Source organism: Homo sapiens, chromosome X (genome assembly GCF_000001405.40).
Source record: "Homo sapiens chromosome X, GRCh38.p14 Primary Assembly".
Taxonomy (NCBI): Eukaryota; Metazoa; Chordata; class Mammalia; order Primates; family Hominidae; genus Homo; species Homo sapiens.
This window is the reverse complement of record NC_000023.11, coordinates 4,306,227-4,378,315: the sequence shown is the minus strand read 5'-3', so window position 1 is coordinate 4,378,315 and position 72,089 is coordinate 4,306,227.

Genomic DNA, 72,089 nt, shown 5'->3' with positions numbered 1-72,089 from the left:
TTTTGCAATTTCCACAAATGTGAGGCAATTGGTTATCATATGGAAAAGAAAACAAAATAGCTACTCACAATAAATTAAATATACATTAACTAACTAAAACTTCAAAAAAATTAATTTATGAATTGAATAATTTTTATAATAGAAGATGAAAAAAGTGCAAATATTAAATGAAAGAATGATAAAATGGATTTTGAAATAAAATCTTGTGGTCAAGCCAGCACGGTGGCTCACACCTGTAATTCGAGTACTTTGGGAGGCCTAGGCGGGTGGATCATCTGAGGTCAGGAGTTCGAGGCCAGCCTGGCCAACATGGTGAAACCCCATCTCTACTAAAAATACAAAAATTAGCCAGGTGTGTTGACATATGTCTGTAATCCCAGCTACTTGGGAGGCAGAGGCACAAGAATCAGTTGAATTGGACAGGCAGAGGTTGCAGAGAGCCGAGATGGCACCACTGCACTCCAGCCTGGGCAACAGAATGAGACTCCATCTCAAAAAAATAAAAAAATCTTGTGGTCAAAGACTACCTAAACACATCTGGAAAACAAGAAATGTGCAAATAAATTTGCAAGGGATATAAATGGCGAAAGAATAAAACCAATTATATGTAAATAGTTCTTAAAAGTCAATTTAAAACATTAGACAAAATGATAATAGAACATAAAGGAGAATAAGCACATTACTTACAATGACATTGAAACATCCAGTAAACATATGGAAAGATGTTATGCATCTCTCTAATGATAGAAAATAACATTTACTTATACACATGTAATTAACAAAATGTAAAGTCTATAAAAAGAGAATTACCATATGATCCAGCAATCTCACTACTCACTATACAGCCAAAGAAAATTAAATCAGCACTCCCATATGCATCACAGCACTGCATACAACAGATAAGACAGGGAATCAACCTAAGCATCTTTGGAAAAGAAAAAGTGATACCTACACACAATGGAATACTATTCAGCCTTAAAAAATGAAATTCTGTCATTCACTACAACATGGATGAACCTGGAGGATGTTATGCTAAGTGAAATAAGACAGGCACAGAGAGATAAATACTGCATGATCTCACTTATATGTGAAATCTACAACAGTTGAACTCATAGAAGCAGAGAGTAGAATAGTGGTTGGTCAAAAGATACAAAAGTTTAGTTAAATGGGAGGAATAATTTCAAGAGACCTATTGTAGTCATGGTGACTATAGTTAACAACAATGTATTGTCTACTGGAAAATTGCTAAGATAATCGATTTTAAATGTCTCAGGCTGGGATGATAGCTCATGCCTGTTGGGAGGCTGAGGTGGCAGGATTACTTGAGCTCAGAAGTTTGAGACGAGTCTGGGCAGCATAACAAGACCCCATCTCTACAAAAAATAAACAAAATTAACCAGGTGTGGTGGTGTGTGCCTGTAGTCCCAGCTACTCACGAGGCTGAGGTGGGAGGATCTCTTGAGCCCTGGAGGTCAAAGCTGCAGCAAGCTATGAACATGTCACTGCACTCCAACCTAGGGGACAGAGCAAGATCCTGTCTCAAAAAAACAAAACAAAACAAAACACACAAAGTTCTCATAAATATATACTATCGTTATTTGTCAATTAAAAATACATAAAGGAATAAAAAATGTAAAGTCTAACTCTATGACGTGTAAGATTACAAGAGAATAGTGATTCTCATCCTTTTTTTTTTTTTTTTTAATAAACATTGCTACAACCAGTAGGGAGAGATATATACAATTATTTAGTAAAATTGAAAAACAATGAGTTACACACTCTGGCTCAGAAGTTGGACTGCTAGCTTCCCCCCTTAGAAGTGTTCCTACCTGATGCACAAGAAGACATGTAGACCACCTGTATTAGTTGCTAGGGCTGCTACAGCAAACTACCACAAACTGAGTGAGGTTTTTAGGTTTATTTGTTTGGTTATTTTAGAGACAGGATCTTGCCTTGTTACACAGGCTAAAGTGCAGTGGTGCGATCATGGCTCACTGCAGCCTTGACCTCCCAAGCTTCAGCTATTCTCCTGCTTCAGCCTCCCAAGTAGCTGGGACTACAGGTACATACCATCATGCCTGGCCAATTTTTTAACGTTTTGTAGAGATTGGGTTTTCTGTGTTGCCCAGGCTGGTCTTGAACTCCTGGGCTCAAGCGATCCTGCCACCTCAGCCTCCCAAAGTACTGAAACTGCAGCCATGAGCCACTGTGCCTGGTCCAAACTGGGTGATTTAGAACAACACAAATTTATTTTTTCATGGTTCTGAAGACCAGAAGCACAAAATCAAGGTGTTACCAGAACCACGCTTTCCACTGAGCCTCTAGGGAAAGATTTTTCTTTGCCTTTTTCTTTGCCTTTCTAGATTCTGGTAGCCCTAGATGTTCCTTGGCTTGTGGCCCTGTTGCACAGTCTTTATATAGCGTTCTCCCTGTGTCTCTTCATATAACCCCCTCTTTATGTGCATATGTGTCTCTGTCTCAAAAACCCTCTTTTACAAGTCATGTGGATTAGGGTGCATCCTAGTGACCTAGTCTTAGTTTGACCCCATCTACAAAGACTCTATTTCCAAATAAACTCACATTCAGCAGTACCAGAGGTTGGGACATCAACATGTCTTTTGGGGAGTGACACAATTCAGCCCTTAACACCACCCTATTATCAGCATCTTTTTTAATGCTCCACCTATTTAAATAATATCCAGTCATTTAAGAACAAATAGACTTAGATATAATAATCTTTTTAATTTTTAATTTATTAATATTTTAAAAATTATTTTTGGGGGGATCTTTAACTTTTTTTTGAAGCAGAGTCTCACTGTGTTGCCCAGCCTGGAGTACAATGGTGCAATTATGGCTCACTGCAGCCCCAACCTCCTGGACTCAAGTGGTCCTCCCACCTCAGCCTCTCAAGTAGCTGGGACAACAGGCTTGTGCCACCATGCCTGGATAATTTTTTTGACTTTTTGTAGAGACAGGGTCTTGTTATGCTGCCCTAGCTGGTCTCAAACTCCCGAGCTCAAGCAATTCTCCCGCCTTGGCCTCCCAAAGTACTGGGACTACAGATATGAGCAATGCTACTCGGCCAGACATAATAATCTTATCCATTAATCACCTCTTACAATACTTATCAATGTGGTTAGAACTTAAAAAAAATTAAATAAACAAATGCTTATAGAGCTAATTGTAACATTGTTCAAATTGATGTACATTTTTAAATTAAAATTATAAATAGACAATGGTGGGAATAATGAATACCAATCTCATCAAAGTAGTTGTCTTTGAATATGAAGGAAATGGAAAACCAGGACTGAAAACTAAGGGGGCTTCAATGATGTTCACAAAGTCTTATGAATTAACAATGACCACAGCAACCATAAAACACACACAAATGTGAAGAAAAGAGGATAAATCTACTCACGCTTGTTTATTCTGAATGGTGGGCTCGTGAGTGTTTGTTTTATTAGTTTGCACTTTGGATTAATTTTCAGATTTACCCAATGAAAGCAATAAAACATGGTCGAAATGGATTTAAAATAATGACTTACAAACTAGATCATGATATGAATGCCAAGAGAACTGGCATTATCTAATTCGTGTTTTGGAGAGCCAAGGAGTAGTCTCTAAATTCCAGTGGAATCTTGTGAACGCATATAACGTTAATTTTAACCTGTATTTGAAATGCACCCCACTTTTTTCACATCTTTGCAATCTCCTCTCACCCACTTCCCTTCCGATTGGAGTAATAGTCACCATTTTGAAGAAGTTTAATTTATAGTGTGTATACCTCTGAAACTTCATATGAAGCTGTATTTCATATCAATGAACGAGTGGGGGAAATTGGCTATCCTCCTATTGATGTGGTATAAATCTTTAATATGCCTTATTTTTCTACTATGTAAGACTGCATATTTTAAGTACACATTTATATTAAAAGCACAATGAGAAACCCTAACTGTAGGAGCATAAGTCTCTGATGGTGGAAAAACATTGTTGAAGATAACAGTATTTTAAAATGTAGGCACTTTACAGAATTATAATTTGATGTAGCACTAATTCACTAAACTGAATTCAAATGATTTCTCCCATCCTCCCCAACTCATGAGAGTGAAGATGCAGAGTTCATCTTTAAGGTCCTATTTTGCTGGTTTCACCTCCACATTTTCACTGTGCATTTGCTTGGGAATTTAGCAAACATCTTCCACTGCATTTAACGTAAAGTGGCCTTCCAGAGGGAGGCGAGACGGCAGAGCCTTGGCAGCACGGTAAAACTTACTCTGTCTAGCGATGGACCAGTGCCAAGAGAAGAACTGCAGAGATAAATGGTTTGTTTAAAGTCCAGTATTACACAGACAGTCCTGGCTGTAAACCAATGTACTGTAAAATTGGAAGGCAAGGGATCTCTGCTTCCCAACGGGGCATGGTAATCTCCTTTCCCTCTTGCATGTCGAGGGCAACTTGGATCATTAAATAAAGAAGTTAGGAAAGAATTACTGGCAGTTCGCCTGTTGTTGCCTGCACAAACAACATTACTTCCCAATGTATTTTCATCTTTACCGCCTTCATTACTTTGCACTGCTGGATGCTAAATCCAAAAAATGCACCTGTCACCTCTCCTTTTATTTGAGACATTATGGCGCTGTAAGGTTAGACTTTAAATTAGCTTCATGGGCTTAAAGAGTATATGTCAGGATAGGGAAGGTGTTCTCCATCCACGCAGCCACTGAATTATTCAATCTCAGCATCTTTCTACAAATCACCGTAGGATGATATGCACATAGACTCAGGGTGATGATTCAGTAGTATATCAACAAAAGTGCATACAGGGTTGATAGTCATATTCAAGCCAACTGTTAATTAAGCATAATGGAAGCCATAAAACAGTATGAAGTTCTGAGGCTCAAAATGATATTCAGTACTCCTTCCACTTCTCCTTTCAAAATTTCCAACACCTATTTTTCCCACCCCAGGATATTGTATAAATATAAAAGCAAAAGTATATATTCAAATTCATTTACATCATTATTTTGCATATATATTGATATACCATATGTATCATTATATATATGTATGATGCATGATGCACAATGCATTTTTATGTAGAATGCACTTGTATGTACAATCCATTGTGTACAATGCATTTGTACGTACAATGCACTTTATGTACAATGTATTATGTACAATGCATTTGTCATACATCAATAAATCTTGGAGACTTTTTTATACATAAAGCAAAACCACCTTCTCTTTGTGTACTTGCACAGTGCAATAATCACTTGATGGAAGAAATAAGACAACTGTATTGAGTGGATCACAAAGAGTTTGGCATTCTTCTAAGTTCAACTCCCTTTTGCCAATGATTCCTAAAGAATTCTAGGCATTATAAACCCAGTTGATGCCACACATACGATTTCTCTGATGATCTCTGTTTTCATTAATATCAAGTTCATCTACATGCCCACTTAGAGACTTTGTTATGATTTCCCTAAATTCACATTTTTCATGCCATGTTATATACCAAGATATGTGAGCTGTACCCTCCTTTTCAAGGATCAAATTGTATCCTCCCTTATTCCCAAAATATGTTGAAGTACTAACCCCTAGTACTTCATTATGTGACCTTATTTGAAAATAGGGTCATTGCAGACGCAATTAGTTTAGGATGAGGTCATATTGGAGTGGGGTAGATTCTAAATCCAATATGACTAACGTTCCAGTGAGTAGACTGCCATGTGAAGACAGAGATGCACAGACAGAGCACCGTATGATGAAGAGTTAGAGATTGGAGTGATGCATCCTCAAGGCAGGAATGCCAAAAATTGCTGGCTACCACCAAAGCTAGGAGAGAAGCTAAGAAGGAGTCCTTCCTCAGAACCTCCAGATGGAACAAACCCTGGCAACATCTTTTCATAAAATTGGAAGGGAAGGGATCTCTGCTTCCCAACGGGGCATGGTAATTTCCTTTTATTCATGCATGTCCAGGGCAACTTGGACCATTAAATAAAGAACTACTGGCTTGTACCCATTGTTGCCTGCACAAGCAACATTACTTCCTGATATGTTTTTATCTTCACCGTCTTTATTACCTTGCACTGCTGGATGCTAAATCCAGAAAGGCACCTGTCTCTAGAATTTTGGAATTATGGCTTCCAGAATTGTGACACAATACATTTCTGTTGTTTTAAACTGCCCAATTTGTTGTTCTTTGTAATGGAAGTCTTAGGATATTAGATTTCCCTAAATCTCTTTATAATTTGCTCTTTCTCTCCAGCTCCCAAGCACAGCTAAAATTCAGAGCTTTCATTAATGCAGAATCTCCTCCCAGATACCAATTCATGCCAACAAAATTAGGCACCTAAAATATGCATGTGCAGTTATTTCCTTCCTTGAGTTGCTCATATGACCACAGGTTTACCGGGGAGATTAAGTTGAAGCCTGTCATCTATTCAATCATTGATTACCTGACTGATGATTGATTGATCGATTGATTGATTGAATAATTGATTGCAGGAAGCATTCGCTGAATGCTTAGTAGATGTAAGGAATTGCATATGACTTCCTGCCCTCAAGTTAGCCAAGAAATACCTCTCCCCATCTCAGGATATTTCCTTGAATGTCATTTTAGAACTTAAAGTTCTACTTTTCTCACTACTTCATTTGTGCTATTTCCTTTGCTTGAAACCCCTGATAATCTTAATCTCTAGGATTTAGTCTAAATCACATCTTCCCTGTGAAGTCATCTTTCATTCCTCAGAGACTGGGAAAATGTGCTTATCCTATTCCTCAGAGCAATTCTAGGAGGGAAGGTCTACCTTATTTTAGATATTATTTTTTTAAATGAGTAATTATGAAAATCAGACCCAATTACAAAGCTTAAAGAATAGTGATACTCTAAATACCCTGACTTGATCATTACACAATTCTATGCATGTAACAAAATATCACATTTACCCCATAAATGTGTACAAATATTATGTATCAATACATTTTTTAAAATAATATTTTAAACTGTTAATTATTCTTCTAAATCCCAAATCCCATAATACAATACAGTTCCCACACCTGGACAGAAAACATCCTTAGCCTGGAACCTATGCCTTAGAAGGCACTGTGCATCACAAACAGAAGTCAACAATTAAATGCATATGAGATTAAGGATGGACAACAGGAACCTGTCACTTGGGATCCAGGGCTCAACTCAAACATGGTGTAACTGCCTCCCTGAGCATCTGTTCTCATGACTAACACCTTTTATGCCTCCAAAAACCTTCCCAAGTTTGACCAATGAATGTTCCTGAAACCAGAGGTGACTTGTTTCAATGCCCCTAAGGTCTGTGAGTTATAGCTTAGACATTTCTGAGATGGACATTGCTTTACTGCTTTGGTATGTGGAAGGGTCTGAGTCGCAGAAGTGTTTAGGTGAATGGCCAAAAAATTAATTAATTAATTAATTAAATAAATAAAATAAATGTTACTTTGTCAAACACTTGTTCTCAGAGTGAAAATGCAGAATAGACACCTAAAGTGTAAGCTCTGGCTAAGAATGACTTTTCTCTTTACAAGTAGTTGCATCGTAAATGGTTCTATAAGCATCTACGTAATATCGTAGGCTTGACCACCTAGACTGTGAAGCCATCATCCTCTTTCCAGAAAATACCTAGGATCCTCAGATGCAGAGGATGGTTGAATAAAAAGGATCATTTCCAGCCGGATGTGGTGACTCATGCCTATAATCTCAGCACTTTGGGAGGCCAAGGCGGGCAGATCACTTGAAGTCAGGAGTTCGAGACCAGCCTGGCCAACATTATGAAACTTTGTCTCTACCAAAAGTACAAAAATTCACCAAGTATAGTGGTGCACGCCTGTAATCCCAGCTACTCTAGAGGCTGAGGCAGGAGAATCACTTGAACTTGGGAGGTGGAGGTTGCAGTGAGCCAAGATCACACCACTGCACTCTAGCCTGGGCGACTGAGCAAGACTCTGTTTCAAGAAAAAAAAAAAAAAAAGATAATTTCCTAGCACTGCCCAGTAAATGTTTACTCCCTTTCTTCATTTTCTATATTGTGGTTCTAGATGTACTTACAAATTAGCATGGTGTCTCCAAAAGCTGCACAAGGTCACTGACAACAAGTTGCAATATAAAAAAATTATATTGCATGTATAAACATATGTGGATATTCGTGTATAATACGTACGAGTATATGTATATGTGTTGTATGTATTTCACATATATAGAACACAGGTATACATGTATATATGGAGTTCAATATATTACATGGATATTACATGGAAATTGTGGTCATCATTCCTTTAGCTACCAAATGAATGTTAAAATATTAAATTTTAGACTAAAGTTCATGTTTAAAACATAAATTGAAAGCTCCAATATTACTTAAATCATTCAATTTATAAAATTTAATATTTATTCACTACAATTTTATATTTTGCTTTTTATTGCCTTTTTATATATTTAAGCAAAACCCAACTTTTGGAAACATGAAACATTTACTTGTAATGTGATTTTTATGTGTTTTAATTTACATAAGTGTTTTTAATTTTTTTACAATTACATTTAGTTTTTAATCATTCAAAACAGCACCAAATCAAACCTGCTGTTTTTAATTTTTTTTAAATAAAGTGTTATTGGAACACAGACATGCTTTTTTTTTTTTTTTTTTTTTTTTTTTTGCATACTGCCTGTAGCTTCTCTCACAAGGTAAAAGCAATTGCTCGGTGCTTTCAATAATGAAATATTGGCAAGATTTATTGGAGACATCCAATTGGATGTTTACAATGGACAGAAACTGACATCAAATCAATTAACTTGTAATCATTTATATAATTTGTTAGTGACTTACCAAAAAAATTCATCCAAAGGGATGCTAAAACTGTAGAAACTGCAACAAAACAAATATCAAATTTTAAAAGCAAATAGTCACCATCCTCTAATTTCTTCCTCTCTAACCTCCTCTGGGTCACAATAACTCTTGCAAAGAAAACTGGTGAGAAGAGGAATCTAGGTTCTGCAGTCAGCCAGTTACCATATTCTTCCTTGAATTCCAATTGGCATGTTTTGAACAGTGGCATAAAATTGTAGGCATGAAGGTTGACCTCAGATGGCATCAGCCAGGGTAGGTATTTGTATGGTATTCCCCACAAAAGGCGACAAAAATCCACCAATTGAAGGAGAGTCACCCACACCAAAAAGAACTATAAAAGAATTCCCGGAGAAGCCAAGTTGGCTTGTGGAAAGCTTTTCTTGTGATTGAGTTGTGATTGTTCAAAGATTATTCTCTCCTTAACCTTTTTCCCAGTTGCCCTGAAAATACTTGCCAGTGGTGCTGGCGGTTGCTGCGTTTGCCCTGAGATAACTTTGCCATGAAATATCTCGCTTTTGTTATTATTTTTGCATCACCTTGTTATATCGACTTTGGAAACAAAAGACATCATTCTATTTATAGCATTCTGTTTGTAGTAGTGATTTTCCATTTACAAAATACAGTAATTCTCAATCACTGAAAATGTCGAATCCTAGAAAATGTAGCATTACTATATGTGATATTAACATCGTTCTCCAACAGTTGTTAGACAAAGACTCATTTGATGAATCCGATTTTTCTGAAATGACAATTCTGATGATTCAGACTGTTCTGATGTGACTTCTCTTGAGAAATAACTCCGAGAACAGGTTTTATATTTTATTTTCACATTGAAAATCATTCAGATTTGCTTCAGTCTCAAAGAGAATGTTTATGTAAAATTAAATGAGTGCTGGAAGTGGGGTGCACTTTTTTAAAAAAACAAGAAAAGGGAAAAAAGTGAAATACATGTTTTTTGTTTTCTCATATGACCCCTGTGTATGATTCCTGCGGCTGCCTGGTAGGTTTATTTTGCTTTGTGTGTTATAACAAGCATGCTTTATGGATTGCCTATTGTGTGGGAGAAACTGTGTTGAGTACAAACCCTCATTATGAGACAAGATAGTTCCCTTGATCCGTTCCTGGGACTTATGAAGGGGTGGCTCGCTTACTCAGCCTACAGCTCTCAAACCCCTTGCAGGAGTGGGAGTACACAGGTGAGTGGGTGCAGGTTCTGGGGCAAACAAATCCCGTACCGGCCCCGTGGCAGCATCTAGGGGTTCTCCGTGACCCCTGGAGCCCCAGAGAGCATGTGTTGCAGTGCGCTCCCTTAGCTTTGCTGTCCGTTGATGGCTTAAGTGTTAAATAGCTCAGTGGAGAGTCAGCGTGACAGCCTCTTGCACCCACACCTGGGTTCTTGTCCAAATTCCAGGAGGACTGAGGTTGCGTGAACAAATTGGGGGGTGGTGAACATGGAGGATTTTATTGAGCGATGAAAGTGGCTCTCAACGGGAAAAGGAGCTGGAAGGGTAATTAAGCAGGAAGATAATCTTCCCCTGGAGTTCGCCCATCACCAGCTGAACTCCTCTCCAAAGTTCCACCGTCAAGCTGTCCCTCTGAAGTCAAGCTGCTTCTCTCCGATGTCCGGCTGCTTCTTCTCTGCTCTCCTTCTCTGTCACTCGCCTCTGTTCCCCTGCCAGTGGAGCTTGGGGTTTTTATGAGTACAGGGTTAAGGGTGGGGCAGGACAGGGTGGTTTTGGAAACGACAACATTCGGGTGGGAAAACAGGGATGTGAAGTTCCCATTTAGGGCCATGGGTCCAGACTTAAGGGTGGAACCCTTGCTAGGGACCCCACCCTTTTCTACCTAGTATTTCCCTGCCTCTTGTCCATATTGATTAGAGGTGGGCCCCCCATTATGGGAGCCCCTAGCTACATGGGACTCTCACACACTTGAAACGTGTGCAGTCTCAGCCATGATGTGCTGTAAGTTCAAAATACACAACAAACTTTTAACTCTTCATACAATGAAAGTGCATTAAATACCTCATTCTTATTTTATATTGATAACATGTTAAAATAACAATATTTTGCATGCATTGGGTTAAATAAAAGGTATTTTATTCAGATTAATATCACCTGTCCTTGAGTTCCCTATGGCTGCAGTAACAAAACACCACAGACAGAGTAAGTTAAACAACAGGAATGTATTCTCTCTTAGTTTTCAAGGCTGAAAGTCCAAGATAAATGTTAGAAGAGTTGATTCCTTATGAGGGCGAATTTTTGCTAAGGGTTTAGATATGCAGCAAATATTATTCAACTCTTAAATGTGGATGCAGTGCCCATGGGTCTCCTGACTAATGAGGAATAGAAGAGGAGAATTTTTTCTAAAGGTTGAGCCTCTTTGCTAGTTTTCTAAAGGAACACGTATCTTGAAACTCTGATTTCTTCTCCAATTTTAGCATAGTACTTTTCATAGCTTTGTCTGTAAAAGTGTCTTTCATATGACCTTTTAAACAACATTACAATCAAAATCTACAAATTTTTCATGCATTTTTTGGATAATATTCCTAAAACTTGCCATATGAAAAATGTTCCTTATTCCAAATATACATATTTGGAAGATATGTGTTTTTTTGGAAACATAAATGGATATCTGGAAGCTCTTCAAATTCATATTTCTAACAAACAGCCCTTCTGAAAAGAGGAAGATTGAAATTTGAAAAAAAAAAAATTGACAACATATTACGTAAATCTGTTTTCAGAGTTTTAAGGGAAAAAAACATTAGTTTTTCAATTTTCATGGTGACAGATTTTGCTATTTGCAAAGTAGCCTTCAGTTCACAATAAAATATATTATTTATGTTGAAGAGCTTTGATAAATTTCAAATAATAAATATTAAATTTTATGGAATCAGCATTTAATTCTTAAAATCAATAACCTTACAATTTAGAGGATGTTTAATTCACTCTATTCAAATTTTAAGCATTTATATGACTTCTTTTTAATTTTTTTGCTAATTTCAGGTTATGTATGACTTCCTAATATACACAAAAACAAAATGAGACACACAGAACAGTATCCAATATAAGAATGAGAAACACATTTACAGATCTCTGTTAATGAAAACTGAAGCATGGAAGCTCTTTTTCTGAAAGTATCCTAGTTTTCTGAGTGGAACATTATTTTCTAAATAAACTTTTTCACTGCTCATTCTGCTTCTTGCTTACATAAACCTTTCCAGGTAGATCAGGAGACATTTGGGAATTCTTGCATGCCAGTAGGGTTCCTGGCCATTTGCCATGGGTGATTCTTCATGTATCTGTGCATGTATGGCTTCAAACACTGCATCGAAATCCCTCCAGCAGGTTTCACAGCAACCATTCTATTCTTGAAAGATCATTTTTGACAAATTGCAGCTTGGGATGCAAAGGGAGTGTGATATGTTCTTCAGCATGCAGATATCTTGGTCCTAAAAACTTATGCATTTCAACATGTCTTAATATTTCTTTTTTTTAAATTATACTTTAAGTTTTAGGGTACATGTGCACATTGTGCAGGTTAGTTACATATGTATACATGTGCCATGTTGGTGTGCTGCACCCATTAACTCGTCATTTAACATTAGGTATATCTCCTAATGCTATCCCTCCCCACTCCCCCAACCCCAAAACAGGCCCTGGTGTGTGATGTTCCCCTTCCTGTGTCCATGTGTTCTCATTGTTCAATTCCCATCTATGAGTGAGAACATGCGGTGTTTGGTTTTTTGTCCTTGCGATAGTTTGCTGAGAATGATGGTTTCCAGCTTCATCCATGTCCCTACAAAGGACATGAACTCATCATTTTTTATGACTGCATAGTATTCCATGGCGTATATGTACCAAATTTTCTTAATCCGGTCTATCACTGTTGGACATTTGGGTTGGTTCCAAGTCTTTGCTATTGTGAATAGTGCCGCAATAAACATACGTGTGCATGTGTCTTTATAGCAGCATGATTTATAATCCTTTGGGTATATACCCAGTAATGGGATGGCTGGGTCAAATGGTATTTCTAGTTCTAGATCCCTGAGGAATCGCCACACTGACTTCCACAGTGGTTGAACTAGTTTACAGTCCCACCAACAGTGTAAAAGTGTTCCTATTCCTCTACATCCTCTCCAGCACCTGTTGTTTCTTGACTTTTTAATGATCGCCATTCTAACTGGTGTGAGATGGTATCTCATTGTGGTTTTGATTTGCATTTCTCTGATGGCCAGTGATGATGAGCATTTTTTCATGTGTCTTTTGGCTGCATAAATGTCTTCTTTTGAGAAGTGTCTGTTCATATCCTTCGCCCACTTGTTGATGGGGTTGTTTGTTTTTTTCTTGTAAATTTGAGTTCATTGTAGATTCTGGATATTAGCCCTTTGTCAGATGAGTAGGTTGCAAAAATTTGCTCCCATTCTGTAGGTTGCCTGTTCACTCCAATGGTAGTTTCTTTTGCTGTGCAGGAGCTCTTTAGTTTCATTAGATCCCATTTGTCAATTTTGGCTTTTGTTGCCATTGCTTTTGGTGTTTTAGATATGAAGTACTTGCCCATGCCTATGTCCTGAATGGTATTGCCTAGGTTTTCTTCTAGGGTTTTCATGGCTTTAGGTCTAACATTTAAATCTTTAATCCATCTTGAATTAATTTTAGTATAAGGTGCAAGGAAGGGATCCAGTTTCAGCTTTCTATATATGGCTAGCCAGTTTTCCCAGCACCATTTATTAAATAGGGAATCCTTTCCCCATTGCTTGTTTTTGTCAGGTTTGTCAAAGATCAGATAGTTGTAGATATGTGGCATTATTTCTGAGGGCTCTGTTCTGTTCCATTGGTCTATACCTCAACATGTCTTAATATTTCTATTGGTGGTTAAATCCAACTATAGCTTTTGGTTCCCCAAATAAGAATAGTGGGAACTGCTCTCATGATCAGTCAGCTCAGGTATAAAGCTGTGAGTCAGGCCACCTCATTTTGTATCACACTCTGTTCATAGTGCGAAGCCATTGACCACCCATGATGACCCCTGGTCACAGATGACCCATAGGAGTGAGTCCTTGTCCCCACTCCTAAATTAGGGGCTGGGAGAGGCCAGCTTCAAAACTGGCCACTGCTGCCACTGAGATGTTGGAAAACATCTCAACAGCAAAAAGGTAGTGAAGGTGATATCCGATCACTACTGAATACAAATTTTTATTGAACCTTTTCTTTTTTATTATTTCTTTTAAATTATTTTATTGCTCTAATAATTTTATTAAAACTTCTACAAATTTTTATTATAAGTTTTTCTGTTAATTAAAAATATTTCTCTGAATCCAGACAGTGGTAAGGGCTGCATAGTATTGGAAATGTACTTAATGCCATTGTATTGCATACTCTAAAATGTTTAAAATGCTAAATTTTAGGTTATATGTATTTTACTATCATGAGGTTTTAAGATTTACTGCACGGTATGATTATGATAATTAATAATAATGTATTTTATGCTTGAAATTTGCTAACAGAGCACATTTTAAACATTCTCACTGCAAAAATGAGAAGTGTATAAGGTGATAGATACAGTAATTAGCTTGATTTAATCCTTCCACCACGTATACATATGTTTAAACACCACACAGTACCCTATAAGAAAAAAGCAGCAAGATATTTTTAATACATAAAAGCAATTATGGAATTATTTTGTAATATGTAAAAAATAGTTATGTAAAATATATAGATGTACTATTTTAATTAATAGAATTATAATCTCATTCATCATTAATTTTTATCTATCTTTCTATCTATCTGTATGTATTTCTATTTCTGCCTTTTGGATTTCAGACTTGATCACCCACTACCACTCCAAGAGAACCAACACATGTAGTGAAGAAGAAAGAAGCATCCTGTTGTCTATTCATTTATCTCAATGACCAGACAGCTATTTCCCAACTGAATAAAAAGATCACCTTAAAAGCCAATTCTGTATGTTTTTATAGAAAATGATTTATTTGAGAGTCCTCAAACATACCCGGCATGTTTGAAACATCATGTCTGTCTGGAGTTATTGCAGAAATGACGATTATGACTTCTGCAAAATGGTTGTTAGAACACGTGTTCTTCAGTCTACCCCAAAACCACCAAAGAAACTTGAAATAGGAAAAAACATGCATCACTGCTTGGATCTAGACAGCTGGCCAAAGGTGGCAGATAGTTGGCAAATTTTTCTAGTATAGGAAGACATCAGATGGAAACAAGTCAGGGATGTCTACAATGGCTCTTCCTCAGAAAGTGGCTTGATGTTGTCAAAGGAACAGAGAGAAGATTCTGCAACTTATTTTTAAAAATTGTTCTTACAGTCATTTTCCCCCATCCATCATTTCCATTTCACCACCAGTTCTCCGGCTATCACCTGCTTCTCTTTCTGCTCATCCCCCTTCTAGCAACAAGAGTCCAAGATTTGAATGATGTATTCCCAACCTGGGCCACTGCACTGCCTTCTCCTTCTTTTCATAATTCCCCCACGTGCCTCATTTTTTCACTTTGTACATCCCTGGTGTAGGCTCCGTAGTAATTTATTTCAATCTCTCTCGCGCGTTTCTCCCTCTCCGTGGCACTAACCTGGAAAAACCTTGCAGGGCTTACAGTGAACTCCCTGCTGGCTCTCACACTGCCCCTGACAGCTGAATGTGGCTGGAAAGCTAAAAAACTTCTCCACACAGCCAGCTGCATGAGGCAGGTAACAACGAATGTTGGCTTCAAATTATCAAATAATACATTGTAAGGATCTGGCTGCAGGTTTTTGTTTTCCAATGGCAAGAATATATGCAATAGACCAATAATATTTATTACATTTATTAATTCTCTACAAGACTTTTGGGCTATTAACATGCTGCCACTCTGAGATCCAGTGCCCTGGGATACTTACAAACTTTCTTTTCCATTCCTAATTCTAAAATAGAAGCAGCAAAAGTTTCTCTTTTGATTTCTAACTATTAGCAACTTCGAAGGTTTTGTAAGGCAGGTGGGATGAATGGAGTGGTTTAGGAGGCTCTGAATTTCCAGAGGTATACTGGGTCCATTTTCATCATTCAAAACCTTTTCAAGAAAACAAATCATTCTTCCAAAAAGACACATGCAAGTGCATGGCCATCACAGCATTATTCACAATGGCGAAGACATGGAATAAGCGTAGGTGCCCATCAGTGGTGGACTGGATAAAGAAAATGTGGTATATATACACCATGGAATACTGCACAGTCAAGAAAAAGAATAAAATCACATCTTTTGCAGCAATATGGATAGAGTTGGAGGCCATTATCCCAAGTGAATTAATGCAGGAACAGAAAACCAAATGTTCTCGTTTATGAAAAAAAAAACATAACCTGAATGTTCTTGTTTATAGGTAGGAACTAAAAATTGGGTACTCGTGGACATAAAGATAGGAACAATAGATACTGGGGAATACTAGAGGGTGGTGGGAGGGATGGGGGCAAGGACTCAAAAACTACCTATTTGGTGCTATGTTTACTACCTGGATCCCTACCTCAAACCTCAGTGTTATGCTATATACTCAGGTAACAAACCTGCACATGCATTTCTTGAAACTAAAGTAAAAGTTGAAAAAAAATAAATACATACGTAAATAAAAATCTTTTCAGCAACTCCATGGAAGAGATAAGTCACCAAGAAAGGAGATTGAAAACAAAGCAGAAGAAAATTAATCTTAAGGAAAGGAATCCCTGCTGCAGTGCAGCTGACTGTTTTGTAAATAAGCTGTTGATGTTTATTGATGTATTTAGTATATCTCATTTCATCCAGGTTATGTGAAAGATTCAGTTATTATGTGGAAAACAGACTTTTAACATGCTTACATATTCGAATCAAGTTATCAGCTCATGAAAGTGTCCACCCATGCCATACTATGGCAACTGTTTTCCGATTCTGCTTAATTTACTATGTTAACAACATCTAGCTTTGAAACTTCAGGTGGACAGAAACTCAGACCTAGAAAAACAAACTTCACGTGTTATCATGGTTACCTCAATTAAGTTGTTTACAAAACTGGATTACAGGCAGATTTTACTCTCATCTTTCATTTTGCCTCTTAACCAGGTAACCTTAGCCTCTGGGAGCTTAATGGGACATTGTGAAGTCTCTCCCTAGAGATTATAACCAAACCACCACCACCACCACATTCTACATATGCTGCACTTGTGAGAATAGAAAATACAGTGAATAAAAGAAAAGACATTTTTCTGATTCCTAGGGAATATTTCTGGAAGAGCAAAATAGATATTTTATATGTTTCAACATATTCATCTTTTTTGTCCTTCTTGAAAAACTTAATATATGAATATTAAACAAACTTACCATTATATCTTCTTAACAATAGAAGGAATCCACATTGAAATAGTCAGAAATATATTCAGAGAGCTATTTTTTCTGATGAATTGGGTTAGACTGGAAATGGATGCATGCTCTGAAATCAAGTGTTTTCTAAAGGAAAAGAAATCTCTTTCTTCGAACTGTATCTGTAATTTTAGGGCTGCTGTACCTTCATTTTCCCCTCTGGGATCGCGTCGGGTTACCAGTTTCCCAGAGCACAACCCTCTGTGTAAAGACTTCAGACGTAGTCAACTGCACAGAGACAACGTATCCAGTGAGAACCCACTAAGCATTTCCATCTGCTATTTATAAAACAAGTTTGGAAGAAAGCAACAGCACATGCTGGGTAATTTGTCAATGATTCATTGCAGTGACAGGTTATGGTGTTATTGGGTTAATATCAAGCATGGGAAAATCCCCAGCCCTGAGTGATTTTCCATCATGAATTTGATTGGAATTCACATCAGAGTCCTCACAGTGGTGATGCATAAGACGAGATGGGCAGGTGGGCTGCCCTGCCGTGGTGGCAATATCAATAGCTTTTTACACAAGCCTTTCATGTAGAGACTCTGTCCAAACAGCAAAATGAGAACCATGGGGTGAATCGTAATGGCCTGTCTGGGTGTGTGTTTCTCTGGAGGTACTGGCTTCTTATTTATACGGCCATCACTGGCTATTTATCTACGTTTCAGCTGTGAAAGCAAAATCTGGAATTCTCTTTCATCATAGCTGACAGCCATGCCTACGCCTTCCTGGGAGAACTAGGAAACACTTCTTTCTGAGCTGTATGTGATTTTATCCCCAAATAATAGTTTACTGACCTCTATCAGGGAAATCCCACTAACTTAAAAGCAGCAACTTTGTTATTCACCAACATTTTCTTGTGTTTGCTTTTTATTTTATTTTCATGCTAGTTATAGATGTTTCAATGTTTTCTGAGTTTACTGCTCTGCCTTGCATATTCTTTACTTATACAGCCCTATTGGGAAAAGGGAGACAGAGTAGAAAATAATGAAAGGAGTTTTGCGTTACATATTTTAGAACTATCTTTTAATACACTCCCAATGGTATACAACAATCACCTCTCTCTAGTTCCACAACATTTGTGGCACTCCAGAATGAATTTCATAGCCGTTAGCATTCAATTCCTAGTCCTTTCTCCTCCTCCCAGCCCCTGACAATTATAATCTACTTTCTGTCTCTATGGATTGACTTATTTTGGATACTTTCTACAAACAATTATACATTATGAGGTCTTTTGTATCTGGCTTCTTTCACTTGGCATGATGTATTTGAGGTTCATACACATTTGACATGCATCAGTACTTTATGACTATTTAGGGCTGAATACTATTCTGTTTTATGCATATGCAACATTTTGCTTATCCACTCATCTGTTGAAGGACGTTGGCTTGATTGCATCTCTTGACTATTATGAACAATGATGCCATGAGTGTATGTGCGCAGGGAGCTGTCTGCGTCCCTGTTTTTAATTCTTCTGGGTATATACTTATGAGTAGGATTGCTTAATCATTTATTCGGCCATCACTAGCTATTCATTTACGTTCCAGCTCTGAAAGTGAAGTCTAGATTTTCTTTCATCATGGTTGACAGCCAAGCCCATGCCTTCCTGGGAGTAGAAACTAGGAACTAGGAAACACTCTTTCTATATGTGATTTTATCCCTAAATAGTACTCTACTAACTTCTATCAGGAAGTTCTTGCTAACTTAAAAGTAGCAACTTTATTATTCACTGAGACTTTCTTGCATTTGCTTTTCCTTTTACTTTTCTGCTACTTGTAGATGGCTCAGGATTATCTGAGTTGATCGTATGGTCATGTCATGTTTAACTTCTTGAGGAACTTCTATGTTGTCTTCCATAGCAGTTGAACCATTTCATCCATATACGAGTATTCCAATTTCTACACATTCTAGTCAATACTCACTTTCTGTCATTGATTATAGTCACTCTAATGAGTGTAGTTACATTTTAATTGAAATCCATTTTAATTTCTTTATTGATAACTTTAATATAAAACTAGTTGTGTCTTAATACACCAAATTTAGAAGCTTTACATTTTTCTTGAGTTTTATTTTTTAAAACCACAGTAAACAAATAGCCTTAAATGATATGCCCCGACAAGTTTTAGAAGTGGCCATCTCTTTCCAATAGTTTACAAAAAATGAGGCCAAGAAACATAAGTGCTTGCATAATCTGGGGGCTTTTGATACAAAGTCATGGGAATGTTATTCAGAAATAAAAATTACCCTTCATAAGGCTAGGAAAATAGCTGACTTAACAGAAAGTAGATAAACAATCGTTAGCAGTTGTCTTTGTTTTTCTCATCGTATGGTTATGAAGTTTTGACTTCTTCTTTTCTAAGTAAAAAGCAAGTTTCAGAGGAAAAATAAAAACACTTCATGTTGAAACTCTCAATTTTTCCCACTGAGGATCACAGATTCATCTACATACAAAGAAAAAAAATTAAAGCTTGATCTTTGCCTTTTGGAAGAACCCAAATTTTAATATGAAAGGTTATTTTAATTGTATCTTCTCCTGAGCAATCTGGACATAAGGATTCTTGTGTTTTATTTATTTGTTTGTTTGTTTGTTTGTTTTTTAATTTTGGGACAGGGTCTCTCTCTGAAGCTGGAGTGCAGTGATGCAATCACAGCTCACTGCAGCCTCAGCCTCCTGAGTTCAGGCAATCCTCCTGCCTCAGCCTCCTGAGTAGTAGCTGGGACCACAGGTGTGCACAACATGCTTGGCTATTTTTTTTTTTTTTTTTTTTTTTGGAGACAGAGTCTCGCTCTTTCCCCCAGGCTCGAGTGTAGTGGCGCAATCTTGGCTCACTGCAAGCTCTGCCTCCTGGGTTCAAACGATTCTCATGCCTCAGCCTCCCAAGTAGCTGGGATTACAGGTGCCTGCCACCACGCCTGGCTAATTTTTGTATTTTTAGTAGAGACGGGGTTTCGCCATGTTGGCCAGGCTGGTCTTGAACTCCTGACTGCAGATGATCCACCTGCCTCGGCCTCCCGAAGTGCTGGGATTGCAGGTGTGACCCACCACACCCAGCCCTTATTTTTTTTTAATGATCTGTAGAAATAGGGTCTCCCTTTGTTGCCCAGAATGGTCTTGAACTGGGCTCAAGTAATCCTCCTGCTTCAGCCTCTCAAAGTGCTAGGATTACAGGCATGAGCCACTGCGCCCAGCCTGGATTCTTCTATTTTAGTTGGTTTTATTGCACATGAGGTTAGTGTACATACCATATATATAAATATAAATATAAAATAATGTATGTATGCGTATGTATATATGTAATTATGCATTTTTCTTCAATTTGCTTATGTTTTATAGGTTTATTATTAAAATTTTACATTTTTATTAAAAAATACAAAAGAACTTCATCTTTGCCTAGGCTTATAGGAAACAGAATTTGAGGCAATAAAACTTGTGTACGAACACATTTTCAGCAAATGCAATTCCAGGGAAGAAAAGTGAGGGGCAAATGAAGTACAATGGGGAGAGAGAGGTGAATCTCAGTGTGCAAATTACCCAGCTGGCCACACCTTCAGGACAAGCTGAGAGCACAGTCTCTTCATAGAGGTTTCATGAAGCCCTGGCTACCAAAGACTCTCTCAAGGGGAAAAGCAGAGAATAAGTTATTATTGTCAGAAACCCCCGTATTTTCAAAATTATCCTCAAGGAGCATCAGCCCCTAACACTTCTGAACTCTTCAGTGCAGTTCCTGCAATAAAGGGGCAGTGAGCTCTGAACCCAAGACTCCCTCCCACCTGGTCTTTAGTACCCAGCAGCCTCCTAGACCCCCTGTAGACATCAAACTGGCCCAGCAGCCTTGCAGGACTCAGAGACAGCAGTGAGCCACAGACCAAGTTGCAGCTGAGAGTGCCTGAGAACCAGAGAGCAGAAGCCAGAGTGGATTTCAATCTGCAAACATAAACATCACTTTGCAAAGACAATTTTCCAATGGCCATGGCTCTCACTATAGTCAAGTGCCTTGAGGTGGACAGTATGCCTGCTGCATCATCCCAGGAAAAGCCTAGTAAAAGGTTTCCAATTGTGATCATTGTTCATGATCTTTTTCTTTAAGCATAGGCTGGGTTTGTAAAATTTGCTTTTGATAAAAATACAACTTTTTTCTTTTAAAAAAAGAAATAAGCCCAAATGACTTAGATACATGTATTAGTCAGGATTCTCTAGGGCAATAGAACCAACAGAATATATAAAGATAAACATATCAAAAAGATACCTGCACTTAACAGTTTATTGCAGTACCATTCACAATAGCAAAGAAATGGAATCCACCTCAGTATCCATCAATAGAGAACTGGATAAAGAAAATGTGGCACATACACACAATGAAACACTATTTAGTCATAAAAAAGAATGAAACCGTGTCTTTTGTAGCAACATGGATGGCACTGGAGGCCATTATCTTAAGTAAAATAAGCCATACACAGAAACATAAATACCACATGTTCTCACTCACAAGTGGGTGCTAAAAAATTTGTACACATGGATATAGAGAGTAGAATAATAGACACTGTAGACTTGGAAGGGTGGGATGGTAGGAGGGCAGTAGAGGATGAGAAATTACTTGTTGGGTAATGAATATCCTAAAAGCCCTGACTTGATCACTGTGTAGTCTATGCCTGTAACAAATTGTATTTGTACCCCTTAAATTCATACAAATAAATAATTTTAAAAAGAAAGATATTCGTTATGAGGGATTGACTCATGTGGTTTGAGAAGCTGAGAAGTCCCACAGTCTGCTGTCTGTAAGCCAGAGACCCAGGAAAGCAGGTGGTGTAGTTACAGCGCAAGTCTGAAGACCTGAAAACAGAGGGGTTTGATGTCCAAAGGCAGGAGAAGATGGATATCTCAGCTCAAGCTAGGAGTAAATTTTTCCTTTCTCCACCTTTTTGATCTATTTGGGCCTTTGGCTGATTGGACAATACCCATCTACCCACGTTGGTGAAGGCAGACCTTCACTTAGTCTACTGATTGAAATGCTAATCTCTTCCAGAAACATACTCACAGACACACACAGAAATCATGTTTCCCCAGCTATTTGAGCATCCCTTAATCTGGTCAAGTGGACATACAAAATTAACCATCATAGTACATATTAGTTAGAGTTATTTAACTATTTAGACAGTATTCATTCTTCCATTCACATTTAACAATATCAGTCCATTTCTAATTTGCAATTTGTAATAAGTTACTTCAAATCCTTTTGGAAGTATACGAACAAAATAGTGAAATATTTGAAGCATATGAACAAAATGATTGAGCCAGAATTTAAGCACAAAAATCCTACCCTAACCAAAACCCAAACGTCGCTTATTTATGGAACTTGTTTCCCAAGATACCATGTTCACGTGACCACACCAAAGGCAAACATCAGGAAGAGACCATTTAATTCACATATTATGGCCACCTACAAGCTTGAGATGTGTATTGGCACCACTACGGGACTCACGGGAGGAGAGAAAATGCTCTTTTCCTTTACATCTGAGCTGGAGGTTATAGCCTCCGGGAGGTAATATTTTAAGCCTGCTTCCTTTTATGAATTCCCACAGTAAAAACATAGAGCAGCATTCACCACACACTTTATGTTCCCCTTTAAATGACTGCTAAGTTCCTTCCCCAGGCTGTATAAATTCCATTTTTCCTACTCTGATATTTGATTTACTGCATGCCATTCAGCCAGACAGATTTCTAGCCCTTGATGGAAATCACCTTTATTTGGGTAGTTAATACCCTGAGGACCTCTTAAAAATGTGATATATATATATATAATTAAAGAATATTATTTTCTTAATCTTGGTATACTAGTATTTCACCTTCATCAACCTCTCTTATGCATCAGCTGACCTATGGACACAATATACCTGAACTTTCTGTTTGTCAACAAAGACCCAGGAATAGTAAATAATGTCTGTATCTCATGATTGGTGAAGCCAAAATTTAAGCCCAAAAAAGCCTTCCCTGACTCTAACCCTAACTAAGCACTGGCCCCTCCAGGATTTGAGTTTTTGTTTGTTTTTGAGACACAGTCTCGCTCTGTTGCTCAGGCTGGAGTGCAGTGGTGTACTCACAGCTCACTGAAGCCTCAACCACTTGGGCTCAGGCAATCCTCCCACCTCAGCCTCCCCAAATGCTAGGATAACAGGCACGAGCCACCCCTTCCAGCCCTGGATTTGATCTTGATTTCTATCCTACATCAACAACAAAAACATTTTCACTGTAACTCATGCAGATCCAGCTATTATGGCAGAATGAAAATGCAATTCTAGCAGGATTAATTAGTGTTGCTTTGAGGGAGAAATTAAATCCTTTTGCCAAATCTTTTAACAACCATGTTCTCATTTTCTTTTTGTGTTTTTATTAGTCCCTCCTTTTACTTTCTTTGGCTTTCTTTTTGCTTTACTTATTTCTAGTTTCCCAAGTTCAATGCATAATTCATTGGATTTGTATTCTTTCTTGATGCCAAATAAATGTTTCTAGTATGGAGCTTTTACTCAGAACACTACTTTAGCCATTCCTTAGAGGTTCCTATATGAATTTGTCTTTAATGCTTGTTTCTAATTGATTAAAATTCTAATTAAAGTTTTGCTTTAATTATTAGCCTAATCATTTATCTGGAGGAATGCTATTTAATTCTCAATACAGAGGGTTTATATTTTTAATTGTTTGTCCTATGTTGAAAATATATAATTTTATTGCATTGTGATTAGTGACATTTAATTATTATTTTTTTAGAGTGTGGTTAGGGATATGTTGATGACCTTTTTGCCTTAATGCATGGAAAGTATGCAGACAAAAAAGAAAAGAGGTGATGATAACTTGCTGAATTTGACATGAGATTTGGGCAGGGACACAGATTCCAATCATATCACCCCTGCAATAGATATCATGGCCCTCCACAAGAAAGAATCCAGCCCCAAATATCAGCAGTTCTGCAGTTCAGAAACCCTCCCTTAAAATTTCCTGAAAGAAAAAAAAAAAAAGCTACCACAGTTTACAATTATGTACCCGATGTTATCACACTTTCTAGCATACAGCTAACAATTGAAGATTTAAAATATTGAATGGCATTGAAGTTATTTTTGAGGGATGGCTGAGTAGAACTGTATGGTTTTGTTCAAATTATTGATGAAAATAATACAGTAAACGTGCGCTGAACTTTTACTACATGCTAGCACACTCTAATTATAGAGGAGTATTATTTAATTACTTCAAAGCAACACCCTCTGGAGACAAGAAATAATTCCATCCCCACTTTATAGATGAAGATATTGAGACCCAGTAAGTTATGTCTTTTGCCATGGATAAGATGTCCATCTCAGATAACCTCCCAGCCCGCCCAGCCCAGGGCACAAGGTTCAGCCCTCAACCCCCTTGAGGGGCTGCCTGTCTAAAATGCCCATGGGTGCATGCCATGCTGGAGATATTCAAATATTTTAATATCTTTTGTATTAAAATAAACTGCTTCCTGAAATTAGGGCAAAACAATATTTGATTAAAAACATATCTACAGGCTGGGTGTGGTGGCTCACACCTGTAATCCCAGCACTTTGGGAGGCTGAGGCGGGTGGATCACCTGAGGTTAGGAGTTAGAGACCAGCTTGACCAACATGGTGAAGCCTCATCTCTACTAAAAATACAAAAATTAGCCAGGTGTGGTAGCAAGCACCTGTAATCCCAGCTACTTGGGAGGCTGAGGCAGGAGAATCGCTCAAACCTGGGAGGTGGAGGTTGTAGTGAGCCTAGATCACGCCACTGCACTCCAGCCTGGGTGATAGAACAAGACTCGGTCTCAAAAAATAAATAAATAAAATAAAAATAAAAACATATCTACAGTCACACACCTCATAACAACATCTTGGCCATAGATTACACTGGTCCCATGAGATTATAATAAAACTGAAAAATTCCTGTTGCTTAGTGACTTTGTAATTGTTCTAAAGTCTTGCATTACTCATGTGCTGAGGTGATGCTGGTGTAAACAAAACTACTGCAGTGCTAGTCATATAAAAGTCTAGCACATACAGTTATGTTCACTACATAATACTTCATAATGATAAACGACTACGTTGCTGGTTTATGCATTTACTATTCTATACTTTTAATTGTTATTTTAGAATGTACATCTAATTTTTTTTGTTGTTGTTGTTTTGAGACAGAATCTCACTCTGTTGCCCAGGCTAGAGTGCAATGGTGCAATCCTAGCTCACTGCAACCTCAACTTCCTGGGCTCAAGTGATCCTCCGACCTCAGCCTATTGAGTAGCTGGGACTACAGGCCCATGTCACCACACCAAGCCAATTTTTGTTTGTAGTCTTTGCAGAGACAGGGTTTTGCCATATTGCCCAGGCTGGTCTCGAACTCCCGAGCTCAAGTGATCCGCTGGCCTTGGCCTCCCAAAGTGCTGGGATTACAGGCATGAGCCACCCTGTCTGGCCACTCCTTCTACTTATAAAAAACAGTTAACTGTAAAACAGCAGCAGGCAGGTCCTTTAGAAGGTATTCTAGAAAAAGACATTATTATCATAGGAGATGATAGCTCTATGCATGTTATTGTCCCTGAAGACCTTCCAGTGGGACAAAATGTGGAGGTGGAAGACAGTGATATTGATGATCCTGACCCTGTGTAAGCCTAGGCTAATGGGCATGTTTATGTCTTAGTTTTTAACCAAAGAGTTTAGAAAGTAAAACATAAATCGATAAATATATACATAAATTTAAAAATAGAAAAAGAAGCTATAGAATAAGGATATAAAGAAAGAAAATATTGAGGGGCCAGGCATGGTGGCTGATGCCTGTAATCCCAGCACTTTCGGAGGCCGAAGTTGGTGGATCATTTGAGGTCAGGAGTTCAAGACTAGCCAGGCCAACATAGTGAAACCCTGTCTCTATTAAAAATACAAAAATTGGCCAGGTGTGGTGGCGGGCACCTGTAATTGCAGCTACTTGCGAGGCTGATACAGAAGAAAAAAAAATATTTTTGTGTAGCTCTACAATGTATCTGTGTTTTAAGATAAATGTTATTACAAAACAGTCAAAAAAGTAAAAAAAATTAAAAAGTTTATAAAGTAAAAATTACAGTAAGCTAAGGTTAATTCATTACTGAAGAAAATAAACTATTTTTAAAATAAATTTAGTGTGGGGTAAGTGTACAGTGTTTATAAAGCCTGCAGTGGTGCACAGTAATGACTGAGGTGATCACATCCACACACTCCTCACTCACTGAATCACCCAGAGCAACTTCCAGTCCTGCAAGCTCCATTCATGGTAAGTGCCCTACGCAGGTGTGCCAGTTTTTATCTTTTATACTGTACTGTGTCTCTTCTTTGTTTAGATACATACAAACTTACCATTGTGTTACAATTGCCTACAGTATTCAGTACAGTATCATGCTGTGCAGGTTTGTAGCCTAGGAGCAGTAGGCTTGACCTTACAACCTAGGTGGGTAGTAGGCTGTGCTATCTAGGTTTGTGTAAGTGTACACTATGATTTTTGCTCAACAGGGAAATTGCCTAATACATTCATCAGAACATATCCCTGTCATTAAGTGGTGCATGACTGTATATTTCTATATATCTATGGACATATATGGATATATACAAACATATACCATTTATATACTGTGCTATAATATATATCTACTATACATATACATTATATTATATATACTGCTACATGTACTATAGATATTATATATCACTATAAATATAGTATATATTTTGTTACTACAAGGCAACACACTCTGGATATATGAAATAATATTTACTACATATATAATATAATATCTATCTATATGTATATACTATATATACAGTAAATCCTCACTTAAAATCATTGATAGGTCCTTGGAAACTGCACTGAAGCAAAATGACATCCTGTATGACATAGGAACTTAACTATTATTTATATCAATTAGCCTATGGTAAATTTGTTTTTCTATTTTTATTTTATTTTATCATTATTTTTTTGAGACAGTCTTGCTCTGCCATCCAGGATGGAGTGCAATGGTGCAATCTCAGCTCACTGCAACCTCGTTCTCCTGGGTTCAAGCAATTCTTGTGTCTCGGCCTCCCAAGTAGCTGAGGTTACAGGTGCCCGCCACCATGCTTGACTAATTTTCGTATTTTTAGTAGCTACAGGGTTTCACCATGTTGGCAAAGCTGGTCTCGAGCTCCTGACCTCAAGTGATCCACCTGCCTCAGCCTCCCAAAGTGCTGGGATTACAGGCGTGAGCCACAGCGCTGGGCCAAATTTATTTTTTTCAATACAGTAGAGTACAATGTTTCAGTTAAAGTCACAGCTTCCAAGAACGTATCAACAATGTTAAATGGGGGTTTACTGTAATGTGCATGTGTGTGTGCGTGTGTGTGTGGGAAGGGTGTGTATGTACACACACATTATATATAGTATATGCAATATATTATATATAGTATATAGAGTATACCATACATGATAATATATATTATATAATATATAATAATATATGTTATATTATACATAATATGTACGTAACATACATAATATGTATGTTATATATACATAATACTATATATTATCATATATGGTATACTCTATATACTATATATAATATATTGCATATGCTATATATAATGTGTGTGTACATACACACCCTTCCCTACACACACATGCACACACACATACACATTACAGTATGAATGTGAATATGTATGTAAAATGAATGTAAGAATGTAAAATATGAAAATTGCATATATATTATATATACAATACACATATAAACTGTGTATACTATGTATATATAAGTATAGTGTACTTAGTATACATAATATATACTAATATATATATAATATTGGATATGTACTATCCAGTTTATAGTATATATTTATACTACTATAGTGACTTAGAATAATGAGTATGCTTAGAATAAATAATGAGTGACTTACGATAAATAAAACAAAATACCTGGGTGCCAATTTTGGATCCACAACATTTCATATGATGTTTAACTTTGCTGTGTATATGTCCTCAAAATCAGGTGTTATCATCTTAGATGAATTTTGACAGTGATGATCCAATGGCTACTGTATAGAAAGAATGCCACTTTTTTTTAAGCTATCCTAACGTTTTAAGAGGATAGTTAAAATCCTGAAACTCACAAAACAATATTTCAGTGGTGATACTAGTTCGTTGTTTCCATTAGTAACTTTCTAGAATGAGGATTCCATATATCCAAGGGCCAACTTTAACCCTGTGGTCAGCCCAAGATCACAGCAAATCTATGGAAAATGTGACATTTTAAGTAGACCAGTTGAGTTCAGAAAGTTCAACTGTAGCTAAATAGAAACCACACAGCTCACCACAGTTGGAATTAGACTCAGAAATGGAGCTGAAGTCTTTCCTGGACACTGAGCTGGTAAAAACACACACACAAAAAAATACATTTGTAATATATAAAATGTCTTATTTTTCCCTTAACATTCATTTTTATCAAATGAGTAGGGCTAGTAGTGGAATATGTTTTTAATTAACTTAATACTTAAATGAGATTATGACAAAAATTGTATATATTGGTGACTATAGTTAATGTTTGCATCAATAGATAAGCTCTTTAAAAATGAGAATTAATAGTTAAAATATAGTCTATGTTCTCTTCAGTATATTATGAAATGTCTTGTATTAGTGTCCCAAGGCTGCCAACAACAAAATACCAGAGACTAGGAGGCTTAAATAATATGATTTCATTTTCTCATGGTTCTGCAGGCTGGAAGTCCGAGATCAAAGTGTGGGCAGGGCTGCTTCCTCCTGAGTCCTCTCTTCTTGGCTTGTAGAGGCTGTCTTCTCCCTGTGTCCACACAGGGTCATCCCTCTGTGTGTGTCTGTATCCGAATCTCCTCTTCTTATAAGGACACCAATCCTATTGGATCAAGGTCCACCCTAGTGACCTCATTTTACCTTAATGACCTCTTCAAAGACCACATCTTCAAATACAGTCATGTTCTGAAGTTTTGGGGATTAGGACTTGTTAGGACTTCAATATATGCATTTTGAGGGCATGCAATTTAGCCCATAGCACTTGTGACATCATATTGTATTATTACAACAACAGTTCCTACAAATAAGAAGAAATGAGGGAAGACTTTGGAACTGAAGAAAACATGAGTATTCTTTATAATAACATGTATACATACACTAATAATAACAATCATGTCATAGAAGTAGAGAGAATTTTGGTTATTAGAGGCTGGGAAGGGAAAAGAGAAGGGAGGTGGGGACAGGTTGGTTAATGGATACAAAATTATAGCTAGATAAGAGGAATAAATTCTAGTGCTCTAAAGCACTGAAGATGAGTATGGTTAACAATAATTTATCATATATTTTCAAAAAGCTAGAAGAAAGGATTGTGAATGTTCTCAACACAAAAAAAATGTTTAAGGTGATGAATATGCTAATTACCCTGAAATGATCATTACACCTGGTACACAAGTATGGAAAAGTCACTCTGTATCCCATAAATATGTATAGGTATTACGCGTTAACTCAAAAGGAAAAATAAGAATGTCTCGGGGGAAGGAACAACACTACATGTTCATAAGCAGGTCTTCATTTTCAACACAAAAATCAGGCATTGATATAACCTCTTGATAAATCTTGAAAAGCTTCCCTTACTCTTCACACCCTTCAGCCTCACCCTCACTCAATTTCCTTACATTCGTTGATGCTCACTAATACTTTTCTATTTTATTCCCAATCACTCAACCAAGAAGGGTGCTGAGTTTTATTTCAGAGAACGCATACTGAAATCAGAATTTCATGCAAACACACACACACACACAAACACACACACACACATACACTTTCACATTTTCTTATACATGGTATTCAAAGAACTTTCTTGCACTAATTCTATAGAGATCACCATAGATGCATCCACATTCTGCTGTTTCCTACTTATGGGGACAATGTCTGGCTGTTTCAATTTTGCTTTGAGCCTCTTCCAGCTAAATTTACAAACATGCCACCTCTGCACCCCGGACCAATAATTCCATCTGGATTCCTGAGCCAGATGCCCATCTGCCTTCCAGAGAGCCAGCACGCTGCTTCATTCTATGCATTCATTCCATTGAGATGCCATGTTTCCTTGCGGGGTTTTATCCTCCTGAACTCTCCACCACCTTCAGCCCCTACACGAGACTGCTTAGAAAATTCCACACCCATCCCCTTTCCCAGTCTCCAAGCCAAAGTCCAAAGCAGAAATTAAACTCTGACCTCTGGGATGTGTTCCAGAATCTCATATAGCTTTTTCTGCTCAGAAATATCTGTTGAGGATTTGACCTTGGACAACACCAAGAAAATCATCAACGAGGGAGAGATGGCGATATCTCTCACTCTCAAAAGGGGATCTGGATGTGCATTTTCTGAAACATACAGATCGCTTGAAATGTTAGAGGAAAAAACCCAGCAGTACAACGTACACCCTTTTGGAATTAAAGAGACAAAGCTAGTTGTTTTAGTGACCATTTAACCTCGAAAAAAACATGGCCCTGAGTTTCTTGCTTCTTAAAGAAGAATGAGAAGTAAAGGGTCTCAATATTTAATAGGTTTACTGTGACAATCAAATGAGCGTAAGAGACAAAGTAATAAAAATTTTAAAGTGTTGTATAAATGTAAGTTAGTATTAAAAAATTTCAGCATGGGATATGAAATTTCATAAAATGTATAATGATCTAGAATGTTTAAATACACTATAAAATGAAGAGGAACTGCCTCATTGATTTCAAAGTAATTAGTATGGGTAAGATAATTACAAATGTATTACCAACATCCCTTCTGAGAGGATTGTGACCCTTTCTTTGGAAATTTTTTTTAATGAGAAAAGTCATTAATAAAAAAACACAATCTATAACACTTTACATTAAATATTCTAAGGCTCATATTCCCCTTTCAAAACATAATCGTGTTATGACTGTAAACACTATTTTTTAGCTATACCATACAAATGAAGTTAATATTTTGGAATCCAAAGAAAACCAGGGTGTGTGCTGTATACATTTAATTTGCTTTCACTGGCTTTATTCTGAGAAAAATGGCCAATGAAGTCAGACACACACCATTGTCTTTAGCATACTCTTCTGGAAGGTTCTGGAAAGTTCTAGAAAATTCTGGAAAGTTCCCCATCTGACTAAGCAAAAGTGAACAGACAGCATGTACAACTCTGCTGACTTTATCAAGAACATAAAAACAGTTTTCTTCTACTATTCAACATGGCCCATATTGCTAGCTCTAAGCTATAACTAAATAGCTTAAAAAGCAAGTTTTTGGGGTTTTTTTTCCCCCACATTTATTGGAGAGGGATGAGGTGGAGAGTGCTGTGTATTCATTTATCCACTTCTTTTTCTGCCTTTTAGAAGTTCTCTCAGGGCACAAGGCTGTCCAACTGAGACACTTCCTGAGTCCCACTTGGCTCTAGATGTGACCTCAACACTCATTTCTGGACAGCTGGAGGCAAGATAGAGACAGAAGGCAACATTTAGGTCTTTCCCAAAGAAATCTATGCTCTCTACTTCCTCAGCCCCAGTTCCACCTCTCAGGAACCTGAAATTACATTCGACCAGCCAATAGGAAAAACACTTTTTCCACATCTCTCTACAGCAATATTATGAGTTGAATTGTGTCTCCTTCAACCCCAAAAGACAAAGAGATGTTGAAATCCTAAGCCCTGGTAATTTAGAATATGACCTGATTTGGAAATAGGTCAGTTGCAGAGGAAATTAGTTAGGTTAAATAGAGGTTATACTGGATTAAGGTGGTGCCCTAATCTAATAAGACTGGTGCCCTTATAGGAAGAAACTCTTGAAGCCTCTCTCCCTGGCATAGAGATGCCATCTTCTTCCTGTGTCCTCACAGGGTCGTCCCTCTGTCTGTGTCTATGTCCTCTTCTCCTCTTCTTATAAGGACACCAGTCCTATTGGATCAAAGCCTACCCTACTGACCTCATTTTACCTTAATTGCCTCTTTAGAGACCTCATCTCCAAATACAGCCACATTCTGAGGTCCTGGTTGTGAGGACATCAACCTATGAAACTCTACTCCATCATTAGTAGGCTCCAGTTGATTTTTCCTCATTGTGTTGCTTCAGGCTGAAGCAACAAAATATCAATGTCTTGGTGATGCTTGAACCTGGGTCCCTCACACCCTGATAAACATTCCTCTCAATCAACTCCATCCCATTACCTTTTAAGTACACCATCTGTTTCCCATCAGGGTCCCCAGTGGTAAATTTCCTCATCTACGTTTATGAGAACATTATAACCTGCACTGAAAATATTTTTTTAATAAAATAGAATACATAAAGTGAAGCCAGGGTCTTATAAGAAACCTATAACAACGTACTTATGAACATGACTGTAAATATCCTAAATGAAAACAGGAAAGTGAATTCAGCTAGGTCAAAAAAAAATCCATCACAATCAATTTGGATTTATCCTAGAAACCCAAGAATGTTGATCATTAAAAAATATATGAGTATGAACTGTCACATCCACAGAATAAATGACAAAAGTCATAATTTAATAAAGCATTCAACAAATGTTAATGATAATTCATGATTAATATAGAAACTTTTAGCAAACTAAAAAAATTCCCTTAACCTGACAAAAGCTATCTCAAAAATGGAGATAAAGCAATTTTAAAATTAAGAAATGAATGAAGAAGATGATTACAAAACCACTTCAAAATATTCAGACATTTCAGAGCTATGTGGAGTATTCATAAGGTGTTAACATATGAAATATTGTACTAGACACTAGATAGTACTGTATGTTTCAAACATATTTCATATTAAAATTATTTTCAAAAGAAAAGTTTACTCCCATCATGCAGATACAGTTAAAGTAAATTATAATGGCAAGTCAGGTCTTAATAAATGGAAGAATTCTAGAAAGCAAAATACTTAAATGAGTCATACCACAACAAATTAAATATCATGCATTTTATCCAGTAAAAGTACTCCTAGAAATTTATTTTAAGAAAATCTCTGAACAACATTTAGAATATTCATGTACAAATATACTTGTTTTTTATTTGTTATAGCAAGACTTAGAGAAAAAAGTAATCCCAGTACTTTGGGAGACTGAGGTGAGAGAACTGCTTGAGCCCAGGAGTTCCTGACCAGACTGGGCAAGGTAGCAAGACCCTGTCTCTACAAAAAATTAGTTGGATGTAGTGGTGAATTCCTGTGGTCCCAGCTGCTCCAGAGGCTGAGGCAGGGGAATCACTTGAGTCCACAAGTTTGAGGTTGCAGTGAGCTATGATTGCACCCCTGCACTCTAGCCTGAGAGACCTGAGAGACAGAGCAAGACCTCGTTTTCATCCCACCCCCCAAAAAGAGAGAGAGAGAAAGAATGAGAGAGAGGGAGGGAGGGAAGCCGAAAGAAAGAAAAAACATGCTAAACATATGACAACAGAGAAGAATTAACTAAATCATAGTGCATTTATTCAACAAAATGAATTGCATAATATATTTAATTTTAAATTTAGTTTGCAATGCATATTGTATATCATCACCATATGATTCTCCCTGGATAGTAATTTGGGAAGATATTTCCCTTTATCTTGTAAAATTTAATTTTAAAAATAATTAAAGTGTTATTAAAAACAGTGAAAATATATTTTAATATATTTTAAAACTTCCACTTCCCCTCAACTTTAAAAATAATAAATAGATCACAAACATATATTTGACACTGCCTTTCAAAATGATGTAGATAGAGGAAAAAGCAATATTGTGTGCTAGTGAAGAAAAAGATGCAATATCCAGTATTCCTTAGAAAGCTGAAAATATATCAAATTTGTCAACAGCAAGCAAAAAGAAAAAAAAGCAAAGTCAGCATTGGGTCTTCCAATGTGCAGTTGGTGGCTTGGCTTGTTCGGGTTTTAGGGGCTGATAAGCAAGTTTGCTGATATTTTCCATTATGTATTTTAAGAGGAGCAGCTGATTGTGGACACCCATTTGTTCCCAAGTTGTTGTGTAGATGAAAGATAAATGGACCACACAATTCTTTCCTCTGGAGACAAGGATGCCATGTGTGATTGAATCACCCTGGAGGTTCCTCCACCCTCAATTTCCCCAGAAAAGATGTGGAATTCTTGGAGCCTTGGAAAACCAGGCTTTGCCCAGAATCAAGAAGTAATAAGATGCCCCGTGCTGACACAGGCATCCTTACTAGGGAAGATATGCTCATTAGTGGAAAAACAACGTCAGATGTTGGCCCTATTTGCATATTTGGGCTTTAGGACACCACAGACTGTCAGCATTTAAAGACTATTCAGCAAGTGTTAGAAGCTTGTTACCCTTTCCATTACCGTTGCCATTTTCAGATTCCCGAAATATTTTGCCTAAGAATTGTCGTGCAACTCGTCTATTTATCTACATATATTTTCTGCCTGACCAGACATCCAAAGCTTGTCATTTGTTTGACCTTTGTTTAAAAATAAATTCCTTTGCCTATCAAGAGATGAAGGTGATGAGAGGGAAAACAATGTACCGAGCTGTCATTCTGCCAAGGTAAAAAGAAAGAAATTGGATGAGAAATCACTGAGCCACGAAAGAAGTCGGAGCTTTCCTTGACATTCATTTAGGTCATAACAAACCATTTAATGATGTCCCTTCTCCGTTAAACCCTAGCACATTAGTGCCATTTGCTTATAAGGCTGGATGGCTTCAAAGAATCATTTTCTTTGGCGGAGAAAGAAAGGATAATATTCAATACTGTGATTTTAATATAGTCTCAACTCTGGTGTGTTCATGTTTTTCACTCCTTTATCTTCAAAATATACAAAGGCGACCAGAATGGTTTGCCTTTCTGATAAACAGAAATGCAGCAAGCATTGTGATTTAAACAAGCATCACCAACATTTATAATTCTGTATCCAATGCTTGATATTCTTTATTAGAGGTTGAAAAAGAACTTTCTCTGAGTCTGTTAATGACTACTTTTTCTAAAGGAGTTACAGCCAATGATTTCAGGAAATATCATGAAAATCAAAAGAAAACTGATCCATGCTATTTATTATGCCATTCACTAATAAAAAGGGATCCATTGTATCAAATTGGCAAAAACAATGTAATCAACCTAGTGCATGTGTTTCTGTATTTGGAGTATCACGTAATTCATTTAGCTATCTCTGCTATGCTGGATATTGTATTTTATTTTCCCAAGAACCTAGCAAAAGAACTTATATTCACAACTTTCCTTTCTTTCTTTCTTTCTTTTTTTTTTTTTTTGAAACAAGGTCTCACTCTGCCACCTAAGCTAGGGTGCAGTGGTGCAGTGGTGCAATCATAGCTCACTGCAACCTCGACATCTCAGGGTTCAAGCAATCCTCCCACCCTCAGCCTTCCAAGTACAGGCATGCGTCAGCACGCCCAGCTATTTTTATTTTTTGTAGATACAGGTTTTTGCCATGCTGTCCAGGCTGGTCTCAAACTCCTGGCTTCAAGCGATCCTACTGCCTCAGCCTTCCAAGTAGCTGGGACTACAGGTGCACACCACCATGCCTGGCTGATTTATTTTTATTTTTGCTTTAGAGATGGGGTCTCACTATGTTGCCCAGGCTGGTCTTGAACTCCTGGCCTCAAGAGATCCTCCTGCCTCAGCCTCCTAAAGTGCTGGGATTACAGGCAGGAGCCACTGTGCCTAGCCACAACTTTATTTTTTACATCATAATTTTAACACAGTCTTTAAACTATTTAAGTATAACTGGGCCTTCCTATTACCGTCTTGCATTCACTGTGTTCCCTCCTCATTGATCTCAGCGGATTATCTGCTTTTTTAGACATTATTATTCCTATTGTAGAATAAAAATTTGGCAAAATATATCCTTGACTACCCTTGCCAGTTTATCTGATCCCAATATGATTTCACATAATGTTGCAGGAAAGGTTATCTCTTTACTTAATAGATGTCACTTCATATTTCATTTTTCTGAGCCTTCCTTTACAGTGTCAATTTTCTCTTTTCTCTGAATACATTGAAGGGAAAAACTCTTCCATTATTGTTAATTTGCTATGGTCTGTTCTGAACTTGTTCGTTTTTATTCTTCATAACCTTGACATCTTTCCCTGATTCTGTCTCCTGTTAGATATAAAGTTATCTCTTGCATGCAGCCTTAGATTTCCTCATCCATTGTGAGAAAATAACTGGTTTTCCTGTAATATCATAAATAAAACTTTTCCAGCTGCTCTACTTCTTGGCCTAGAATCTATAGGAATCCCTGAATCTGTATTGGTTGTAAGTCTCGTTGTTCCTTCTCTGGAACCATTTTTACTTGCCCTTGATTACCTCAAAGTCCTTTAAATACTGTCTTTATATAATATGCATTATATAATGTGGATCATATAACATACATTGCATATGAAAACATAATATGCATAACCTGACATGCATCACATAACATATATAACAAGCATTACGTAATACGACATAGCATAACCTAGCACAACACCTAACAGAGCATAGGATAGCATAACATAATGTATAACATAACATCACATAGCATATAAAATAACATAGCCTAGCTTGGCATAACATATAGCACAACATAACCTAGCACAGCGTGACATATAACATAAGAGTGCATGGCATGGCATAAAACAATGTAGCATAGCATAGAAAAACACAAAACAGAATGATAGATAGCACAGCATAACTAACATATAACATATTATAGCATAGCCTACCATAACATGTAACATAGCATTAAACATAAAGCAAATGATATGGGAGTGCTGGGAAGGGAAGAGCGTGGTCACTTTAAATGACACAGAGTGGGGGAAGGGAAGTGCTGGGTATAGAAAGGCGGGTCCCTGGCTAGGGCTCCACCTCCACGGACCTAGGTGAGGACAGGCACTCCTGCTTTCCCACCCAAATGTTGCATTTTCCAAGACCAGCCTGGCCCGCCACACCCTCATCCTGGGCCTATAAAAACCCGAGATCCTAGCGAGCACACAAGTGACCAGATGTCGAGAGGAGCACACCGGCAGAAGAAGATGCAAGTGGCTGGTCATCAAGAGGACCTCGAGAGGAGCATACCCGCAGAAGAGCACACTGACAGGCACCAGCACACGGGCAGGCCATTGACCGGCAGGACAAGGTGACGATTGGCTGGGGCAGTCGGAGGAGAGCCAGGGCTGCTGAGCGGCCCAAATCCAGGGGAAAACCATCTCCCTGCTGGCTCCCCCATTGGCTGAGAGCTACTTCCACTCAATAAAACCGCACTCATTCTCCAAGCCCACGTGTGATCTGATTCTTCCGGTACACAAAGACAAGAACCTGGGATAGAGAAAGCCCTGTCCTTGCAACAAGGTAGAGGGTCTAATTAAGCTGGTTAACACAAGCTGCCTATAGGCAAACTAAAAGAGCACCCTGTAACACATACCCACTGGGGCACAGACACTACCATGGGGTCGGAGCCCCACAGCCTGCCTGTCTTTATGCTCCCCTAGAGATTTGAGCAGTGGAGCACTGAAGAAATGAGCCACACCCCCATTGCACACCCTGTGAGGGGGACAAGGGAACCTTTCCCATTTCACTAACACATACATCATGGTATAAAACATAGGATAGCATAGCATAGCATACCATAGCATAGCATAAAACATAGCAAATAATAGTATAATATACCAGAATGTATCATATGACATCATAGCATAAAACATATCATAGACTAAGCACGGTATAGCACAGCATAACATGTAACACAGCATAATATAGTGTAACAAATTATCTAACATGTTATAGCATAGGAAAGCATAGCATAAATCATAGCATAGCATAACATGACATATAACAGTATAACATAGCCTATAACACAGTATAACAGCATAACATATAATACAGAATATAACACAACATAACATAGCACAGCATAGCATGACATATAACACAGCATAACAACAAAACATAATACAGCATAACGTAACATATAACAGCATATAACACAGCATAACATAGCACAGCATAGCATAAAATATAACGTAACATAGCATAACGTATAACCTAACATAGCATAGCATAGAAGAGCATAGCATAAGTCATCACATAGCACAGAATAACACAGAACCTACCATAGCACAGCACAGCTCAGCATATAGCATAATCTGACGTGACACAGCATAGCACAGCAAATATGACAGCATGCAATACCATAACAGAAAACATGTGACATGCCATCCCATAATAATACATAATGAAGACATCATTCTCCTTCCTTTTTAAGTCCAATATCTTCTCCTTTCTTTCTGAGAGGCAGTTGAGTGAGCACGCAGAGAACTTGGATTTGGAGGTCCTAGACTTGGATCCTGACCAAACTTGGCTTTTTATTTTGCAAACCCAGGGCAATAGTCCTAAGGCAATTCACCTAATCTATGTCTGCATATTTTAAAGTTATAACCAAGCAAATGGGTAAAATGATGTATATTTTGTATTTCGATTTTAACAAAACACACCTTTATAACAACCTGGAAGCACAGGTACAGACTGGGTGGGGAATGGGGGAGGTGAACTGGAGAGAGGGCCTGAGGAACTGGCCATGCCTGAGACCCATCCCCTTCTCTTCCAGTGCCCAGGCTATCTCCTAAGCTCCTCCAGCACTCATGAGTAGAGACCCCAGCCTGTATGTCTGTATTATTTCATCTGCCTCCTAAAACACGTCTGTATGCATTCAACCCCTAATGCATATCTGTATCCATCCACTCTCCCAATGCATGTCTATTTTTCATCCATCCCTCCCCACAATGGGCATTATATTCCATTCATTCTTCATGGGTATTTGTGCTCCATCCATCCCCGCATGCACATTCATATTTGATCCACCTCCCCAATATGAACCCATATTCAATCTGCCTCTCCAATGTGTGTCCATATTCCATCTTTCCTCCCACAAGGGCATCTAGATTCTGCTCACCCACCCACAACACAAGTCCTTATTCTAACTTTCCAGCAACCACCACATGGCCACTCCTCTGAATAGAAGTGTCCTTTACAGGCACAGCTTAGGGAACAAGCCACGCTAATTCTGGAAGTGTGTGTAGAGTCATTTGGGTTGGGAAGTCCAGGGCCCTAGATACCCAGAGTGGGTTCTAAACTGAGGTATAGAGCTTTGACATCTTGGAGTCCTTCCACAGATGAATGTGGCTGGAGGAAGGTCAGAATTTAGTCCTTGAAAGCAAGGCTCAGTACAGGAGCTCTTCTAACCTGGATTTAAGGGTCGTAGTGTTCTGTTGCTTTTTCTGCCATCAGTGATTGGTCCCAAGGGTTATCGTGTAACCAGTTCATCTCACGGCATGTCTTTGTCTATTCCAGTCCTGCTACTGACACTCTTTGATTATCAATTACCAGAAAGGAAATTACCCAGTGCCAGAAACTACTTGCAAAAAACCAGTGATGAAAGAACAATATCTATTCTACATGCACCTCAATGACTAGGAGTGTGTCCCTGAATTTGGGGCCAAAACTAGATTTGAACAGACTACCTGAGCTACAGGTATTCTAACCAATCCCTTGGGAGGCCACCAAGGCCAAATTTCTTTCTGAATGCCAAGTATTCCCCTTGGTGCTCAGATCCTGCCAGGCACATTTGGGCTCAAGGAAGGGAGGATAGCAGAAAGTTCAGTGCCCAGCTGGTAGACCAAGGAAATTACACCTGCCCACTGGCTCTGCCATCTTCTATCCCTGGGACTTCCCTGTCACACGGTCACCTTCAAGTTCAGCATAAGCCGCTACACAAACCGAGTGTCTATCCTTGCAGAGATTAGCTTTGGCTTTCAACCACGATTCACTGACCCGGATACATAGAATGTAAACTCTTTTCTATCAATATGTTCTACTTCAATAATTTCTTTAGGGATGGCTCTTTTTTGGTTTGAGTATCTTCCCTTATCATCTCTGTAAACATGAGGGTCCATTTAGACCTTAGTTCTCTTTCCACGGACTCACTCCTTTTTCCAACGTATGTGTTTCATACAAGAGATTGTTTACTTGACTTGCCTCTTCCCTGTTCTCATAAAGCAAACTCTGGCCTTTGATATCTATGGAGAAGGAAGAAGCGCTTATCTCCTTTCTTACAAAAAGCCTCATGACACTTTGCTTTGTGCACAGAGGTTTATTTTGCTTATCTTTTCTGTTGCACAAACCCAGGTGTTCTGAAGCATTAACTTCAGTTCTCTCTAAACCTTAATGTATATCGTCTGAGTTCCTGCAGGGGGATTATGTCCAACTTTCCTCCTTCAATGCTGCAACAGACCTTAGTACTATTTTACACTTCTTTACTGATTCTTTTTGAACTCAGGTTTACATACTAATCATTGAGACTCTCAATGGAAGCACCTATGATTCAAGCAGATTTCCCCTTATCGGATACTTCTTTGCAGCATTATGCAATATGATCCCCGTTGGTTCGACATCTTCCCTCTCCTCTTATCTTCTTTATTCTTCTTCGAGACATTTCTCAGGTAAGGGCAAGGGTAGACTGCTCATTTAGATGTTTCTTGCACTCCAGTGCATTTTATAAAATCAGTAGAAATGAGTATGCATTTGTCTTGGACTCTCTTTTCCCTTTGACATATCACACGAGCAGCATTTTAAGTGAATTGGTTTCATGAATATAGCCTTATGGACCCATGAACACCAGAGTTGCACTCTAATAAAAAGTGTTGGACAAGCCACTACAAATGAGTGTATCCACATTCTTCTTTGTCCTATGATGCATTTCAAGAATGACACTCACATAGAAATAAGTATCTGAATATCTGACATGGTAGAAGAACCAACTATAAGGTCCTCTAGAAAATAACCAGTCCAAGGAAATTGACCTTTGAAAAATTCACACTAAGATATTTTTTAACCACAAAGAACCTCCGTTTTAACTTCCCAAGAGGAAACGAACACCTCAACCCCAACATCTCACATTCCTCAATCCTTCCTCTATCTCACATTCCTCAATTCCACTTTCCAAGTGTCATGTGGGTACATCTACAGAGTGCAATATGGGAAAAATAAGAAAATCTGGCCACAAGGGAATCAAGATTTCCATACCATATAGAAGTTGAAGAAAGGCCTCTAGAAAGAGACTAAGACTGGTGAAAAATGAGCTGGTCCTCAACATCTGTCTCAGAACCTTTCTTTAGCTACTCTACTTCTTTGCATACCCTTGTTCCCCTGGATTTTGCTTGTTCCTCTTGTAGGTAAATCATAATCTCACATTGACATCTTATGAGCTAAGAACTAAATGGTGAGGCTACCCTACCAACATCCTATGCAAACTTAAGCAAAATATTAAGTGAAATTAGTAGATCCATCATGATAGTCAATGCTCTTTCTTAGCAAATGAGCCCCAAGTGGTACTCCTTGAAATTAAATCCACAGGCAAGATTACCTTTCTCCAGAGTACCCAAAAGCTATCACCAAAGGAGAAATAAATCTGCAACTGTCTGCTTCCAGCTGATGCCAACACATCCTGCAGGAACATCAATTAACTAGAAGAGAATTTGGTCTCCACAATCAAATAATTATAGGAAGCCCCTCATGAGGTCACAGGTGTAGATTTAGGGAGAATGGGCTAAGACAAATGGATAGGACCAGTACTCTCAAATGAAATAAATGTCTCAAGAATTCAAACAAGGCATGCGAGAGGCAGGTCACCACACATCAGTTACCAATCCCAAGTTTGCTACACTAATTTCTAGCACAGGTCAGGTAAAACAATTTATTACTCACAGATGGGCAGCAAGAACCAACAGAACCCTAGGATTCATGGCAAGTGGGTATCCTAAGACTCAAGAAAGCCATCCAGGGCTAATGTGGTTGTGAGTGCGTGAATACTTCACTTTGCACCACAGCTGAGAGATCCCGAGAGAACTCAATTCTGAGTTTTATATACTAGGAAACACCTGGGTCATTGAGATCAAGCATTGCAGGACATCTTTTTCTAGGAGAGATGAAAAAAGCCTGGGCTGTTCTGAATAGTTTATTCTTATCTCAGGATGTTGCATTCTTGCTACATTCTGCCCAAAAGTTGCAAGCAAAAAGGATAAGAGCTAGGTCAGCCAAAGTCATTTGGGAAAGTGTCCTCCTGCAGGGTGAAAATGCAGCATCTTTTCTTTTACTTAAGATGAAGTGAACAAATTACAACCAGTGGACTCCAAAAAAATTTTACCAAAGTGGAATATCCCTTAATTTTTGCAGTATTCATTTTCTACTCTTAGTAAACATTTCTCTCTAAGTCTTTTAAAGTACTTGCTTCTTCTGGCTCAACAGGTCCTCTTGGTACAATGTAATCTTAAATGTGGGCAAATATATAAATATATATATATAAATGTGGGCATATATATATATATATATATATATATATATATATAGAGAGAGAGAGAGAGAGAGAGAGAGAGAGAGAGAGAGAAAGAGATTGAGAGAAGAGAGAGAGGGTCTCTGTTGCCCAAGCTGGAGTGCAGTGGTGCAATCATGGCTCACTGCAGCCCCCACCTTGCTGGGCTCATGTGATCCTCCCACCTCAGCCTCCTAGGTAAGTAGGACTACAGCCATACACCACCACGCCCTGCTAAAGGCAAGTATGATTTTCCTGAGATAGTGTAGAAATCAAATCCCCTTTGGAGTAAGAAAGTGTGTCAATTAATTTGAGTTAATCATTACTCAATGTATATCTATATCAAGTCATCCCATTGTACACCTTGAATAGATGCAGTTTTAATGTGTCAATTAAGTATTTTAAAATTTTAAAAGAGATTAGGACACAGACACATGCAGAGGGATAATCAATAAGCATGCATGCTGCTATGTTTATTGAACTAGCCCACTCAAACAGTTTCTCTCTATTGATTAGAATGGCGAGAAAATATCAAAAGCATTCCTTAGATCCATAGATGCTTCCCAAGTCCCAGTGTCTCTATTAACCACATCTGGAATAGAAACAATATTGGGATCAGCACATGAGTAAGCACACCGCTAGTCAGGAAACCTTTAAAATCTATCTATCTTCTGCATATCCCAAGAGGTTTATTAAATGGCCATTGGAAAAGTATGCTCTGGCTGCCATAACAAAGTATGAGTGGCTTAAAAAACATAAATTCACTTCTTACAATTCTGGAGGCTGGAAGTGCAAGATCAAGGTGTCCACAGGGTTGGTTCTTCCTGAGGCCTCTCTCCTTGGCTTGTAGATGCCATCTTCTCCCTGTGTCCTCACACGGTTTTCCCTCTGTGTGTATCTGTGTCCTCATCTCCTCTTCTTACGAGGTGTCTTAGTCCATTTCAGGCTGCTATAACTGAATACCATAGACTGGGGGGCTTATAAACAACAGACATCTATTCTCCCATGGTCCTGGAGGCTGGAAGTCTGAGATCAAGGTGTGGGCAGGGCTGGTTCCTCCTGAGGCCTCTCTCTTTGGCTTGGAGATGCCATCTTCTCCCTGTATCCTCACAGGGTCATGCCTCTGTGCATGTCTGTGTCCTCATCTCCTTTTATAAATCTTAAAATACTGAATCAATAAAAATTCTACATATCCAAGGTGTGCAATGGGATGATTTGATATAGATATACATTGGGTAATGATTAACTCAGTCAAGTTAATGAACACATCTATCACCAACCATAGGTAACATTTGTGTGTGTGTGTATGTGTGTGGTTAGAATACTTAAAATCTGCCCTCTTATCAAATTTCAATTAGATAATACAGCATTATTAACTATAGTTACCATGCCATGCATTAGACCTCCAGAACTTATTCATCTTATAACTAACTAAAAGCTTGTACTCCTTAACCAACATCTGCCTATTTCTCTCATTTCTAAGGACACCAATCCTATTCAATAAGGGCTCACCCAGATGACCTCATCACACTTTAATTACCTCCTTAAAGAAACCATCTCCAAATACAGTCAAATTCTGAAGTTCTATGGGTTAGAATTTCAGCATATGAATTTTGGGGAGGATACAATTTTATACAACAGGCTTAGATCAAAGATTTCTATGTTAGAACTCTGATGGTGGCCCCAATATTTAATTTTTCAGGGATGTCTTCTTGGTTGGGTTTGTCATTTTGGTAAGAGGAGAACACCTGGAATGTCCTCTGCCATAATCCTCACTTGAAGATCAGAAAGCCAATGTTGGGGGTCCCTGGCAGGTAATAAGTATATACACTCCTAATATATATTCAGAAACATGAGATACAATGGCAGGATGTCTTGAAACTATTTTGCTCATTGTGAGATAGAGTCACATCACAATTCTATTTAAGTGACCCCCCCACCCAGGCCAGTGAGCCCCTATTCTGACTCAGCTACCCTAGAAACATTCCAAGTCACCAGAGACATTTGCTTAACTCTGAGCCAATGACCTATAAATCCTGAAAGAGCTGAATAGTTTTTTTTTCTCATATAAACTTCCGTTAATGGCTTCCGATCACTTGGATACAGTGCTTTGGATGTTATCAAGGGCTTGGTCTTTAAGGACACTATTCAAAAGATTCTTAGTCTGGAAATAACTGTAGTCTGGATATGGTTATGGGTCCACAACTCAGGATCATGGTGGCCCAAGAGAAACACCCGCTCACCCTATTTGATATCTCCATGGTGTACAACAACATGTGCTCTTTCCCTTTTGGGTCCCTAGAGATGCCATGATAAATTAACCTGCAACAAAGATCTCTGCAAATGAAACATTCTGGTCCACAGACTGCCTGATGCCTCTTCAGCAACCACATCTAATAATGTTTAGTGGTTAAACAATCTCCCTTGATCTTGCCCATTTCCTGTTTCCCGTGACTTAGTGATCCCGTTTCCAATGTCTCACAAACACAACCTTCATTTCCTGCATTAAGAAAGGCAGATAAGGGAACATATTTGCAAGGAGCAGGATTTTCCCTTCGTCATAAATTTCTTGATGCTTTGATAAAGGGAGAAAGTGCTGAGCCCCCCCTGGGGAACAAAGATGGCAGATATGTGGATCCCACATGCTAGATCTACCCAAACTTTCACCAAAAGTCTTCCGATTCCTTCTTTCCTATTGCTGCAGGGGCTTTCTGACATCTGTTTATTTAAGATTCCATCACCAACAGATCAAACAGTTAAAAACCCTCTCAGCTACTCTCATAGATGCAACTGTGAAAATAAATTCTAACCAATTTATAACTATTTTCTGTCTTCCTTGACTAGCATGATTAGAATCTATTCCTATTTCCATACATATTCCCCAGGTTTGCAGATTATAAAAAAAAAAAACCGCAGAAACAACAACAACAGAAAAAGCAGCAACAACAACAAAAAAAACAAAACTGCAAAATAGTGCCCTATTTTGGTGTACTTCTCTTCTTCTTGGATTCATCTATGGTGTAGGCTTCTCTTCCTTCTGGATTCATCTATGGTGTAGACTTCTCTTCCTTGTGGATTAATCTATGATGTAAACTTCTCTTCTCCCTGGATTCATCTATGGTGTAGACTTCTCTTCCTCCTAGATTCATCTATGATATAGACTTCTCTTCTTCCTGGATTCATCTATACAAGTAATCACAGAGCCTGCTAGGATCTGACTCTCATTATAGGTCTGGAGACCACAAGAAGTCACAAGGGTGGGGCATGAAGAAAATTTGCACTTCCGTATCAGGTAACATCTCAGGTAACATACTTCAGGTAAGGTAATATATCAGGTAAGGATATTACAAGGTCTTCAAACAAGGCAGGGACAGCCTCATCAAAGTATCCTGAGTTTTCATGAGCAAGGATACATCAGGGTAGTCTGAAAGGTTTGCATTACAATTCCTGGAGTCACATACTCTCCTCATCAACTTCACAAGAGACTTAGAAAAGCTGTAATTAATCTTTCATTGAAATCACAGTTAAATACTCCTCTCTGGAATTTCAGATACACCAACCCTGGGCCCGTAAGAAATTAGATCTTTTGGCCGGGCACAGTGACTCATGCCAGTAATCCCAGTGCTTTGGGAGGCTGAGGAGAGCAGATTACCTGAGCTCAGGAGTTTGAGACCAGGTTGGCCAAGATGGTGAAAACCCATCTACTAAAAATATAAAAAATTAGCTAGGTGTGGTGGCACCCGCCTGTAATTCCAGCTACACAGGAGGCTGAGGCAGGAGAATTGCTTGAACCCAGGGGGGCCAAGGTTGCAGTGAGCTCAGATGGCGCCACTGCACTCCAGCCTGGGCAACAGAAATTAGAGCTTTTCTTTAAAGTGGGTGATAATAAAGTTCTTAATTTTCTCACTATTCCATGAGCTAAGAAATTAATATTTTGAACGAGTGACTTTTGTTCTTTAAGACTCTAGTGCACAGTAAGAAGCAGCCAGCATACTCCACCATCCTTGTATTCCTAAAGCCTATTAAAACGGTTCATTGCAACAGTCACATGGACAGCCAAACCAGTCCTTTCACTAAGCACTGCATTGAAATTAGTAACTTAAGTGACTTTGTACCATAACATCCAAGTGTCAGTTCAAATAATAATGACCCACCCAAAATTCTTCTTGGTGGTTTTTTACCTGCATCTGTTACAGGAACCAATAGACAACGGTTTTTCATTGGCTGACAGTAGAATACACTTAATTTACTTTAGGTAGAAAGGTATTATTAGGGATTTTGTAGTTTAAACATTTTATTTTTCAGAGAGGAGCCCAGTCACAAGGCATCCCTTGTAGAAAATATTAATCTGGCCAGTAGGACATTCCATTTTTCAGCTGAGGATCCCAGAAGGACAAAATAGGATTGATCCCCAGAGCTCAGTGAGGTATCTGGTCTACCTCATATAAGCAAGCAAGGCTTTGAGAATGTCTCAAATCAGAGAAACTGGAATGGGGCCTGGGACCCATGCAGTTTCAGAGGTTTCTATGATAATTATTATGTCGCTTACCTAGCCTGCAAAATTCTAGGAGGAACATTAAGAACAGAACTTGAAGAGGTATTGAAAAATGCAGAGGGATTTGGAGAATGTGAATATGCTATCTTCATGCTTTGTTTACTTGACATTTAGGTCTGCAAACAGAAAGTTGAATTGTGGTTGTCTAATTAAGTGCACAAATTTTATATATGTGTGTGTGAAAGAGTATAAGTGTTTTATTAAATTAACATAAGACTGTTGAGTTCACTTAACACTCTACATACACATATGTGCATGTGTGTGGATGCATGTTTACATGCACACACAGAGTACACCTATTTATCATGTTAACCAAATGCCATTTGAAAGCAATAAGGAGAATTGGTGTTCAGAAATTATGAATAAATTTCTGGTTTAAAAAAATTTATTTTCTAATCTCTGTAATTCTGCAGTATTCTTTGGTATGATCTTAAGGGCTTGAGGTTTGACTCATTTTACATTTATGGCACATATTCGTAAAAAACAACCGAAAATAGTCCTAATACAGTGCACCAGCTAATTTTTAGAAGTTACCATATTTATACAATCACCTTAAGATATACTTTGATAAATATCGTTTTGATTAATAATCAGGAAATCCACCCAAAAATAAACTTAGGATCTCCTTCCCTCTTTCTTTGATATAGTCAGCATTAAATGAACAAGAACAGCAACGATCAATTCTAAGTTTTTATTTTCATTTTATGGTAGTTTATGTTTAACATTCCATCCTTACTAATGTAAATCTTGGTTGGCGGCGTATACATTTTCCAGGGCTGCATTTCCATGTTGCTGCATTTGCACATTTTGCATCACATTTTGCATTATTCAACTAATGCTGTGTAAAAGCATTTTATAGTAAGATCTTTGAAATGGAAGGGGAATAATATTAGCATTTTCTTGATGAAATGCTTTTAATGAGTCATTCAGTTCTTAAGGATTGATTAATTCACTCAAATGACATAAAAGCCAACATGATATGTAAAGTTGTCAGAGTGCAAATTTCAGCATAGATATCTTAGGCCAAATCTTTTTGACAGGAAAATGCACGATGGCTTAAAAATCAGGAGGACTTGATGAATTCAAAACCAGTCCTTTGTTAATGGACTACATCCAGTGCAGCAGGTCTGGAAAGCGTGTTAGCACTCTATATTCCGTTCAGCAGGAGGAAAAGAACATTTTGTATTCAGTAATGCCCTTCCCCTAAAATGTAACTGTGCCTCCAAAATATAAGTGAGTTTTGGGGCTTGTAAAATGTGCCATGCATTAAAACTAGCATTTAGTAGACCTGGGCATGATGTCATTTCCATAAAAATGGGTGAATTTCTCTCACTTTTCTTCCCTCTATCTTTGCAGGCTGTCTAGCTTTGCATTTTTTAATGTGGCTAATGGCAAGCATTTTATTGCTCAAAAATACAAAAATAGTAAAGAATTGACTTTTGTAAATTTACAAATGCATTAAACGTATTTTTGTAGCTAATTATACTCTTGTTTTTTACAGGGATTCTAGATCAATCTCCTGGAATACTTTTACTCCACAGGGAATATACTACACAATTTACATAACTAGTTGATTTATTAAAACATATAATGTGGGAGTATACATGTGCACACACACATATACATAGTAAGTCCTCAGTAACATCATGTGTATATACATACAAATATACATACATATATACATATATATATGTATATATATACACACAGTAAGTCCTCAATGTTATCAATAGGTTCTTGGAAATTGCAACTTTAAGAAAAACAACACATAGCAAGTTCTTGAGTAATATTATTTTCATTCAAAGTTGTTACAACGGTGATGAGAGAAAAAGATTGGTTTCATTATGTCATTTCCCTTAAAGTTGCAGTTTCCAATCTGTCTACAACATTGAGTGAAGACTTATTGTATATAAATACAAGTTTACTTCCCTGGGATATATAGAATGCATTTATCTGTATCTATTCAAATAAATTTTCATAACCATTCATATATCTATATATACATAGATTGCATATATGTAAGGGTGTGTGTGTACATATATATGCACATATATATGTACACATACACACTATATATGATATATGTCTAAAATCTGTGTATGTCTGTCTGAAATTAGAAATTAGAGACATACACCATATTGAGTTATTATAAATATACCAAAGACATTATCATCTTTGGTTTGCAACATTTCAACCCCCAGATTTAATGTCTAAACAAGATTAGAGGAGTTAACCCCCACTTTCTGTTAAGTATGACAAATAACTTCAAAAAATGTTTACAAACCACTTTTCAGTCTGACATGTTGAAATGAAATCAGGATTTTAATATTTCTGAGTGCTTATGAAAATAAAAATGTTTAACCCTTCTTACCTGTTGAAGAAGGTGTGTAAGAAATATAGTTTCAAGAACCAGAGGCATCAGACATCTTTCTTTTTTGTTCAAGTATTTTTGCCACCTGTCATTACATCCCTGAAATCTTATATTAAATACACATCCTAAATCATGTATATTGAAAATCAGGCCAGGCTTTCAGTCTTTACTGCTATGAGAAGGAGTTGAAGTCCTCGAGTTTTGTCCAAAAACCATAATAACATTAATAATCTCTCAACCCTATGGCTCTATCTTGTTACGGCTATTCTCTTTCTTTACTCTGTTGCTATTTACTCACTCCAAAGTCATTCCTTCACCCAATTTAATCTGTACGGTCAAGGCATAGAAATTGCATTTGCTAAGCTCTCTGATCACTTAATTTTCAAACTCAATGAACAGCAAATAACTGTTGATATTGTTCCACCTTCCTGGAATATCTTTCTCCATCTACAGCTTTCAACATTCTAGCCATCTTCAAGTGAACACTGAAATACTATTTCTTTCATGGAGTATATTGCTTTCTTTCCCCATTCCCTAGCTAAAAGTCATCCTTTCTTACTCCTTTTTCTTTTAACATTAAACTCTATCTAGAAAGACTATTAGTTATAAATACAAAGAACTAGGTAAAGCTGCCTTATCCATTTTGATAAAATTATTCCTGTCTAACACATTATACCTGTTATCTTTTAAGCCAGCAAAATGAAAAATGGCATTTATCTCAATATAATGGGCACATCATTCTCCCCTACCTGACAATGAATTCCAGAGAACAATGACTATTTTTACTCATCGTTTTATTTCTCACAGTTTTTAGATAATTCAGAGTAGGTTGTAGGTACTTAATGCATGTTGCATTGAATTTTCTTTTTTTAAAATCAAACATTCCCTTATCTGAGAAAGTATTTAAACTACATATAAAACATATGTTCCTTCTCTTATATATTTGATATTCATACTTCAGGAAAGTCTTGCACTCTTATACCACGTAAGAATAATACATGTGAGTATGCTTCAATTACAATTAGTGTTTTTTAATATATTTTGAATTAGCCCAGCCATCACTGATCACTAATGTGAATGGTTGTGCCTATTACAAATAGGTATGGCCCCAAAATTGTTATTCCACTCAATAAGAATTCCCCCTTATTTTGAGGGTGCCCCCACACACTATACCCCACACACTCTACCCTCTTAGAGAGAAAGAGAAGACCTAGATGATGTCAAATCCACAGCCACTATAAGGCCTTCACCCTCTAACGTGGCCAAACCAAAGTTTGCTGTTTATCTACCTTGTATAGTCAGGGTTTGAGTATTATTTGTTTGAAAAAACATGGTCGTATCCATGAAAATGTGTCTGCACCCATTATCAAAGACCAGGACATTATTTAATACGGTGATTATGGCAAATTGGTTTGTTTAGCTACCTGGAACATCACAGAAATAGAATTGAAGTTGCCGAAGAAAATACAGGCTGCTCAGTGGAATTTAAATCTTAGATAAAACTCACTTTTTTTCACATAAATATTCACTTACTTTTGTACCAACCTAATATTTCCCAGATATTGCCTGTATATACTAATACTACAAATATTCAGTTTATCTGAAATTTAAATTAAACTGGTCACCTTGTACTTCCGCTTGTGAAAACTGACAATCATAAGGGTCACTTATTAAAATGTTTGTTGGCCAACTGGGTTGGCAAACAATGTATTCAGGAGCTGAAGTTCTCACACCTGTTTTTGACGGAAGACTCCATTAACCACCATGCAAGTGTATCCTGTAAAAAAAATACAATATATACTACTAAAATTTCAAAAATACATAATTTTCCCCCAAACTTGGGCTGGTTTCCTATTTTGGTATCTTTAAAGGTATTTGGTATCTTTAAAGAAACAGTTGCCGTCTGCACAATTTTTTGAAGCTCAATCATTTCTTAGGTTTTACTTCTTTAGGCTAAATTATCTCAATTCTTTGATCATTCTCTTCCTTACCAGTTAAGTATTTCAAAATAATGGTTTTCATTAATATACAAAATTGATGCTACAGAAAAATTAGAAAAAGACCTATGGCTAATGACTTCTTAGAAAATGAAGGTTCTTTCTGTGCTCCTTAATGATAATATTACATGTTAACTTTGAATCAGAAGAGCATCTATGAATAAGGATAAGAAGGTACTGTCTTAATGAGCCCAGCCCATATGCATAACAGTTATGAAAGTCACTGCTGGGTTTTTTATGGGAAATAATGGGCTCTGAAGATAAATATGTTTGGCAGGCATTTGATAACACAGCCACCGGATTTTATTCATCTTAGAACTTTGTTATTCAGATATTATCAATTTGGATAGGTTTAGACATCTCAAAGAAAATACTACTTCAGTTGCATTATTGAAAGAAAGTGTAAGTCAGTTAAAAGACATTATAGCTATAAAATCTCAGGAGTTTGGCAGAAATTACACAACAGCTTTGGCATACTAATACCCCGCCACCAATAATACTTGTAGATAATTCTTTTCAGAGGGTTGGGAGCAGGTATTGAAAACTCTAATTAGTCGTCCTAACATGGATGATTAAATAAAGGCTTCTCTGGAGTGAATTATAAAACTATTTCATTTTTCTGGCAAAAGGGACAGACAGGAAAAAACTCTGACATATTGTCTATGGAATAAAAATAATAAATTTGCTATCTCTCACATTTCTCTGGGTTGATCCAGAGTATTTTGGAATTGATGTGAACTATCTGTAAAATGGTAACTGTTTCTTGAATTATGATGAATATATTGCTCATATCACCAGCTATACTGAAGGATTACTCTTTCTGAAACATCACTGGTGATTTTTAACTACGATTAATGATGGAATAGAGAAAGACACCAGCATCCAAACATTTGAATAGAGTTCCCAAAAAGGGCAAAAGGGCTGGATCTTGAAAAATTAGATATTTGCCACAAGATGAATAATAGACATTTTAAGATGTAGGTTCTCCCTAGGATAATAAACACATTTAACACAGTTCCATAAAAAGGTGCACAGATGATGTTAACGAAACACAGAAGGATGTTTTCAAAGTATATGGACCGGGCGCAGTGGCTCACACCTATAATCCCAGCACTTTGGGAGGCCAAGGCAGGCGGATCACTTGAGCTCAGGAGGTCGAGACCAGCCTGGGCAACATGGTGAAACCCCATCTTTACTAAAAATACAAAAAATTAGCCAGGTTTAATGGTGCACGCCTGTGGTCCTAGCTCTTCAGGAGGTTGAGGTGGGAGGAATCCTTAAGCCCAGGGGTTCAAGGGTGCAGTGAAGGAGATTGTGGCACTGCACTGCAGCCTGGGTCACAAATGTGTAAATATAATAAAAAATACATTGGAAATACAAAATAGCCATGAGGAGTGACTAGCCCTATTAAACATTAAAAAGCAACACAGTGTCTCTATTTTGAAGAGAAGTGTAGTCTTATTTATAAAAGACAAGCAAGTGGAGCAGAAGAGGAAGTTCATAATTAGATTTAAATACATAAGGAAATATGCATAAAAATATGCCATCTCAAATTGCTGGGCACAGATTAGCTTTTTGCCAAATGGTATTGAGACAACTTGTCAGACATTTGGAAAAAATGACATTAGACATGTCCTTCACAAGGAAGGAAAAGATAAACTCTCAATAAGGAAATTAAATGTTTTAAAAAATCTATACCAGTATTAACGTGACATAAGCAGATTCATATTCATAACTCAAAATCCAAATGCCACACAAATATAAAAATATTTTGACTACAGTGAAAAAGAAAACTTTTAAATGGCCAAAATGGACAATAAACAAAGTCAAAAAGCAACTGATAAAAATAGAGAAAATATTCACAACATACATTGTACATTAAATGCTGAATAAACCTAATAGATAAAACTTTTTCTTTAAACAGAGAAAAAGATTAAAATCAGGTAGAAAGCAGTAATAAACGATGCATGTAAAATGCAACTCATAAACACAGGAAAAGAATGTTAAGCCAAACTCAGAAAAAAATGAAAATAAAACAAACTTTATGAGATACCAGTTCTCCAATTCCAATTTTATAAAATTTTGGTGTGCCTGTGAGAAAACCTTCATCATTTTTTAGTTGAAAACAAATTTGCATTATTTTTTGGAAGATAATTTGGAGATATCTTAGAAAAATAAATAAATAAAAATAACCAAAAAAAAAAAATCACTAAGACTTCATTTTCCATTTCAGCCTTCAATGCCACTTCTCAGAATTTATGCAAAGGATGCATGTCCAATAATATGAAAATCCACATGTGTAAAATTATCTATTGCAGTGTTGTCTGAAATTGCCTATTGGGAATAAAACTAAATGCTCTTCCATAGGTGAATGTTCTAATAATCTATGGTGCATACATGCAATTGTATATTCTGAGACTATAGAAAAGAGAAAATAAAAACATTATTTCAAACCTATATAGAGATTTTAAAAAATATTAAGTGAAACAATAAAAAGCAAAACAGTGCCTGTGTTAATGAAACTTTTGTGCAAGAAAGAAGCTAAAAGGTGAAATGAGAAATAAGAAGGCTCATTTGTGTAAAAAGAAGCATGGTCAAATAAAACAGAAACTAATGAAGTTCAAAACCTGCAGGGCTGAATGCAAATAGGATGGAAAGATCGGGGAGGTGAGGATGAATAATAAGGAATGAGGAGTGACACTGTTCTGAGTACTTTTTGTATTATTTTCATTTTTAGTATTACATATGTTCACATACTCAAAAATAGACATATAATCAAAAAGACAGGGAGGGAAAAGAAAAGCAAAAGTTCATACAAACCAAAACAAATGAGCCTAAATAAATAGCATAACCACATTGAAGGATGGTGGGGGAAAAGTAACTCTCAGATGAAGTATTGTGCCTATATACCTCAAGCTAAAAACAAAAGAATGTTTTGAGCGTCTAGAACTCTACTTGGTAGGTTTGTTTTATACTGGTATAGTTAGCAGTTCTGCAGGTCTAAAGATTATAGTCTTGAAGAATTGTTGATTTGCTGACTTTCATCATTGTTCTGATGATATACAAAAGAATGTCCATGTATTTTAAGAAATACCCACTGAAGTAGTTAGGGGTAAATGAGAATTACATTTGCAACTTATGATGCAACAGTTATAAAATTAGACACACAGTCACACTTACAGAAAAAGACAGACAAAAAGACAAAATAAAACAAAATAGCAAGCAAATAAAAAAGTCACTAAGAATTCATTTTTCTTATATGTACCCATGGGTGCACACAAGAAGTGATAAAAGCAAATGTGGCAACGTGTTAACATTTAGCAAATTTGAGCGAATTTGGTGAATGTGTGCGGACTTTTTTGGTACTCCATAAATTTCAATAAGGCTGAAATTATTTTAAGTAGAATGATATCAAAAGGAAGGACATAAAATAAATCTACCTTCATCATTGCTCAGCTATTTAAATGTTTCTCATTTGCGAGGAGAGCAAAGACCACCTGGTGACTATCAAACCGACCATCCGGAACCAAAACTCCTTATCTAAGGAATTTAGAAGTATTTAGACTTCTCTATTATCTAAAGCTGTCATCCAGTACCAGGCTTCTTTCCCCAAATTTGTGAGTAACTAGAATTTCTACACATCTCTGGAATGCATACATGTCGAAATTCATTGTGCAATCCTTGCTGGCATTAAGGCATCTAAATGTCTACAAATGTAATCATTTATCATGACCTATGTGGCTAATGTGGTCCAAGTTACCCTTCAGCTCCACTTTAGGGTCCATAAATACCCCTAAGGAAAAGCCCACCAGGTGCGCTCAGTCCTCTCTCACTGAGGCACCTGCTGCATTCTTCTGCAGCATTCTTTCTATGGGATAACACCTTCCTTTTCAAACATATGCTGTTGTCGGTAAATTCTTGCTACCCGCGAGCTCGTGATTTTCCATTGCTGGGGCTCTGACACCTGGCCCAGCAATTCATTGCATTTATTTGAGGGATTACCAAAAGGAGCAACCCCTGCTACGTCCTGGCAGTGGAAAAATCATAGAGAGACAAGCTGTAGCACCAAAGCATATTGCAATGCTGTTGGATCGCAACATTGTATTCCTGGACCACAATGAGGACTAGGGATGCTAGACTGGGGGAGGGTCCTGGGAAGCTGGAGAGGGGCATGGGTACAAAATGAACCAACAAAACCGTGTTAGTAGCACTCACCAGCCATCTATGCTACACCACACATGCTACACACCCTAATGTGAAGAGACACCCCACTCTCAGCGAACATTTAGAGCAATAAAACACCTGGGCAAACCAGATGCCTAACTTCAGAACAAACAGATCACTCAAGAACAAAAAGGGAATGTTCTAATTTTTGTGTCAATTTAATACTCTCAAAGTGTTTCTAGAGGATGGTCCAGGCAGAAAACAAGAAAAGGTTCCTATAAAAAGCAGGAGGGTAAGATGTGTTTACGTGTGTGCACACATATGTATGTGTGAATGTGTGTGTGTGCAGCATAACATATATACATCGAGTCTAATATACAGTTACATAAATAAACATATGTATAAATAGATATTACATTTATTTATATGTAATTAAATAAATTTCCCTCAAAAAAATTTTGAAATTTAGAAATGAGTGGCTCAACAAATGCAAAGTAGAATGAAAACAAAAGTCCTACTCCCTGATGAAAAATTCTGAAAAGAAAAAAGTCAAGAAATAAATAATCCAAGAATTTATCATGATAAGTTTGATGTCATACTTTTCCTCACAATGAAGTCAAGGTCTCTCAACAGCCAAAGAGGGAAAATATATATATATATATTATTTTAACCCAGGAATCTGAGAAGAAGCCAAACCTTCAAGGGTTAGAACAAAATTTTATTAAATATAAGAATTCAGATTTTTTATATTTATCTCCCCATTCACGCTTTTTAATTTTTTTTTTTTTTAAATGGTTATTCTTAAAGAAAACTTCCAACTGAATGGAAAGAAACAGAAGACATATCAGGACAGATCACCAGGAAATAGCACCAAATCGAAAGGATAGGTGATTAATTCAGGATCCAATAAACCTCGATCCTTGAAAGTATCTTTGTTTAGCAGTGAAGTTTAAATAATGCAGAAATACATTTTCATCCATTTGAATCCAATTAAAATTTGTAAATGAATAATATTTACATAATATTGGAATACTTTCTCTTATTGAGTTAGAACTATTTTGGAATTCAACCAACAATAAAGCCCAAAAGACTTTCTCACATTATAGAAACTTGGAAATGTAAAAGTGTTACTATAAAGATAAAAGTTGGAAGAAAGAAGAGATGTACCAATTTTCTGAAATTTTAGAAAAAACAAATACATCAGAAACTAACTTGGATGCCTCTGAAATATTGAAGGTTATTAAAGTGGAAATGTTCACTATAAATTATAAAAACTACATTTAAAATGTTTAATTAATTAAGTTTGACATCGGAGAGCGAGATACTTTTTTGGATTTTTTAAATATAAGAGCATTTTAATGAACTTCCCAGTGGGTTTGAATAATTTACATGGCTTGATTTGAAACAGCATGGGGTATAAATGAATTGTACATCTACATGTGTAATTTTCATAGCCTAAAAACACCTGTAATTAATTGGAAAGCAATGACCCTTTTGCTGAGAAGGGATTCTGCTACAGAGATTCAGAATTCTGACTTTGGAAAAAGCAAACCTCTTCTGGGGTAAGTGGCCACGGACAGGCTATCGGACCCCTAAACCTTGGTTTTGTCAAAGCCAAATAAAATACAGAGGCAAATCTCTGAAATGAAAACATTTATTTAGGAAGAAAGAATTGCAATTCGGGGCATATACACAGACCTGAAGAACAAAGAGAAAGAGGTTTTAGGAGAAGGAGAAATGTTATGTATTGCTCTTTGTGAAAGTTCATTGGCACTAATAAGGTTTTGGGGAGAGGGCAAGTTTCGATCCATCAGTGAAGGCAACCACAGCTGGTTGTTTCAGCAGCCGGTAGATAAAACCAGTTTCAGGTCACAGCAGGCAGTTTTAGCTGCTGGGCTTGCAGAGAATTCCATTTTTGGAGCAATCCTCTGTGCCCAAGTGCTTTTTCCTCCTGGTCGACTCTTGTTTTCGTCGGGTATGACAAGAATGACTCACTTCGTAGGATCAGCTTTCACAGTTTCTTAGCCTGATTTGGATTTTTATCAAAATCTTGATACCGCAGTGGGCTGTTGTGAAGATCAAACACAGAAACAAGAAGAAGGATCAGTGGAATCACAGCAACAGCAGAAACTGGTTCGCTGTAGTTATTGGTATCAATTGGAAGTTACTGAATGAAAGAGGAGGTTAAGCCATCAGATAGTAGGAGTCCCGTGTGAGTTTTAAGATTGGAGTGACCTTTAAAAGGAATCTGACCCTACCAAGACACATCTAAGACTCAAGCAGAGCAGTAGATTACAGCTTATAAAGGCTATTCTAATAGGTCAAGAAACGCCAAGTAGCGTTTCTCAAACTCCCTAAAATCTCTTTATATTCTTCAAACTTCTTGAGAAAGCTTTGTTGATGTGAGTTTTACCTGTCCAATATTTACCACTGTGTACTTAGAATTAAAAATATATATAAATTTATTAACTTATTTTAAAATGGCAATAATAAATATTACAAATTAATAAATACCATATTTTGCTTAAAATAACTCTATGTTCTAAGGCAAAAAAAATTAATGAGAGGTATGGCATTCTTTTACATGTTTGCAAATTTTTTAAATGTCTAGTTTAATAAAGGACAGATGAACTCTCTTATCTTCTGTATCCAATCTGTTGCAATGATTTCTTTTGTTTTTTGTTTTTGTTTGTTTGCTTTGGGACAGGGTCTCACTCTGTCACCCAGGCTGGAGTGCAGTGATGCCATCATAGCTCACTGCAGCCTCTACCTCCTGGGCTCAAATGATCCTCCCAGGCTCAAGTGATCCTCCCACCTCAGCCTTCCAAGTAGCTGGAACTATAGGCGCATGCCACCACACCAAGCTATTTTTTTTTTTTTTTTTTTTTTTTAGAGATGGGTTATTTTTTTTAGAGATGAGGTTTCACCCAGACTGGTCTCAAACTCCTCAGCTTAAGCGATCCACCCACCTTGGCCTCCCAAAGTGCTGGGATTGCAGGCATGAGCCACTGCGCCTGGCCTGCAATATATTGTTTTGTCTGATATATGTAGAAAATCTGGCCTTTCACAGATGGTAATTGGAAAAGGGAGAAATATTCTAATAGTGTTTGCAGGTAGCTGGGGTTTGATACTACACCAAAACCCAAGGAATGGCAGTTTTTTAAAGAAATTTTAGATTGCCATATGGAATCTGAAATCATTATCAATGAAATTTTCTTATTTTGTTAGATTAATATCAATAATTAACTACATTAATTATCTATTGCATTTTTGAGGGGCTCTTTTAACCATGCATGATTGTGTAGCATCATACAATATGCACTTGGAAAATATCGCTTCCCTAAGTTTTGCTGATCTTACAGATTTTGACAAATTTTTATTATGCAATATTTAAAAAATCACATGTTAGTCACCACCGATGTATTCTTTATGAAACACCTTATGTATTGGAAAATTGTCTAGCTTATAGTATTGGATGCAAGTTTCCCAAAATTCTATGGTTCTTTTGCAAGTCCAAATGCATCACTGTCAACAAATGCTGTTAGTTGTTTTCCATGAAATGACTAATTCACTTCATTCATTTTGGAAGAAATGTCTGCCCTAGACTGGAAGTCAGAAGAAACATAGTTTATCATTCCCCTATTCTAGTAAAACCCATGTTCCACCGTAAAAAGATGTGTACTCAGGGGTTGGTCAATATATATGTAATAAGTGAATGAATTTGTTTCATAAAGGACTTCCTTAGGTAAATTTTGTTTTCTTTCTTTTTTGTTTGTTTGTTCTACTGTTAGTGCCAGTCAGAAAGAATGAAATAACAAACCAATAAGGCTTAGTACCACTGCCTTCATCCATGCTAAGTCACTAGCTTTTGCAGCATAAGGTAAATGTCAACCCAGTGAGAAAGGAAAATAATGTCTTCATATTATTATGAAAATACTTCTGGCCTGCCTGTTTCCCTGAGTGGGTCTCCATGACACCCTGGGTTCTACATACCAAACACACGTTTAGAAGCACTGTCCTATAGGAAAGCCTATTTAGGAAGAAAACATACCTTGAAATTTTTGAGCTAAAATGAACATAGGTAGTAAGAAACTTTCTAGGTGATTTAATGAAGACTTCTGCAACAGGAAAAAAATATATTTTCTGGATTAGTTGTCTCATAGAGAAATGCATCTCATTTGCCCAACATATATTTATTCAGTGCCAAGTACGTGCTTTAGGCATGTCTTCTGGGGTTGTTCAGCAGGTAAACAAGACAACTGAGGGAAACTGGTGGTTTCTGATAATGAGAAGGGATTTCTTTTATTAAAGATGGTACTTAGTAGTAGGAAAACCCTGCGACATGCTCCTGTTGGAAGGAAACAGGCTTGTTAGTGGGTGGAAAGTTAGAATTTACATTCTGACGTGCAAGCAAGCTATTCCTGCAGGTTAATCCATGACCACACATAGTCCTCAAAGACATTTTCATGGATCACTGGAGGATTCCTAATCGCTGTCCAGCTTATGCTGCCAAAGCTCTCTTTGGAAACTTCCAGGAAATATTATGTTTAATTGAGGAAAATTATATGCAAAAATATCTTCCTATTTATGTAAGAGATGGGGTCTGGGGTGGGTGGCTCAGAGCCCAGTAGAAGTTGTTACTGGTGTAGCTGCCATTGTTGTTTTTGTTATTTCATTTTGGGCTGTGTTTAGAGAGTGGTTCATATCTAAACCAAATAAGAAACAGATATCTTAGAATTTAAATTTCTAACATTTCTTTTCAAAGAAATGCTTCGAATTTTTTCAACAGAAATGATTCGATTTTTTTCCTTTTTTCTTTCCTTTTCACTTACCCAACTGGAAGTAAGTATTCCAATAGCAAACTGACCCTTTGTTGCTCTTCCTGTCACCCATAAATTTTTCCATTACTGCTTAAAGCTGAGCCATTCTAAATTGGATCCTCTATTATGTCCCGTGCCTCTGATTATGAACACAGAAGCAAGCCCCTGAGAATGCCTGTGCAACTGCAACCATGATTCCAGAAGAATACCATTATCTAGACGACATCTAGATCCTGATAGCATGTCTTGAGCAAGTGGGTGAGAATTCCTTAAAAATCACACCTGTGTGCCGAACAGTGTCTCAATTCCATAATCTCAGTGACTCAGGAGGTCAAGAAGGGAGACTCACTTGAACCCAGGAGATTGAGGCTGCAGTGAGCTATGATCACACCACTGCACTCCAGCCTGGGCAACAGAGTGAGACCCCATCTCTTAAAAAAAAAAAACACAAAAAGTTGCACCTGTGCTTGTAGTCCATTTAAAGGAGATTGCAGTAAATATAAAAACAGGGCATTAACAAGTTTCTCTTTAAAAATTTAAAAAAAAGTTTTCTCTGCATACAGCTAAATACAAAGTCTCGGATTTAAAATATCATAAAAAACTATGGTTATCAAACAATTTTCGTGACAAGAATGAACGAGGAATGTCAGCAGATCCTCAATTAACCCCAGAGAATAAATTCTTCTAAATAGCAAGAAAAATAAGATCACAATCAATACCATGGAAAAACACAGAACCAGCCTTCACTGGAGGTTTGGCCTACAGTAACCCTCCCTGATTGAATGCAAAAGTTCAAAATTATAGAGATCCAACAACAGAAAGCCCACTCACATACTACTGATCCTACACGTTTTCTTAAACATGAGAATTTTTTCTAAGCAGGCATAAACCTTTCTGAAAATGAGTAACTCAAGTAACTATGTGCACTTATCATCAACTAGGAATAAACATTCTAGGTCCCTCATCATTGTGTCCCCTGGGCCGAAGCAAGCACAGCCTGCCTTAGTGATTATGGACTGCTTTTCCAGGGCTGAAGTGATCAGGGACCACCATCTCCACCATGGATTAGTTTCCCTGGATAGAGGTGATCATGGCAGAACATCTCTCTCATTGACTGCTTTTCCTGGACTGAAGTGATTATAGCCACTCAACTCGGTCACCCACTAGTTTCCCTGGAATGAGGGTTCTCAGCCCAACCTGGCCTCATTCTTAGAAGTGGGGTTGCCAAATTTTTCAAAAGTGCTTTGGTTGATCTTTGTTTCCCTGTCATCACTTTGCAAAACAAAGAGACACCTCAAAAATTCATTTCTTCCACCAATAAACGCAGCTTTGACAAAGACTTCTGTGTAGGAAAAATAAATTTAAAAAATAAAAAATAAAAATTATAAAAATAAATAAATAAAAATAAAATAGTGATTTGGGACTCCCAAATCACTAAGCCAAAGGGAAAAGTCAGTCTGGGAACTGCATCAGGCAAACCTGTCTCCCATTTTATTCCTAAGTAAGAAAGCTACAAAGATTAAAAAAAAAAAAAAAAGTTACATACCTCCCTCACAGTTTGCTCACAAAGAAATTCCTTGTGGACCTCAAGATGTTTACCCTAAAAACAGAGTTCTTTTGAATTTCACCCTAGCAATGTAAGCGGATAGCTTATCTTCATAGGTGCAGGACAGGTCATCTTTCTGCTCACCTGAGAAAAATGCATATCTGGTTGCTTCCCCTGCCCAATTGTTTACGCAAAAATGCAGAGTCACTGAGCCAGTCTATAGTATAAGTGACTATTGCTCTATTCCACTCTCATATGTAAATTTTATATTCAGTGAAAGGCTGAGCAAAGACTCAAAAGAATGCAACCTTTTGTCTGTTATCTACCCATGACCTGGAAGGCCCCCATTTCCTGCCCCCACTTTGAGTGGTCCCGTCTTTCTGGACTGAAACAATGTATATCTTACACATATTGATTCATGTCTCATGTCTCTCTAAAATGCATAAAACCAAGCAGTGTCCCAGTCACCCTGGGCACATGTAGACAGGACCTCCTGAGGCTGGGTCTTGGGTGTGTCCTTAACCTGGGCAAAATTAACTTTCTAAATTGATTGAGACCTATCTCAGATAGTTTGGTCCACAATTCTATGGCCCCAACCCCTTTTTTGCTTCTCAGAGAGCGACAAGTTCCTGCCCCAGGCACGTGGCTGCCTAAATGAAGGTGTGCGTTGTCTTGTGTGCGAACATTTTCTGAGGTAGGAACATCAGCTTGTGCTGGGGGGCTGGGGAGATGCCAAGAAGAGATTTATAGCAGGAGGGATGTGCCCATTGCATGCTCACCTCAACCTGAGTGTCTACAATTCTATGTTCCTCTCAGAGAAACGTAAGGAAAAAAACACAATTTCTTCCTTTTCTGAAGAGAAACTGACCAGAGATTCTGCTGTGTGTTAATCCACTGGGAGTACACATAGCTCCTGAATCACGGAGAGGGACACAGGGCTTGGGACTTTCTTTTCTAAGCCATTTGTTCTGTTAACGATCTTGTTTTATCCAATGATCGTTATTATCTTGCTTCTCTCTTTTGAAAAGTACTGTGATTCCCACCTGAACTCGCGTTATAGACTGAATGTTTGTGCTCCCCCAACCCCAAATTCCTATGTTGAAACTCTAACCCTTGATAGGATGCTGTTTGGAAGTGGAACCTTTGGAAGGTGATTAAGTTTGCATGAGGTCACGAGGATGGGGCCCCCATGATGGGATATGTCCTTATAAGAAGAGGAATAAACATATGAGCATTCTCTCTATCTCCTCTCTCCTCTTTCTCTCTCCATTCCCTCTCTTCTCTCTCTCTCTTCTTTCTGTCTTTTTCTCTCTCTCTTCTCTCTCCTCTCTCTTCTCTCTCTCCTCTGTCTCCTCTCTCTCCTCTGTCTCTTTCTCTCCTCTCTGTCTTCTCTCTTTCTCTTCTCTCTCTCCTCTCTCTTCTCTCTCTCTTCTCTCGCTCTTTTCTCTGTCTCTCTCTTCTCTCTCCTCTCTCTTCTCTCTGTCTCTCTCTGTTTTCTTTCTCTCTGTCTCTCTTTTCTATGTCTCCCTGTCTCTCTCTCTTCTCTCTGTGTCTCTGTTTCTCTTCTCTCTCTCCTCTCTCTTCTCTGTCTCTGTGTTATCTTTGTCTCTGTCTCTCTTCTCTGTCTCCCTATCTGTCTCTTCTGTGTCTCTGTCTCTCTTCTCTCTCTGTCTGTCTCTCTGTTATCTTTGTCTCTGTCTCTCTTCTCTGTCTCCCTGTCTCTCTCTTCTCTCTGTTTTTTTTTTTTTTTTCATACGGCGTCTCGCTCTGTCGCCCAGGCTGGAGTGCAGTGGCGCAATCTCGGCTCACGGCAAGCTCCGCCTCCTGGGTTCATGCCATTTTCCTGCCTCAGCCTCCCTAGTAGCTTGGACTACAGGCGCCAGCCACCACGCCTGGCTAATTTTTTTTTTTTTTTTTTTTGTATTTTCAGTAGAGACAGGGTTTCACCGTGGTCTCGATCTCCTGACCTCATGATCCGCCAGCCTCGGCCTCCCAAAGTGTTGGGATTACAGGCGTGAGCCACCGCGCCCGGCCCTCTCTCTTCTGTCTGTGTTTCTGTCGCTCTCCTTTCTCTCCTCTCTCTTCTCTCTCTATCTCTCTCTGTTATCTTTGTCTCTGTCTCTCTCTCCTCTCTGTCTCCCTGTCTTTCTCTCTTCTCTCTGTGTCTCTGTCTCTCTCTTCTCTCTGTCTCTGTCTTTCCCACCCACCCTCTCTTTCTCTCTCTTCCTTTGCCGTGGGAAAATACAGCAAGAAGTCAGCCATCTGCAAGTCAGGAAGATATTCCTCACCAGGAAGCAAATCAATGGACACCCTGATTGTGGGCATTTCAGCTTTGTAAACCTTGAGAAAATAAATTTCTGTTGTTTAAGTCAACCAGTCTATGGTATTCTGTTATAGCAGTTTGAACTGATTAGTACAACACTCAAGGTAAATATTTTTAATTTAAAAAAAAATTTAAGAGCTTTTGGGGCACAAGTGGGTTTTGGTTACATGGATGAATTGTATAGCACTGAAGTCTGAGATTTTAGTGCACCTGTCACTCAAGTAGTGTGCATTGTACCCAACATGTAGTTTTTTATCCCTTTTGGCTCCCATCCTCCACCATGAGTCTCCAATGACCATTATACTACTCTGCATACCATTGGGTATACAAGGCTCTACAACTATTACAGCCAGTCTTGCCAATGAATTTTAAAGGGTGTCATGCTGATGAAGAGAACATCTCATCATTGTCGTAATTTGTTCATAATCTTGATATAATTTCTTTTTAATACAATATTTGCTATGAGAAATATTAAAGCATTTCTGCTTGTTTGTTGTTTTTACAAAAATGAGATATATTAGGGAATAGACAGAGATGGTTAGTATGCTCCTGTTAGACAGAAATGATTGGGAATATTCTCTGATGAAATACATAGGATGCTCACTCAGTAATCAATATTAGTGTATATCAAGTGTTAAAAGAAAAACCTTAGCTGGATTAAATCGAACAGAGTTTAATTGCTGTTGCTGAGCCAGAGTAGGCTTGGAGACTCCAGTGCAGCCACGTGGTAGAAGAATTATGGACAGAACAAAGGAAAGTGTTGTACAGAAATGGAAGTGAGGTACAGAAACAGCCGGATTGGTTACAACTCGGTGTCTGTCTTATTTGAACACAATTTGAACAGTTGGCCGCCTTTGATTGGCCAAAACTCAGTGATTGGCACAAGAGTAGGCTACAGTCTGCTTACAACTTTCTTTAGATGTTATAGTTCAAGATGTACAGAGAAGTCTTTAGGCTGAACTTAAAATACATAAGGAGGCAGCTTTAGGCTAAACTTGATTTAATGTAAGTGATGCATAGAGATGGATCTGAGTTTAGCAAAAGTTCGAGGAAGGCATAATTATTACCCTTAGTCCTTGAATCCTATGATCCCATGCTGGAATTTTCTTCCAAAGCATTCCCTAAAGGGCACAGCAACATAAATTTAGCCTTATAGAAATGTCAGCTTCAAAATTCTCATAATACTTTATTCTTCAATTAGTCAAGGAAGTTGGAAAATTGGGGTTTCAGTAGCAGTTATGGAGGTCAAATATTATGGAGGAAAAAACTAATCAGCAGCTTTGAAGTTCACTGACACAGGATGTCTATATATGGGTAAAAGGAATATTGACCAGTGAGTTCCACCAGCATGTTTTTAAATGCAAAAACTGGAAAGTACACACAAATTCTAAAATAGGGTGCTGAAAGTACTCATTAATTACCAGCCACAATAACGAATGTATAGAGCACCTCAAAGTTAACTGACACAAGATGTCTATGTGTGGGTAGAAGGGACGTTGAACACTGGGTTCTACCCGCATATTTTTAAATGCAAAAACTAGAGAATATGAATTCTAAAATAGGGTGCAGAAAGTGCTCTTTAGTAACCAGCCACAATAAAGAATGTATAGAGCACCTCGAAGTTCATTGACACAGGATGTCTACGTGTGGGTAGAAGGGACATTGACCACTGGGTTCCACCAGCATGTTTTTAAATGCAAAAAATATAAAGTTCACAGAAACTCTAAAATAGGGTGCTGAAAGTACTCATTAATCACCAGCCACAATAAAGGATGCATAGACCACCTCAAAGTTCACTGACACAGGATGCATATGTGTGGGTAGAAGGGACATTGAACACTGGGTTCCACCAGTATTTTTTAATGCAAAAACTTGAAAATTCTAAATAGGGTGCTGAAAGTTCTCATCAGTAATCAGCCACAATAAAAAATTTATTGACCTAGCTATTTCTATTTGGCATTCCCTAAATTGCAGAGAAATGGAACCACTGATGTTTAGAGTTCTGTGGGTACTCAGAACTCCCTTTTTAAATGAAAAGTTGGTTGCCCAGGAAGTGCTCAGATCGTAACCACCTTCAAATAGAGTATAAACGGAAGTCTTTGTATAGCAGAGGAGTTCATTTTCAAATATAAGCATTTTATATTTCAAAAAGGTTTCCATAATAGATTGTACTATGAGATAAAAATCCAGGTATTGATTTTTGTTTCAAATACCCAACCACAATGTGCCTACCTATTGTACTATATTTCAGGATTCTTTTTTTTTTCTTTAAAAATGCATGAATTGCCAGGTGTGATGCTACATACGGAGGATGTAAAATAAATAGGACGCAGCTCCTGTAGGAGAGAAGTAGTTGCAAATAATGAGACAGAGTTACATTTTTGTTTTCATTGGTGCCTCTTTCGGGTATCCCTGCTTAGTTTAGAAAGGGAAGTCATAATTACATTTTGCCTTATTCTCTCACATGTATATATAGTTTCAATATAGATTTACAAAGTATGTAACAAAAGATGAAGGTGCTTTCAAAAGTAGGACACACCACCTACTCAGGAGGCTGGGGTTGGGGCATCACTTGAGCTCAGGGGTTTGAGACCAGCCTGGGCAGCATAGTGAGACCCTGTCTCAGAAAAAAAAAAAAAAAGTAGGACACAGTAAATTTGGTGAAGTAGAGACTAAACCACCAGCCTCACCTACTCTCCCCAATCCTTGAGCAGATTTGGGAGGTTTCCACTTGGCAACACAAAAAGAAGCTTCCTTCAAGCATTGCTGTTTTCATAAGTGTGGATTATTGAAACAGTGTTTGAAGTTTGCATATTAACACTGAGAAATTTAAACATTGAAATTGTTGGAAATTTGATGATTGGAAAGTTATTTAAAAGACTGAGGTGAGAAGGCATATAGAAAGAAAACTAACAATATTTTCTAATTTCTACTTGTGGTTTTACAGGTATTTGTCTTCTGGAAGCCAGCAACCTAAAAGTTGGTGAAAGGTGTTTTTGAAAGTTCTAGGCAAAGGCTTAGGGTAAGGCATAGAACTAAATCTTGGCACAGTGCATTGCACGTAGTAGATACTCAATTAATGCTGGTCAAATGGTGAGTCTTTCAAATACAGAGCAGATCTAAATACTCCATTTTCTTGATTTTGAGTCCCATGCTTTTTCTCGTAATCTGTATTTCTTTCACCAATTGACCAGAGTCATTTTCATCTCTGCTCCGTGAAGAGAATTCTTGGGAGTATTATATGCTTAGATGCTGATTTATTTTTCTTTTTATTTATGTGAAAACGCCATTCCATTGAAAATAAAAGAAATGCATGGTGAACAGTTACTTATAATTTGCATTCTGTGTGGAAATTTTCTAGCTCATCAATCATGTCATTTTTAATTTATATATTGTGAGGATAATGAGACCAAGTAAATTAAGAAAAGTGAAGAAGTGTGTAATTCCTAGTGTGTATAAATAGATAAAAATTTAAGTTTTAAAACTAAAATAGGATTGATAATGAGCAATGCATTGTATTAGTGGGTCAGAGATAAACACAGAAATGAACAAACATGACCTCAACTAGAAAGCATCATCTCCAAGGACGTGAAATGTAGAGAAATCCCAATTTAAATTTGTCTTCCATTATTATCAGTGTGCTCCTATTGAAGCTTGATTATGATTGCCACATCATACATTTACTCACATGTAAATGGCAAATATAAAAATAGGATATCAAAAAAATTGTAACACACTTCAAAAGTGTATGCTTTCATGATTCAGATAAAATCCACTCTTTTTTTATACATTAAGCATGGAGTGGAAAATGTACAGGATGGGTAACACATGACTGACATACAGAAAGAAAAGAAAAATAGCCGGGAAGCATAAACAAGTGGCATTTTCAGCAGTTAAATAGATACATGATAACTATGAACTGCAATATTTTTTGCAAGCTGTTGGCAGTTTTGGTCTTAAGATCAACATGGTTGTCAAATATTTACTTTGTAACTCAGCAGTTGTTTGTTATGAAGTATTAAAAAGTATATGCAACTTTGGTGCTATTATTACAGGAACAAGTTCACCACTGCTACGAATGTTGAAAGTGCATTTATTTTCTTACTATTCTATCAGTTTCTCTTTGTCACTCAAATTAACATGGTATGATCAAGTTAACGTTGCTTTTAATTTTTTTAAATTTTAATTTTAATTTTTGTAGGTACATAATAGGTGTATATATTTATGGGGTACATGAGATATTTTGATACAGGCATGCAATGCATAATAATCACATCAGGGTGCATGGGGTTTCCATCACGTCAAGCATTTATTCTTTGTCTTAAAAACAGTCCAACTATACTTCTTATTTTTAAATGTACAAATGTTATTTTTAAATGTATAAAGTATTGTTGACTGTGGTCAACCTGCAGTGCTACCAAATACTAGGTCTTATTCAGTCATTACAACTGTGTTTTTTGTACGCATTAACCATTCCCACCACCTCCTCCACCCCCAACTAACATTTCTAGCCTCTGGTAACCATCCTTCTACTCTCTGTCTCCATGAGTTCAATTGTTTTAATTTTTAGCTTCCACAAATAAGTAAAAACATGTGATGTTTGTCTTTCTGTGCCTGGCTTATTTCACGTAACATCATGATCTGCAATTTCCTCCAGGTTGTTGCAAATAATAGAAACTCATTCTTTTTTATGGCTGAATAGTACTCCCTTGTATATATGTACCATGTTTTCTTTATCCATTCATCTGTTAATGGATACCTAGGTTGCTTCCAAATTTTGGCTATATTGAGTAGTGCTGCAGTAAACATGAGAGTGCAGATATCTCTTCAATATACTAATTCCCTTTGGTAGGAGTATATACCCAGCAGTGGGATTGCTGGATCATATAGCAGCTCTATTTTTAGTTTTTTGAGGAACCTCCAAACTGTCCTCCACAGTGCTTGTACTAATTTACATTCCCACAAAGAGTGTACAAGGGTTCCCTTTTCTCCACATCTTCGACAGCATCTGTTATTGCCTGCCTTTTAGATAGAAGCCATTTTAACTGGAGTGACATGATATCACATTGTAGTTTTGATTTGCATTTCTCTGATCAATTACGTTGAACACCTTTGCATATGCACGTTAATCCAAAAGAACAGTCTATGGGATTTTTGGGTCAGTTTCACTGTCAAGGAGAGGTAGCGACAAAGATTCTCTGTTTGACCAAATTTTGTTTAGGCCTCTGATCCTTCTCCTAGGTCCAGTACCTTACAAGGGTGCATTTCCTTGTAATTGCCAGTTTTAGCAAAGAACCTGCCAAGTCAGATTAGCCAAAGTAATATCTTATAAAATAGTCTTCAAAAGAAAGGATAACCAGATATAAATTGCAAATTTCACAAAGATAGCAGGGTCAACTCACCAAGAGGATATAAACATCCTAAATACGTATGTCTCTAAAAACAGATCTTCAAAGAAAATAAAGCAAAAATTGACAGAAATAAAGGGACATACAGACAAATCCATAAAGTTGGAGATGGGGACAATCCTATTTCAAAACAAGTTGACAAAAAAAAAAATCCCAAAAAACATAAGTACATAGATTCAGGTTGGAAAATACAGAGTATTTGAACCACACTATCAATCATGTCAACTTAATAGATATTTATGAAACACGATGTCCCACAACTTATGCACTTTGCAAGTGTTGCAGGACTTTTCCGTTGTTCAGCTAAAGGCGGGGTCCTTGTCCATCCCATGGCCAGGAAAATTCAGGCTCGCAGACTATTTGAAGTGTGAGTAAGACAGGGTTTTATTGGGTGAAAAGGAAGAAAAGGAGGAACCAGGGACTCTTCGCAAGGCCGGAGTCCCTGCTAGAGCACTTTCTGCCTGGCCATTCAAATCCCTAGTTCCGCACAGGAAGAGAAGGGGCCAGGCTCCTTCTCCCTGTAAATGGTGTGAACTTCCTGAGTCTCTACCTCAGTGCGCGTTCCTCGCAGTGTGCAGTATTTCAAGATTTATGCAATACAGCTAAAATCATGTGAAGAGAGAAATTCATGGCTTTAAATACTTACAGTTAAAAAAAAGACAAACTATCTAAAATCAGCGATCTGGGCTTTAAACTTTAGAATGTAGGAAAGGAACATTGGCTAAAGTCAAAAAGAAAACACAGGTCAATAAAAAAGGAAAAATAAATAACATAGAAAGAACCAAAACCTTAGAAAAGCAAAACCTTAAGAATATTTATTTGAAAAGAGCAATACAATTGATAAGCTATTAGACTGATCAAGGAAAAAAAAAGAGAAAACATGGATTACCAAAATAAAAAATGCAAGAGAGGATATTGCCTTAAATTCCATAGAGATAGTAAGGGAATATTATGAATGACTTTATTCTTAGAATTTTGATAGCATAGATAAAATGGATGATTTTATTAAAAACACGACTTGCCAACACTGCCACAAAAAAATAGACATCCCAAATAGCACTGTATCTGTTAAAGAAATTGAATTTATAGTTAACAGCTAGCTGCCGCCACTGCCCCCTCCCCAACCTGCTCCAAAATCAACCACTTTGTCTTGACTCGGATTATCTGGTGAATTCTACTGAATGTATATATTTTTAAAACAATCTTAGATTAATGTATTTAAAAGGAGGAAGTAATACTTCCAGACTTTTAAAATAATGAAGCCAGCATAATCCCAATACTAAAACCAAAGGAGCAATTTATAGACTAATATCACTCATGACAATAGATGATGCAGGAACTCTCCTCAAAATTTTAGCAGATGGAATCTAGCTAAATATAAAAGAAAGAATGCTTCATTACATTGTGAGGTTGATACCAGGAATGCAAAGTAGGTTTAACATTTTAAGAAGAGTGTAATTAACCACATCACTAGCAAATTAAAAGAGAAAAACACTATGATCATCTCAATGAATGCAGAGAAAGCCATTCACAATATCCAACATATATTCACGATTTAACACACACATTCAATGATAACAGAGTAGAAATGGAAGAGCCAGTTCTTCCATTGGATAAAGAATACCTTTAAGAAACCTTCAGCTAACATAATACTTTAAGGTTAAATATTGAACACATTCTATCCTAAAATTGGAGAGAATGCCAGGAAGGATGTCCCTCTTAACACTTCAAATGAAATTTATAGATGTTCTAGCTGATCTTATAGTACAAAACAGACAAAAAGGAAGATACGTAGATAGATAATGGGTGGGTAGATTGATAACAGACATGCAAATGATAATTTATAGACACCGAGATGGATGGACAGATAGGAAGGATGGATACATAGATAGATGATAGATGGATATTATAGACAGATAAAAGAAAGAGATAATAATAGTATACTGATGGATAGACAGAGGGATATGATAATAGATATGATAGATATAGATAAATAGATATGCTAGATAACATGGATAGGTAGACATGCTAGATAATAAATACATAGACAGATGGACAGATAGAGATAGATGAAGAAACAACGTCTGAGAAAGAAGAAATACAATTATTCACAGGTGGCATTATGCATGTAGAAAATTCAAAGAAATCTATAAATAAACCACTGGATCCTATAAATAAGTTCTACAAGTTCCCAGACTGCAAATTTTCTATACACTAGTAATAAACAATCACCGTATGTGACTCCATTCTATTTA